The sequence below is a fragment of the Abrus precatorius genome, unplaced genomic scaffold (genome assembly GCF_003935025.1).
Source record: "Abrus precatorius isolate BTA unplaced genomic scaffold, Abrus_2018 Scaffold7, whole genome shotgun sequence".
Lineage (NCBI taxonomy): Eukaryota > Viridiplantae > Streptophyta > Magnoliopsida > Fabales > Fabaceae > Abrus > Abrus precatorius.
Window position 1 is genome coordinate 10,704,760 of NW_020874417.1, and position 60,948 is coordinate 10,765,707.

The window sequence follows — 60,948 nt, forward strand, 5'->3', positions numbered from 1 at the left end:
CTGTTACTGAACTCTGAGCCACATAGGAGGACTCTTTTAAAGGTGTTAAATGAGGCTCATGTCAGCCATGATATTACTACCGACAAATTTGGAGGCATTGTTGGTAATATTGTTTCAAACAATTATCTCACCTTTACTGATGATGAGATATCTGCCGAAGGAATGGGGCACAATAAAGCACTACATATTTTTGTGAAATGTCGAGATCACATTATCGCTAGAGTGCTTATTGATAACAGGTCTTCTTTGAATGTGCTGCCAAAAGCAACATTATCAAAATTACCTTGTGATGGGTCGTATATGAAGCCCAGTACCATGATAGTAAGGGCCTTTGATGGAACAAGGAGGGAGGTCATTGGGGAAATTGAAATTCCAATCCAAATTGGTCCTTGCACTTTTCAAATTTTGTTTCAAGTAATAGACATTGCACCAGCTTATAGCTGTCTTTTGGGAAGGCCTTGGATTCATTCTGCTTGAGTTATACCATCCACATTGCATCAGAAACTGAAGTTTATCATTGATAACAAGTTGGTGATTATCTCTAGTGAAGAAGATGTGTTGGTGAGCAAACCTTCATCTACTCCTTATATTGAAGCCGCTGAAGAAGCTCTAGAGACCTCTTTTTAGGTTTTAGAGATTGCAAATGCTACTTATGTCGGGGAGGGAGCTCCAATTGTTAAACCTCAATTGTCTAATACATCCATAATGACTGCTAAAGTCATGCTTGACGGAGGTTGTCAGTATGGATATGTTTTAGGGCAAGCCATGTCAAAAGCAACAAAATGGCTACAACTCCATGAGAATGAGGGTAGATTTAGGTTGGGATACATGCCCAATAAAGCTGACAAGAAAAGGGTCGCGGCGGAGAAGAAAGAAAGAAGATTAGCCAGGTTGGAGGGTAGAGAGCCTAAGACTGAAGGGGTCCTAATTTATGATCTTCTAAAAAGCTTCTACAGTGCTGGATTTGAGTTTCAAGACCTAGTGGCTGTTGTTGATGAAGATGTACCAGAAGAAGAAGAGGTTAACCTAGTTCGCATTTGTCCACTAAACACAGAAGTTGACAATTGGGAGATCATCAAACTTCCTGTGATTTTTAATAGCCATTCGAAGTAATCATTGAAGCTAATCCTATTATTTCGTCCCAAAGCTTTAGGATATCATTACTTTTTGAAAACACTGATTTTTAATGGTTTCTTTTTGTAATTTGAAATATCAGTTTGTTTTGTAAGTTGGGACACATGTTTCCTTTTAAGTATATTTAAATGAAATGCAATTTGAATTCTCAGTAACCTTTCGTGTCTTTTTTTCTTTATCATTTGAATCTTATCGTTTATTTTCTTTTTGTCTCTGTCGCAACCGGGCGGTCGCAACGGTACGGCAAAAAAAAAACGTTTTCAAATGTATCAGAGGAGTCGCCACCAAAGTTTATTTTAAGAAAACCTTGGAAAAACTTTTTAAAATAATATAGTCTTTGAAACCAAAAGCGAGTTCGAGAGTCATTTACGTGTAGGGAAGGTATTAGCACCCTACAACGTCCGTTTAAAAATGGTTACCTAAAATTAATTGTGCAAATTCATTTAAATTCTGAAAAATATTTATTTAATCCCTAAACATTAATTATTTTTATTTTAAAAGAAGAAATAATATTTATTGAGATATTATTTGGATTATTTTGACAAAGAGAAAATTTATTTTAAAAATTATTTTGACTTGACAGGTCCGGTTCCCGCTCCTACGTATCCCCGGGTGCAATGGAGAGCTCAAAGTCACGTAGTTTTATTTAAAAATTACGAAATGGGTTGGTTAAAATTAAGTTCTGTAAAAAGAAAATTTATTATTATTATTTTTTTAAAATTAAAATTAGTTTTATAAAATTATAATGTTTAGAATACAAGATAACGTGGTCATACATGTACCCTACGAGAAACAATACGAAAGGTGAAGGAAAATCACACATCCATATTGTAAGTCGTTGTAAAAATTGTGGTATTTAAAATATGATATTTTAATTAACGAAAAAGTATTTTTAATATATAATTTAATAATAATATTTGAAGAAATTTAAGATAGCGTATGCTATACATAAATATCTTATGATTTATTTGTTGATCGAAGGTAATGTAAATTGCACATCTATATCGCAGAACATTTTGTTAAAATTTAGTAAAAATATTTTCTTCAAATTGGAAACATGATTTAAAAATTTTTAAATATGAAATCAATTTTAAAAATATTTAAAGAGAACAAATTAATATATTTAAATTGATTAATAAAGATAGACGTTTATTTGAGGGAACTTAAAATATATTTATAATAATTCTATATTTCATAAGACCAAGATAATGTTGGTATACAAAAGGTCTCGACAATTTAAAACGTACAAAGGTAAAGATGCTACACAACGACGTTATAAATTGTTGCTTTAATAAAATAATTTTAATTTAATAAATTGACTAAAATTGTCATAATTAAGGTAATAATATTACATATAATATATTTTAATTTATTAATAAAATAATCATTAGCTAATTAAAATTAAAATATTTTAAAATTTTATTTCATAAGACTTCAAGTATCGTAGGTACACAAGCCTTAAGAATTTACAACAAAAAGACACGAAGAAGCTATTCGCTTGCATTGTGAATCAGTCTCTAAATTTTATTTATTTATCATATTTTATTATAATACTTATTTACTTAAAGAAGATTATTTACTGATAAAGACATTAAATCATATTTATTTTATATAAAAATAAAACATCAACACACAGATGAATTAGATTAGATAAATAAATAAAATAAAGATAATAATAATAATAACATTAAAGTTATAAAATAAAATGAAATATTTTTAATATTATCAATATTATAAATTTGAAATAAATGTAAAGTGAGATCAGTTCAGTAATCATTTTTATTATTAAAGCTAGATTCTAAATAAAATAAACAATCATCATAAACTTCGAACTAATACTAATATACTAGCGTCTAATATGCATATGACAAATAACAAAAATCTAACGTGTTCATATACAGCATGTGAACATTTAAAGCATTAAAAATCTAAGGTGTTCATATACAGCATGTGAACATTTAAAGCATTACTGTAATATAAAAGGAGAAACAATCAAAGATAAGACAATAAACTGAAGTATGTAAATAAAAAAATGAAATTTAATAACCTGAGACGCGAGCACAGGAAAAGCAATAGAAAAATGGTCCGTGATTTTGAATCTTCAACGTGAATGGTAGATAAGCAAGATTTTTGTAATATAAAAGTTCAGATGCACTAGACGCCTACCGACGAAGCTCTCCTGACCAAGATTTCATCTACCCAAGTTCACATGTGCAGTTTTCTTACCTCTTTCTCCCTTCTCCCTAAAATATCTTTCTACTTTGCTTTCCCGTTCTTTCTCCAATTAATTTCTCTGTCTCTATTTTGGTACCTCTGCTCTTGGTTTTGCTCCGTCTCCTCTTTTGTTTTTCAGAGAACTCTCCTTTTTTTTTCTTTTTCTCCTCCCTCTCCCGTTCTGCAACTTTCAACCCCTTTTTAACCAGGCTTCCTTCCCACTCTTTCTTTTGTTATTTTTAGACTCTTTTTCAGGTCCCTTTTTATTTTCACCCACACTTAATTCCCATTCCTTGTATATTTCTCCTCGATTAGATTTCTTTAGCGGCGGGTGTAGGTGGTATACGAGTGTACCCAGGCATACAGCAATTAACCGTCCAAATTTTATAATTATACGCAGTATAGAAGTCATACCTGTCATATTGCTGCCATATATCTGGATATGCCAATTACCTGTGAGAGGACCATCCTTAATACATTGCGTTACATGATTATTCAGTTTGTGATTTTGAAAAATTATTGCTCAACTTTTCTTATTCGACGTATTTTGGTAAAATTAAGAACTTTTGAAATCTTGTTATACAAAATAGTTTACAAAGTCAGATTAAGTTTGCAAAATACAGATAATAATAGTAAAATGAATAAATGAGTAAATAATAGGTTAACTTTAAATGTGTATTTTATGTAAAAAAATAAATAAATAAAATATTTTGGTTGAAGAATATCCATGAATAAAAATTAAATTTAATTAGTAGAAAATAATAGATAAAAATAAAATAAAAATTTTGAATTATAAATTTGACCTAATAATATAAAGGAGAAATATTAAAGTCGTAAAAATAAAATCTTGACTATTTTGTCTTTTCATTTAAAAAATTAAATTCAAAGAAAAAATTTATATATATATATATATATATATATATATATATATGTATGTGTGTGTGAGAGAGAGAGAAAAAGAAAGAAATTCGATAAAAATGTGTATTCACAGTTTCAACTTTTGCACAATGCAGATTCGAAAGTGACATGTCTGAAAATAACAGTGCTAATATCTTATTCACTAATTTTGATTCTCCTATTAATCAAGCTGGTGAAGATGATAGTGATGGTGATTTATCCTCAGAATTTCTAAGATTGGTTAATCAAGAAGTGAAAGAGATCCAACCTCATGATGAACCCACTGAGACAATTAATTTGGGAACTGAAAATGATAAGAGAAAAATCAAAATAGGCATCCTTATGAAAAATCAAGAGCGCGACAAGTTGATTAAACTCTTGAATAATTATAGTGATATCTTTGCATGGTCTTATCAAGATATGTCAGGTCTAGATGTTGACATAGTCGAGCATAAATTGCCACTAAAGCCAGAGTCTTTCCCGGTTAAGCAGAAATTAAAGAGAATGAAACTTGAGATATCATTGAAGATTAAGGAGGAGGTCAAGAAGCAATTTGATGCAGGTTTTCTTGCTGTTGCCAAATACCCTCAATGTGTTGCTAAAATTGTGCTAGTTCCCAAGAAAGATGGAAAGGTTCGGATGTGTGTTGACTATCGGGATCTAAATATAGCCAGCCCTAAAGATGATTTTTCATTGCCTCACATTGATAAGCTAGTAGATAATATAGCTCAACATTCATTCTTCTCTTTTATGGATGGTTACTCGGGTTATAATCAGATCAAAATGGCTGAAGAGGATATGGAGAAGACTACATTCATTACATCTTGGGGTACCTTTCGCTACAAGGTCATGCCTTTTGGTTTGAAAAATGCTGGGGCAACATATCAAAGGGCGATGGTGACGTTATTTCATGATATGATGCATAAGGAGGTTGAAGTCTATATGGATGATATGATTGATAAATCAAGGACCGAAGAAGACCATGTTGTAAATTTACACAAGTTGTTTGAGCGGTGGAGGAAATTCAAATTACGATTGAATCCTGCCAAATGTACCTTTGGGGTGAAATCAGGCAAGTTATTGGGATTCATAGTCAGTCAAAAGGGAATAGAGGTTGATCCTGACAAGGCAAAAGAAATCATTGAAATGCTGCCTCCCCGCACTGAAAAGGAGGTTCACGAATTTTTTGGGAGACTGAATTATATTGCTCGATTCATATGCCAACTAACTGTCACTTATGAACCAATTTTTAAGTTGTTACAGAAAAATCAGCCGATGGAATGGAATGGAGATTGTCAAGAAACTTTTGAGAAGATAAAGCAGTATTTACAAAATCCTTCGATAGTAGTGCTGCCAGTGCCAGGGAGACCGCTTATTATATATTTGACAATGTTAGAAGGATCCATGGGATGTGTTTTAGGTCAGCATGATGAATCGGGTCAGAAAGAGTATGTCATTTATTATTTGAGCAAGAAATTCACTAATTATAAAGCTAGATACTCTTTGTTGGAGCAAACCTGTTGTGCCTTGGCTTGGGCAGCTCGCAGGTTAAGGCAGTATATGTTGAGTCACAAGACTTGGTTGGTGTAAAAAATGGACCCAATCAAATACATCTTTGAGAAACCAGCCCTTACTGGAAGGATTGCTCGTTGGCAGGTCCTACTGTCAGAATATGATATTGTCTATGTTACTCAAAAAGCAACCAAAGGCAGTGCTCTCACAGATTTCCTAGCTCATCAACCGGTGAATGATTATCAGTCAATACAATACGAATTTCCTGATGACAATATAATGGCGTTGTTTAATAAGAAAAAACTTCAGCAAAAGATGAATGGGTCATGATGTTTGATGGTGCTTCTAATGCACTTGGATATGAGATTGGTGCTATACTGATTTCCCCAGAGAAGCAATATATCCCGATCATAGCTAGATTATCATTCGATTGTACAAATAATATAGCTGAAAATGAAGCATATGCTATGGGAATTCAAGCGGCTATAGAGTCAAAGATCAAAATTCTTAAGGTGTATGGTGACTCAGTCTTAGTCATCCACCAACTGAAAGATGAATGGAAGACTTGTGATGCCAAATTGATCCCTTATCAAGCCTATATTAGAGTATTGGTGGAGTATTTCGATGAAATTACTTTCCAGCATATTCCTCGTGAGGAGAATCAATTGGCTGAAGCTTTAGCCACTTTATCATCAATGTTTGTAGTGAGTCAAGAAGAAGACATGTCGTTCATAAAGATGCAACAGCTTGATCATCCTGCCTATTATCAAATGGTTAAAGAAGAATCTGATGGTAAACCTTGGTATCATGACATTAAAAATTTCCTAAAACACCAAGAATACCCATTAAATGTTGTTGAAAATGACAAAATGACATTGAGGAGGTTAGCAATGAGTTTCTTTCTGAATGAAGATGTTCTCTACAAAAGGAATCATAATATGGTTCTGCTTAGATGTGTGGATGCTTCAGAAGCACGAAAGATCATGGAAGAGATTCATGAAGGTTCATTTAGGACTCATGCCAATGGACATGCCATGGCAAAGAAGATTCTAAGGGTTGGATATTATTGGTTGACCATGGAGACTGATTGCTTTCGTTATGTGAAGACATGTCATAAATGCCAGACATATGCTGACAATATTAATGTTCCCCCAACAAATTTGAATGTCTTATCATCGCCCTGGCCTTTTTTAATGTGGGGAATTGTTGTTATTGGACCCATTGAATCTAAAGCCTCTAATGGTCACCGCTTCATTCTAGTTACTATTGATTATTTCACAAAATGGGTTGAGGCTGCTTCATATGCTAGTGTGACCCGAAATGTGGTGGTGAGATTCATTAAAAAGGATTTGATCTGTCGGTATGGCCTCCCAAGCAAGTTGATAATAGACAATGGCACTAATTTGAACAACAAAATAATGAAAAAATTGTGTGACAATTTTAAGATTTGACATCATAATTCCTCTTCCTATCGCCCAAAGATGAATGGAGCAGTTGAAGCAGCCAATAAAAATATTAAGAAAATAATCCAAAAGATGGTAGTGACATACAGAGATTGGCATGAAATGCTGCCATTTGCCTTGCATGGATACCGAACTTCAGTTCGTACTTCAACCGGGGCAACTCCATACTCTTTGGTATATGGAATAGAAGCAGTACTTCCTATTAAAGTCAAAATTCCCTCTTTAAGAGTAATAATGGAGACCAAATTGGAGGAAACAGAATGGGTGCAATCTCGTTTTGATCAATTGAATCTCATTGAGCAAAACGGTTGAATGCGTTATGTCACGGTCAACTATATCGGAGAAGGATGAAGAAGGCTTTTGATAAAAAGGTTCATCTAAGAGAATTCAGTGAGAGAGATATGGTGCTCAAAAAGATTTTGCCAATGTAGAAAGATTATCATGGCAAGTGGTCTTCGAATTATGAAGGACCATACGTGGTGAAAAAGGCTTTCTTAAGAGGGGCTCTAATCGTCACAAACATGGATGGACAAGATCTTCCAAACCCCATTAATTCTGATGCTGCCAAAAAATATTATGCTTAAAAATTATAATTAAAAAAAAGAGAAAATAAGAAAAAGAAAAAAAGAAAACAGCTCGAGGTTGAAAACCCGAAAGGGTCACCTAGGCAAAAGTTAGAGCGACCTAGTGAGTTGAAAACTCGAAAGAGCGGCTCATGCAAAAATTAAGGTAAAATAAATACTACATTGAACTGAAAACCTGAAAGGGCGGTTTAAGAAGTGCACTGACTTCAGTTGCAAGAAAATGGTTCAAGTTGGAAAACATAATGGACTGGAATACTAAATTAGGGCAATTTTGAGAGGTTGAAGTTTAATCAAATGGAAGATGAAATCAAAATACCATACTGGGGCAATTTTATTTTGGTAGTTTTGTTAATGGATGATCAATTTACATGAGAGATTAGCACTGTTCATCTGGAAGATGTCACTTAATCGGCATAATACTTCACTATTTTTATAGTCATTCTGATCTTTTGATATATTTATTTATTTATTTTCGTTACTCATGTCATAAGTCTTCTTTGTAAATTCACCATTTCTTTATTACAGTCATCCTATGTTCTAAAAATATTTATCTTTGACTTTTGTCACCTTCCATTCAGCTTATATACACCACTTTGTTTACTCAACTACTTCAATAGAATTTTTATTGTCATTTCAACAATTGTATACTAAAAGGAAACATGCAAACTGTTAAAAGGGTAATAAGAAAATACGATTACAATAATAAGCTACACAGTAAGTTCGATGAATCACCTGATAAGTTTAGCGTGACAGAAGAAGTTGACTCCTCTTGTCGATTCAAAAATAAATGGCAGTCCAATTTTATTGATGCTTCGCTCAGCTTAGATTTCAGATTTCGTGAAAGAATTGATGTAAACTGAAAAAGTTACTCATTCATGAACCTTGACGCTCATGTTTCAATAAGGTTGGAAGAATTACAATCCCTGAAAAAAAAAGAGGATAGAGTTTGTTTTGATTTAATAAGTATCATTATTGCATTTGACCTCATCATTCAATAAACTTCATTCCAAGTGTTAACATTCATCAAGTTTATGCAATTGCATCATCACATTAGCATGCATTTGTTTTTATCTATTATCACCTTTTGAAATTTAATTTAAATTCATTATCTGCCTTACAACTTTTATGTTCAGTCCAAGTCTATGATATAACTGAGTTCTTCACCTTTCATTAAAATTTGGAAGCTAACTGATATCTTTATTTTTCTGTCCTATTTTTACTACTAAAGTTCAGAGTTTGACTGTACTTTTATTTTCTTTTGCAATCCAAAACATGATCGGCCTTTTATTTTTCTGTCTTTCTTTTTACCTTTCTTGTCCAAGTCCCTTTATGTTTTTGTTGAAGCCTAAAACTTGACAACACCTTTCGCATTTTCTCAAAGCCCAGCACCTAACTGACACATTTTATTTTTTTTTTTGTCAAAGTCCAGGATCTGACTGGCACTTTTCCCTTCTTTGTCGAAGCCTAGAATCTGACTGATACCCTTTTACTATTATGTCAAAGTCCAGAACCTGACTGGCACATTTTATTTTTTCAGTCAAAGCCCAGCACCAAACTGGCACCTTTCTTTTCTCTGTCAAAGTTCAGAATCAAACTAACACATTTTATTTTTCTGTCAAAGCCTAGAACCTACCTGGCACATTTCACTTTTCTGTCAAAGCCTAGAACCTACCTGGCACATTTCGCTTTTCTGTTAAAACCCAGAATCAAACTGGCACATTTTATTTTTCTATCAAAACCCAGCACTTGACTGACACATTTTACTTTTCTTTTAAAGCCCAGGATCTAACTGACACTTTTTACTTTTCAATTATAACCCAGAACCTTACTCACATTTTTTACCTTTCAATTAAAGTTCAGAACCTGAGTGGCATTTTTCATCTTTTATCCTATTGCTTAAGGCCACTATCTGCCTTGCAACCTTGATTTTTAGTCAAAGCTTAATGTTGTCTCATAATTCTTGTTATTATTTATTAAACACAAACCATCATGAATCATGGTTTCTCTGATAGCTTCTCATGTTGTCTTTTCCCTTTTATGTATCTTATCATTTTTAAACCAAAATTGGTTCACTTCTTTACTCAATTTTTATTACTTAATATGAAACTTGTTCATACATATTATTCGATAAAAACTGAGTAAAGAGTGGCAACTGTGAATACTAAAATTTTGATTTAAAATTTTTTTGATTTCAAAAAAAAAATCTGAATTTTAATATTACAAAAGGGGAATAGAAACAAAGGATTTTAAGAAAAAACAAAAATTTGTCTTAATAAAATAGGAAAAATTTAGAATTAATTCTTAAAAGGAAAATGAAATATTATAAATAATTAAACTCTTAAACCAATGTTACTTTATACATAAAAAGGGAAATTTTCAGATTTTTGGCATTTTATGAAAACTCTAACAATAAAAAGAGAGGAGAACTAAGAGAGATGGGGCTGAAAAAAAATTGAAGGGTAGTTTCGGCAAAAAGGAGGCAACTCTTTATCCTTTGCATTCTATTGTGTCACAACCTAATAGTTACTGGTAGTTGCTTCTTTCTTCTTTCCTATTATTTCATATTTCATTTAAATTTTTGGTTTGCCTTTATATCTACTAAACATCAGCAATTTGAAGTTCGTACATACTTACTAGCTTAAATGAATCTTTACGGTGTTATATGTTATGATTTAGAATTATTCTGCATGTGAGTAATATACAGGGAATCTTTATTTGGAACGGAGAATCATTACCCCTGACCAACTTTTAAATGTTAGATATTTTGATGGACATGGTTTTTTTTTACACAATGAATAGCGTATGCAGATTGCTTTGTATCAATGAATGTCTACCCTTTTGAAAATATGATGTGGCTGAAGTGTTTTCATTTTTATTTTATTTTTTTCATTATTTTTGTTTTGTAGTGGATTACTTCTTGAATAATTTGATTTCTGTGTTAAGATGATTCTTTTAAGGCTTTAAATAAATGCAAATTTTTTATGAGACCTTTTTTTATTAATAAATGATTAATTTATTAATTTAAACTTACTTAATAAATATGTTAGATACTTATCTCTCATAAAATTATTTAAATTTTTTTTATAAGCTGTTAGTTTGCATACATGTCCATCCAATATAAATTTTATACATTTTACTGCACTTTGTATAATGTGTTGATATAAATTTTATATTTTTACTGTAGCTTTTGTGTATAATGTGTTGGTTATTTTTTTTTTAAATAAAAGAATAACATTACCTTTTTTTTTTTTGGAGAAGATATACTGTATTTCTTTGGCACATATGTAAATACTTAATTAACACTCATACAACATAATAGTATATGATTTATGAAAGGCAAAGTACAATATTTTTTTTTTGTTTGTTATTATCGTACTCTCTTAAACATTTTTATTTTTTATTTTTATTTCTTATTTTTGTCTTATATTTAAATATAATTTATTAATTAATTAAATAATTTAATTAATGCAACAATTTATAATACAAATGTATAGTTTATCTATCGTCATGTGTTATAAATTGTTAAGACCTATGTGTACTTACGTTACCTAAGTCTTATGCAATAAAAATCTAATATGTTTTAACTTTAATAAATTAAATAAATAATTTTGATCAAATATAGATCGTTTATGTATTTTTCTTTTGATTATGAAATTATTAATTAATGTATTAAATTAATTTAAATAATTATTTGAGTGCAACGATTTATAACGTTATTGTATAGTGTCTCTATCTTTATACGTTTTAAATCGTTAAGATCTTTCTGTACTAACGTTACCTTTGATCTCATACAATACAAGCTTATTTGATATTTTTTAATATCTCTTAATTAAATAATCATCTTTACCAATTAATTTAAAGACACTTTCATTTCTCTTTTTAAATATTATTTGTCTCACTAAATAAAATTAAGTTATTATTTTTGATAAATTAAATTTATTTCTTCATTTTATTATACATTTTATTACAACATCGATGTGTGATTTACATTGCATTTGATTGTCCAAGAATTATAAGAGATTTATGTATAGCTTATGCTATCTTAAATTCTCTTTCAAACATTAATCATAATGCAAATATAAATTTAAATATTTTATTTACAAGTAAAAAAAATATTTTTTAACAATTTACAATATAGTTGTGTGATCTTCCTTCACCTTCTGTATTATTTATTGTAGAGTACATGTATAACCGCGTTATCTTGTATCCTAAACATTATAATATTACAAAAATAATTTTAATTCCAAAATAAATCTTCTTTTAGTAAACTTAATTTTAATCAACCAACTCATAATTTTTATAGATAGAACTATGTGGCTTTGAGTTCTCCATTGCACCGGGGATATGTAGGAACGGGAACTAGACCCGTCAAGTCAAATAATTTTCAAGATAATTTTTTTCCCTTTTAAGATACTAGTTAACTTTTGATAAATAATTTTCTTTTTTCTAAAATAAAAGAATTAATGCTTAGGGGTTAAACAAATATATTTCAAAATTAAAACTAATTTGCATAATTAATTTAAGGTAATCATTTTTAAACGGACGTTGTAGGGTGCTAATACCTTCCCTACACGTAAATGACTCCAGAACTCATTTTGGTTTCAACGATCATATTATTTTAAAAGTTTTTCTAAGGTTTTCTTAAAATAAACTTTGGTGGAGACTCCTCTGAATTTTCTTGAAAACGTTTTTTGCTATACCATTGCGACCACCCGGTTGCGACAGTCCTCCTTTATCTCCTTGGTATCTGAAGGATCCTTCTCAAATTGAGCGCAATGTGGAGAATAAGACGGAGAGAGGCCATCCTCAAGATCTTTGAACACTAAAAGAAAATGTCGAATACCACAACATATTTCAACAAAGAAAAGAAAGAGTGAGTTATATTTTCAAGTAAATATCCTTCAGAAAGAAACAAAACAAAGTAAGTACAAGCATACATCACATTAATACCATTGTAACTTTTACAATCTAACAAAATGCAAGTCTAATTTTATAATGCATGATTAATGCAAATGATAACTCTTGGTTTGGTAAAATCTCATTTTCATGCTTATGTGACTTTGGATCCATAACAATCCTATTGTTTGGAAGTTGTTAGGAGTTTCACTAGCTAGCCTACATTTTGCATGTATGGTGGGGACTCAAACCTCCACTGACTGATCTAGCTTGACCAACAAGATAAGCCTCAGGAGAAAGTCAAAGACAAAGGAGCATCGCATGGAGACTCCCAGCCAGAATTCCAAAACCTAGGACACTTATAGGGTTATTGGTAAGTCACTTAACTCCATTAAATCCCCTAAACATTGAGGTCCTCCCTATCTTTGACTAACAACAGTTATAAAATAACCTCGTGACTTCCTTCACAAGGGAGTGGGATTTCGTACATATTTGCCTTCTGAATAGTCATGCACACTTTTGGAGTTTCACTCCCTTAATCACGCATACGGGCACTGGCCAAATTTAGGATTTCACATCATTTCATCAACTATTTAGAACCATATATACAAAGAATTGGCAAGTACTTATATTCGTGCCTCAATGCACTTTCTCTAAGGATTCCAAGCTCACTGGCTTCATCTCTTTTCTTGAGTTCCAATCATTACCCGGCTAGTGTTACACTACTCATTTACTTTCAAAAGGAAAGAAAACAAAGTTTTTATAAAGGTTTACTTTTAGTCATTAGATTCAATTATTGAACTCAAGGTTTCAAAGATGAAACCATGGCCAAACTCCCAGTTAGTTCAAGGAGGAGTTTATCAGAATCCTTTGAGCCAAAATGGCCAAGAGCTAGTATTTTTTTAAAAAATTCAGCAATAGCCATGCACTTATTGCAGAAAATCAGAAAATTTCATATTTGTGCAATGTTTGTAAAATTAAGCGGATTCAAACAAAGTCCAAATAACGATCCACAAATTTTATTAGAAAGCTAAGATCCTAAGGATCAAAATCAACTTTTAAAAATCCGGTTTTGAAGCACAGGAAAGTGCAGAAAAATCAAACTTCACTGCTAGTCACGCAGGCTTTTCAGCTTTACACCATTTTTGTAATTCATTTCGTAAGGTACTCAAATGAAGTCCAAAATTAACGTAAAAATAGGCGTTGGAAAGCTATTTTCATGTAGTTTATGAAAATAATTTTTTTGGGTTGAAACAACTCTATACAGAGGGCGTAAAGAATATTTCTTTATACTATTTTTGCAGAAAATGTAAAAATAAAGGTGCTAACATATTGTAAGCGATGAAGGGGCAAACGATGTCGGATTCGAGCTCAAGATACACCATTGGAAAGATAATTCTGGAAATAATACATATGGATATTGCATGTCAGGTTTTGGAGATCACAGAAATGAGAAAAAAAAGTCTCCTTTACTTTTGAAACACTGAAAATGTAGAACAAGGAGTGATCTCACTATTTTCACTATAACTTGTGAGTTTGATGTCCGTTTTGAGTGAAACCACTTGCGTTTGAAAGATTTTTCACTGCACAATCCAAATATGCAGAGGTTAGGCCAAACAAAATACGTTCATATGGTCAAAATTGACTCACACAGTGGCTGGACGGAGAAAGCTCCATGCTTTTTCATGGAGGAGGTGAAAAAAATTTCATCTCCTTTCTTTGATTGGTGAAAACATTGAGAAAGAAAGATGAAAGAGTGTTTTTACCTTGCTATGGGGGGAGGGGGAAGATGAGAGAAAGACTGTGAGTGAGTGAGTGAGAGTTAAGGTGTCTCACGGCCAGGAAAGGAGAGTGAGCGTGTAATGAAATCTCATTGCCACATATGTTAAAATCATGCATGGGCATCATGGACTTTTCACACACTTAAAAATCTAAAAGAAAAACCTTGCTAAACCTAAAAATTCAGCTTAGTATGACTTGAACCTAAGTCCTTTATGTCCAAGAGAAAGGATTAGTCTATTCTTCACTACACCACCTTTGTTGGTATTTATGAAATTTGGAAATCAATTATACTTAAGGGATTCTAAATAATTCAAAGTATTAGAAAATCTCATCTTTCAAAAATAAATCAAACATATTTAAAGGCAAATTATTTTAACGAAATAAAAACAAGTACTTTTATCTCCAAACTTATTTAATCAACATTGTAAAATTTTGCAAAATGCATTGAATTACCATTGAAAAAAAATATATCGTACTAACACATATGAACATAGAGGAAATAAAAATTAGGATGTTACAACAGTTACCAACTAATTGCCTTCTAAATTATTTTTAGAGTAACTATGTATTAACTACTCTTTAAAGTTATTTTTAAATACCAGTTATGCCATTATGCATGCAAGTGATTGCTTCAAAAAACCACACATTATAAAATTTTAATGATGATAACTCTTCAAGTAATCTTTAATTATATTGTCATGATAGTAACAACGGTTTAGGTAGAAAATAATAAAATTGATAGAAATTATAAATTAAATTTAAATTTGTAGTATAATTATATTATAATTAATTAAAATAAAATATCTTAAAATAAGTCTCATGTTGAATAAGTTTATAAAACAAAAGAGAAGCCAAAATTAAAGTTTGACCTCAAATTATTTGTAACAATCTGCACTAGATTAAAACACTTTAAACTTTTATATGACTTTATTCTTTATGCTCTTATTTTAGAGTATTGTGAAATACAGATCAGGTCGTTATTTTGGAGTATAAATGTATCGAAGCCATGAGGTCATTATGAGAAAAGTTTGAGTTATAAAAACTTTTAGTGTTATTTTTAGGTTGTTCTTAGACAATGATTGTGGTTGTTTCCTTTAATTTAAAGTTTTTGCATCAATTCTTATGTGATAATTATGTTAACTTATTTTCCTATTTCAAGGAAGCTTTCTAACAAAATATGTATCTTTCTAACAATTGATATTAGAGTTGAAGGTTAGATGAGATTTGATTTGGTGGGATATGATACTATGAAGTTAGATATAGATAAATTAATATAAGATATGTGGTAATAATACATGGTTATTGGTTAACATTGATATAAGATGTGTGGTAATAACACATAAGCATTGATTGATATTGATATAAGGTGTGTGGTGATAGTATGCGAGCATATTAAGTGACATTGTACAAAGTATACATTATACTCTTTAAAGTAAAATATGATAATTGTTTTGAACTATGATTGTTGATATAGACAAAAAATACTTATTTCAATTAAACTAGAAATTGTTGGAGTGAGTTTAAATATAATATCTTGAAATAAGTCCAACATTGTTTGTGAAGGAAGAAAAAAATCAGTTATATTTTGACCTCAAGTTCTTTGTGGCATGTCACCAATTCAAAACACTTTAAGTTTATATTCAATTTTCTTCTTTATAATTTTATTTTAGAGTGTTATAAGATGTTGATTAGGTAGTTGCTTTGGAGTGTGGATGTATTGTATAAAAAAAATGTCATAAGGTGATTATAAGAAAAGTTTGTTCGGTTAGAAATTTCATATATTATTATATGTAGATCGTCTTTAAACAATAACCATGATTTTTTTTTTCCCAATATTAGAGTGTTCATTCTTGTACAATATTATATTAATTTAATTCTATGTGTGAAGTAACCTTTCTAAGAAAATATATAGTTTTTCTCAACAAAATTTATTTTTATATTATAACTAATTTTTTTATCCTTCTAATAATCTTAAATTTTTGTTAATCTCATAAAAATTTCTTTCGAGAATATTTATTTTCTAAAAGTATTTTTAAGAAGACTTATGCATGAAAAGTTAACCAAATTTCTAAAGATTTTAAAAGAAATCAAAATGCCCTTTAAAGTAAACATATTGACTAATCAAAATTTGGTGATAGATCCACCTTATGTAGTCGATCCCCAAAATTCCTCAGCGATGTTCTTCACAAAAAACTCATTTCAAGTTCAAAATATCTAAAAAATTCCCTGGTATTGATTTTGGTGAACATGCTATCTATTGGACATGCCTGATGAAGGCTCTTATAGAAACAAATTAGCTTCATCATCGAATTCAAGGGTTGCAAAATCACACGTTTTTAGATATATGTTGAATGGAAATGTTATATATGAGATAAATTTTCTTAAATTTAAAATATTAAATTATTTTACTGGATATAACTATTTTTTAATAAAAAACTAAAAAAGTATGAAAATTTTTTAATATTAAAATTGTATATTAAAATAAATAAATCTTTATAATTATAAAACTTATAACACAGTTAATATTTACACGACATTGAGTATACACAATTCTACCAAACGGAAACGAGTTCACATGTCTATGTCCTTCCCTTTCTCACCTTGGCAAATACTAGTAAGATTTTCCAATTTTCGTCTCCCCATCCTAAACATGAAAAATTATTTAAATAATATATGCAAGTTTCAGAGAAATTTCTTTGTAATAATAAATACAACATTAATCACAAGAGACATAAGGTAAATTCACAGGCCAAACAATATTTTCTAATCTTGACAAATTGTGCTCTTTTTCACACCTAACATGAGAACAAGTTGAGATCATACAAAGGGTATCTCAAACTAGTATAAAAGGGAGTATATGATGCTGTTGGTGACGTGCTTCATCACAATTAAAGAAAAACTCAAAAGATGTCCAATTTACTCATCATGCTCATTTTGTTCCTTGCAGTTATCATGCAATTCCTTGCTGCAATGCCAACCAAGCCTCCAGAACAAGATGAACCCAACACCAAATTATCATTCGATCAATTAGACAAACATATGATACCATCACCACCAATCAAACCCCCAGAAATCGGTCACCCACCTCCACCACCAATCAAACCCCCGGTAAATATCAATGATCCACCTCAACCACCAATATTTCCACCGAACCCTTATGGGCGACCACCTCCTCTCAAGTTTTGAGGCTGAGTTTGATTTGAATAATGCACTTCTCTGCATGTCTCTACAAGAAGATGCCTTAAAAGTTATGGTCATAATTGCAATTTCTCTTGTACTTTGTAGTTCAACATCCCCTTTTTTCTAAAAAGATACTCACCTTTTATTCGTTTGTTAGGTAGCATATTTTAATTGGAGTAAAATCATTGAACATGCAGTGTGTTGAATTATTCATTCACCGTTCAAGAATAAATGTTGACCCAATTCACTTCTTTATTAATTTTTATTTATAAAATTAGGCATATTATTTAAAATATATGATTAAATTAAATGATTAATATATACTTTACCAAAAAAATAATTAATATATAAATAGATTAGTTAAATGTCACCTATAATTATAATTATCCGTAACTAAATGAATCCGTGTACGAAAGTTATTTTCCATGTTTATAGATATATATCTTGATTTTAAATCATTACGTTGTATTACGTTTTTGAAGTTGCAGTCCGAAACAATATAATCACTCTTATTAGAGATAAGTTTAAAGAGTGAAAGTAGGTAACTTTATAGAACAATCTCATTTTTTTTGGAAATAATTTTTACACTCCAGATAATTATGTGAAATTAGTACATGCACACTCCGATTACAGAGTGCTCTGTATAGTAGACGCGAGAAAAGTAATTATTCATGAGTAAAAAATAGAGTCACAAACACTATCTACTTCAGTTATAAGTCACAATCGATGTTGAAAGAAATAAAAAAAAAACTGAAACACAATTTTTTACCGCAGTTCTTAAAGGAATCGATATAAAAAATATTTTCTACATTGGTGTGAATATCAATTTTTTTACCTTGCCTTCAAATTTTTTTAAAAATAATAAAAAATAAAATAATAAAATCGTTTTACAAAAAAATAAAAAATTTAAAAGAAAAAGAATTTGGTTTGGAAAAAGAAAGCCCAGCACTATACCTCAATATTAAACATCTTTTAAGCATGGAAATGGAAATACTCAGAATTTTTAGCTCTTTGCAAGAAAATCCTAAACAATCCATATAAATACGCAAGTAAGGGATTTGAGATGAGGAACTTTTCAGAAACGAGAAAAATTTTAAGAGCTGCGAAATATTTTAAAAAAAAGGGGAGAGGAGAGAGGAGTAGGAATGGTAATGGGTAGGGTATGGGTAAGGTACTATAGTACCCATCTCTATACCCACGTTTTAAAAAAAATACCCATACACAGTCCTATACCGGCGTGGGTATGAACATTAATCCTCGTACCCGGACCCTCTGGGTACCCGCATACCCATCTTGTACCCATTACCCGCGCTTGTTTGAAAAAAATATATTTATAAAGAAAAATATGTTTATATAACTTCACATAAGTAGCATAATAATACAAAAAATTTAATATGTAGTTGCCGAACAAAGTATAAACATAGATAGAAAAACAAATATTCAAAGATCATAAGTGCTAAATGTATCTTAATATAATAATTTTCTAAACTAAAATTCTTAGAAACAATAAGCGAAACTAAACACACAAATTTTTTGTCAGTGATAACCCTATCTTGTGTGAGATTCAATCGACCGGGAATATCAGAGCAACAACAAAATAGATTTACATAATATGTGTCCCTTCGTGTGGGATCACTTAATGACCTCTTGTGGCGGTATTGACAACTAACTCTAATGAATAACGTTTTATACTTGTTAGGTTTTAATGAGACAGACATTGAGAATGAGAATAAAGTTAAAGTAGAGAAGTTCAAGTATTAACACGAAAAGTGGATCAATAAAATATTTTTTTTAACTTTTAAATTTGAAATTGTAAGAAAAATAATAGATTTAATTAAAATAATATAATATAATTAATATATATATATATATATATATATATATTAATACTAATATTTTTAACTCATATACTATACGAAAGTATTTTGTCAAAGATACAAATTTTTAAAAAATTATTTTAATGAATTAAATATTTATAATATATATAAATTTTAAAAGAAAGAATTTGAATAAAAAATAAATGGTCACAATAAAATCTTATAATAAAGAAATATATTTGTATATTAAAAAAAATTTACTTTTTTATCTGAAGAAAAAATTAACAAATAAAATTAACAATAATATTTTATATTTTATATCTTTTCAAAAATTTCTTTGAATGTGAATAAATAGTAAGAATAATATTATTTAGATTCAATATATTATAGTTGTGCTTGTAATACATATGTTTCATAGAAAAATATTATTTTAAATTAAAATATAAAAAATAAAATTTAAATATTATTAATAAATAATAAGTTTATAGTAATAGTAGGTGATTATAAAATTTATAAAATATTTACAATATATTTATTTTTTATCATTCATTTTATGATTTAAATATCAATATAATTTTATTAACAAAAATATTTGTGTGAAAAATATTTTATGTGTATCATATATAAATAATATTTAAAAAAAAGTCAATCTCATATTAACTATGTAATAATTAAATTGTATTAGCCTAATTAAATGATATAAAATAGTAAATAAATTTTTTATTAAAAATATAAACCAAAATAAATTTTTTGGTTTACTTTATTATTAAATATATTTTTATATTAATCTTATATAACTTCACATAAGTAATATAACAATACAAAAAATTCAATACATAATTGTTGAAACATATATATATATATATATATATATATATATATGCGGGTATGGGCAGGGTGGGTACTTAAATACCCATACCCGCACCCATCCCTATTAAAATTTACGGGTTTTTACCCACACCCATACCCATACCTATATAACGTGTAAATACTCTACCCATTGTAGGTAAATTTTGCGGGTGCCCATCGGGTACTTTATCCATTGTCATCCCTAGAGAGGAGGCGACAACTAATTTTCGGAGAGGGAGCAAAAAATTTTAGAAGCAGAAGATTTAGAATAGAGGAAGGAGATGAAAATAGAGTAAAAGAAAATAAACAAAAAATAGAAGAAGAAATCAGAGAGGAAGAGAAATCTCATTTTTCTGCCATATTGCTGTCTTCTGTTGCTAGACCAGGTTTTGCCTTCTCCTCTTAGCATAAGACTCATCTATCTATCGCTGCAAAGCTTGATTTCTTTTTTCTACTATGTATGGATGCAAAAAATGAAGTAAAGAAAGATAATCGATGCAGTTATACAATAGTTAATTGTTGTTTGTTTTTGTTTGTTTATTTATTTATTTAAAAAAATTATAACATAAGTAGAAAAAATAAAAAGGTAAACCAAGCGTAAGGCTCGATACTTGCAGCAAATAAAACTTTCAAATCAAACATTTCAAATAAAGAAAGGGGTTACAAATTTCATCAAACAGTTGCTACAGGACTTATTCAAATACAACAGTTTTCAAATAATATTCTAAGTCCTATAGCAGTTCCATCCACCCTTTCACTGAGTTTGGTTCTGATCATCTTGATTACCTGAAAAATAAATGTAAGGGTGAGTACTCTACACTACCCAAAGACACACAATCAACATAGAGTCTCACCTCCAGAACATTTCCAATATATTAAACAAACACAATCACAAGCAGCATTATCATACAACTCATGTCAATGTAACACCCATGCACTCACGGCATCGACAGCATTTCACGTCCATAAGTACAATATATATACCCATACATATGCGCGCCAACCAACTGTGATCACAGATTTACACCATGAATGGTCGCCGGTTACCCCGGCCTCACCACTCTCTCCTCCGCAAAGTATTTCTACCGTCTTCATCTTCCACACCCCCAATGTATTGCTGAACCATTCACAGCACATTACAACAGTGCTACACACCCCATTCACATACATATTCCATTCACACATGCAATAATCATGCCTACACACGGCACACAGCCCACATTGCATTCAAATACACGGCACTAGGCCTACATTCATTTCACAACATACGGCACATAGCCTTCATTTATTCACAATCTCATTAATTCATCGATCAATGGCATTCCATCACACACAATCACCCTTTCGGGGTCCAATTATTCTATCCCTCATCACATTGCATATCAATTTCCATCAAACACACGATTTCTATCTTCTATCTCAGCCACATTGCATTAATCAGCAAAACACACAAGAATTACAATACATTGAGATAGGGTAGAGTCCCCCCTTACCTTGGATTGACGACCCACACTCGGATTCGACCACGGACCTGCTCCCTACACAGATTTCGGCCTAAAACACATGGAAGAACTCCATGAGAACCCCAAGAAACCGAGAAATAGAGAAATGGGGATGAGAAATAGAACCCTAACCATTAAAACTCACTTCCAAGCATTTTCACACGGATTCAACCTTTAATCGATCTCCCGAACGGCTTTGGAGGCAATTTATCGATGGAATAGGACTTTGGGTCAAGAGAATTGAAGAGATTTGGGAGCGAATTTGAGAAATGAATCTCAAAACCCTAAACCCCCTTTTAAAACCCCTCTAATCGCGACACTCTCGCTACAGCTCGCTGCAGCGACACGCCCTCACGTTGCAGCAAAAATATCAGACGAAAATGCACCCTGTTTTCTGCAGAATCTCGCTACAGCGTGACTGCACCCAGAAATGCACCCCAAATTGTCGCTCTTTTTCTACAGCGAGACGTCTCTCGCTACAGTGAGAAAGTGACAGTTTCAGTCCTTCCTCCCAGGGCCCTCTCGCTACAGCGAGAATCCCCTCACTACAGTGAGAACAGCCCAGTAATACGCCCTGCACTTAGGCACTTAGTCTTTTTTCAGCCTATCCAGTCATGCATACTGATGAACGAAAATTTTCTCATTTGCAAAAAGATTTATCGTCAACCTTCATCAAAATATGCAGAAAAATTTAAGTAATCTAGGATGCAAACCTAGGTTGTCTCTAATGACTTTAGTTTGTAACATACATTGAACATTTTGTGAACACTTACTATGAAAGCAATTAAAACAAGGGGTTTTTTATGTGATTCCAATTTTAATGTAAAGGCAAGTGATGAAATTAATGAATTCAATCAATAAAATGTGCAATCCTTAGTTTGTTCATGTAATTCTATCCCTATCTCTCTCAAGATTCAGTACTTTTCCTCTTCCTCTGAATTAGGGTAACTCAAAAAGAAAGAATTAACCTTAAAGTCCAATACGAATTAAGCAATTTACATGGGCTCCAACCCTTTTCCCTAAGATTATGCAACCTTAGAAATTAACTTAGGATTAAGCAAACCAAGTTAAGAATTTCATTAAAACAAATTAGGGTTAATTAAGCAATGTCCCCCTCATTCAAACATTAATTCAATTCAAAGAGTTGGGGAATATAAATTCATAAAGGAAAGGGAATTATATTGACATTCATACCCAGGAATTCAAGAATCCATGAACTCACTAAGGATTACAAGAAAGTTTAGCCCTCCATGAGGATGGGTCTTACAAAATTAAGATGAAAGTTAAAGGAATTCAATGACATCAATGCAAGAATTAAAGGAAAGTAAAGAGAAAATTGAAAATCAAACCCTAAGATTGGCCTTAGCTGTCACCCAAAGATCCTAAGCTCTGCAAAATGCTCCCAAAGTGGCAAAGAATCTAAAAATTATGAAAAGATCCCTACCCTAATTTCTAAAAATCTATATATACTAAGTCTAACATGGCCCATAGTGATCACTCTTTAAACAGGAGTGTTTACGCCCAGCAACTTTAGATTTTTTCCTTTCTGGAGTAATCACTCTCACTTCTGAGAGTGTTTACGCACAGGGCTTGTAACATCCTCATTTTTGCTAAACGATTAATTTATTAATATAGTTCTAAGTTAATATATAGTACTTGATTTTTGAGAAAAATTGGGATAGAATTAGCATGAGATGCTTTAGACAAAATTGTTAGGTATATTTTTAAGAAATTTTTGGTAATTTTTAATTTTAAAATTTTTAAGTTTCAAAAAGTGTCAATTTGTATTGGTTAAAATTGTTGTATAATGCTAAAAATAACATTTTATTTTAAAAAATAACAATAATAATAATAAAAATTATAAAAAAATTTATATTTTATTTATAAATATTATTTGGAATATAAAAATAATTTTTTTTATAATTAATGAGCATTTTTGGATTTTCTGGTTAATTTTACGTAAATTAGGTATATGCTCAAGCAGAAATTTCGTGTAAGAATTTTGGACACCACTAAAGGATCAATAGTGTCAAAAATTATTTTATGATTATATTTAATATATTTCATGATTATTTTTAAATTTTGGGATTTTTATCTAATTATTTCAATTAATTATTAAAAAATTAGTGAAAATTCTAATATTATATTATTATTTTTACTATTTAAGATAAGATCAATTCATCAATTCATCCAATTCACTCTTGGCTGCCGTAAGTGCTCCTCTTCTCCTTCCAAAAGCTTTGAAACTTCTTTGACTCTAATCTTTTGATTTTCCAAGTAAGTTCATTAAAATTTTTTAATATTCCACCTATTTTCATCATTTTGAACACTTTTAACCGATTAATTTTTTTATTTTCTCCCTCTTTTTGGGTGCTGAACAGTGGCATGAGGGTGAGATTTTGTCCAAAAAAATTTTGTTTCTAAATTATGTTTTAATTAGCTTAATCTTTCTATATTTTATAATAAATAATTTTGGTGCTTTTTGTTTTGTTAAAAATACATTTAGGGGTTTAAAACCCTTGGTCTAGAGGTGCTGTCCCAAGAGTGTTATGAAGGGAAAATAATTATTTTTAATCACCTTTAGGCTTATAGTATTCCATTTACATCATAGAAAACAATTGTAAGACCCGTAAGCCATTTTTTGCGAAGATTAGAAAATAATAGTGTCAACTCACTAGTAGTGGGTTGGGTGATTAATGTCTCTTAACATTGATCATGATTATGTGTGACTATTTGATTAGGATCGTGGTTTGAGAAGTGGTGGAAAGAAATCGTTGGTGAGAAAAAAAATCGGTATACACTTCAAGGTAAGGGGGGACATATCTATTTTCATGGGTATAGTATAAAAACGTTGGGAGATGGGTGTTTTATTCCTTGCTATGTATATATGAATTATTTGAAGGAATTTATAATTATTTTCATACTTAGTGTACAATTATTTGATATTCCTTTATGAAATTGATTTTATGTGTGATGATGTTTCTATGATAATTGTTTGTTGAATTCAGTATAAATAATTGATTACCTAAAATACTTGAGGAATGAACTATCATTCATGTGGAGTGAGCATATAGAAGGTCTGTTGAAAGTTGAAAAGAATTGGAGAATTGTGAAATAAAGATATTTTAAAAAAAATCTTCTTTAATTTCAAGTGGTTTGATCAAAATTTATTTAATAGTTTTTATATATTTAAAATATACCTATATACATATTTAAATAATTTAAAGGATTTTAATTTATTTTAAAGTATTATTTTAAATGGGTATTTTGAACTGTGGTGATAATTGGAAAAAGGTATTTAAGAGCCATTGAAATGAAAGAAAAGTTGTGAAATGTGGTGGTGGTGAGATTCTGTTTAAAATTCGAAGTATATTGGAATTTTCTGGCTGTTTTGCAGAGAGAAGAAAATTTGGAATTATCTAAATTATAGAGCAAACTCTGCCGGATTGTTGGTGAAATTTTGAAACATATGTTGTTATTGATTGAAAAGAAATGTTTAATACCTAATTAAAAGACTGAAATTAGGTTCATGCATCATAAGCATGTAATGATGATGGCGTTGGATGGGAAGTATACGAAATCTAGGGGAGACTCCAGGTTAGTCTTGGGAATAGTCGGGTGTGATTGAGCTGGGCAAAGGCCAGGGCTCGCAACCCTGTGCTGTCGGTTCTCACTGCAAAACTGGACTATCCTGACAGAACCTGATGGATTCTCAGAATCAGTTGAGCTATATCTTTGAAACTATCTAATGAGATGGTTATGACTAAGAATGGTTGGTGATAGTGAACTCCTGATCCTTCCTAGAAAGAAAGAAAGAGAAAAAGAAAAAGAAAATGGTTTAGGCCCATATGTATATGTCAGTATAGCAATTAACTAGGTGATGCACAGAATCATACATGGCATGTACATTGCATGTTGAGTTGTTGCTATTTGCTATAATGATTGTAAATATCTTGACGTGTTTTCTACTGTTCTTTGGTTGAAATGGGTTTGTCTCACCCTTGTAGTGGCTATGTGTGTTGTATGTGAATATGTTTAGTAGGTGAGGACACAAATGGCCCGACCACCATACCAGTTCAGTGTCATAGTCAGATATGATCCTGAAAGAAGATGGGCGTACGATTGGGAACGACAACAGTTCACCCATACTGGCACTATTACCTTTTTGTTAGATAGAAATGGACCAGACCCATAGGCATACCCCATCCCCATCAGGGTACCCATGAGACTCACTTTTCCATTTACTCCTAGAGTACTATTAACTTTTGGAGGAAATGGTATTTCTGATAATCATGAGTCTAGGGAGAAAGCTTGTGAGGTCATTTTGTTGTTATTGTCTCTGATATCGTGACCCCACTTTATTTTATATGTAAATCAGCTATGTGCATATGTTTATATGACTGGACGACTGTATATTTTGACAGATGATATGTATATACGTATTTGGATAACTGGTGCAGATGATGTATTTAGTTTCTATTAATGTGAACAGACGTAAACTCATACATGTGGCTTTCTTACTACTTGGATTATATTAATATTATATTTATATTGATGGCGTAATAAGTAGTAAGGGTGTCACATTTAGTGGTATCAGAGCAGTTTGTTCCTATAGGCCTGGGGAAAGGCTTGTCATGCTTGTCTGTGTGCTCTTATGTTACTATTTTCAAAAGAAAGTGGTGATATGAGATTTAGGGCGTGGAGTAATTCCTAGTTTGTTCAGTTTTACTTCACGTATAAGATATTAATTGATTATATGTGTGTACAGAAATCTATGGCTGGACGAGGAAGAGGTAATGCTATCTTGAACCAATTATTAGAACGAATGATGGGAGTTCTAGAAAGGCAAACTGAACCAGTTGGGTATCATGGATTGGAGGCCTTTCGTAAGAATAACCCCTCGCAGTTCACAGGAGGTTTTGATACAGATTGTGCTCAGTTGTGGATTGAGGAGCTTGAAAAGATTTTTGCTGTTATGGAATGCCCTGAGGCAAGCAAGGTTACTTTTGCAACATATATGTTGGTTGGTGAGGCAGAACACTGGTGGAGATATGCTCGTCAGCAAATAGAAGCTGAAGGCAGGGAGATTAATTGGGAATCGTTTAAGCGTTGTTTCCTGGAGAAATATTTTCCAGAAGATTTAAGAAGGAGGAAAGAGGTTGAATTTCTGAACTTGAAGCAGGGAAGTATGACTATAGGAGAGTATGCTGCAAAGTTTGATGAGCTGTCAAAGTTTTGCCCTTACTTTAACAATAATGGAGATGATCGTTCTAGATGCACTAAGTTTGAGAACGGGTTACGTCCAGACATTAAGCTTGCAATTGGCTATCAAGAAATTATTCATTTTCCTACTCTGGTGAATAGATGTCGGATTTATGAGGATGATGCGAAGGCAAAACAGACGCAGTGGAAAAGTTTTGGTCCACAGCGGAATTATCCTAATAGAAGGGGAGATGCTCAAAGGAGAGGGAAACCCTATCAAGTATCACAGAGGTATCAAGGATCTTCGTCAGGGGGTGGAAGGTTTCAAGACTTTGTCGGGAGTTCCAATAGAGTTGGTAACAGTGGTACTCGGTGCTTTATTTGTGGAGGACCACATTTCGCTCGAGAGTGTACAGAAAAGAGCTACGTTTGCTTTAGATGTGGAAAGCAAGGTCATTTCATTCGTGATTGTCCTGAGATGAAGCGAGAGAACAACAACCAGAACAGTCAAGATGGTGATAGCAAAAATAAGAACAACCATCAAGTTGGAAGGCCACGAACTCAAGGGAGAGTTTTTGCGATGACTGGGGAGGAGGCATCTCAGTCTGACACCATGATACAGGGTAAATGTTTCATAAATGGGAACACTTTGAATGTATTGTATGATTTAGTAGCTTCTCACTCTTTTATTTCTGAAGTTTGTGTGAGACAGTTAAATTTACTTGTTACTGTTTTGCCATATGATTTGATTGTTTCTACTCCTGGTAGTAATTCTATTATTACTGCTAGGGTTTGTTTGAATTGTCCCATAATAGTAGAAAACAAAGACCTCTTTGTAAACTTGTTTTGTTTACCCCTTACTGACTTAGAAGTCATTCTAGGAGTAGATTGGTTGTCTGCCAATCATGTTCTATTAGACTGCCATAACAAAACCATCGTCTTTGCTAATCATGTTAAATCATCTCCTGAAAATTTGAGATTTCTATCTGCCAACCAAGTCAATGCTTCTTTGAAAGAAGGAGCTCAAATGTGTATAATGTTACTTTCATTGAAAGGGGAAAAGGAATTTACGATAGAGAACTTGCCGATTGTTTGTGAATTTGCTGAAGTTTTTTCGGAGGATATTCCTGGGTTACCTCCAGAAAGGGAAGTAGAGTTTACTATAGATTTAACCCCTGGAACTGGACCAATCTCTATAGCACCTTATCGAATGTCACCTTTGGAACTAGCTGAATTGAAAAAGCAACTGGAAGAGTTATTGGAGAAACAGTTTGTGCGTCCAAGTGTATCCCCTTGGGGTGCTCCAGTGTTATTAGTTAAGAAGAAAGATGGAACAATGAGGTTATGTGTAGACTATCGTCAATTGAATAAAGTGACTATTAAGAACAAGTATCCACTATCAAGAATAGATGATTTGATGGATCAATTACGAGGAGCAATAGTTTTCTCTAAAATTGATTTGAAATCTGGTTACCATCATATCAGAGTGAAAAAAGAAGATATTCCAAAAACTGCTTTTAGAACACGCTATGGCCATTATGAATACCTAGTGATGCCATTTGGTGTAACTAACGCACCTGCAGTGTTTATGGATTACATGAATCGGATTTTTCATCCGTATTTGGATAATTTTGTAGTTGTTTTTATTGATGATATTCTAATATATTCCAAGAATCATGAGGAGCATGCAGACCATCTTCGTGTGGTATTGGAAATTTTAAGAAAGAAACAGTTATATGCCAAGCTTTCCAAGTGTGAATTTTGGTTAACAGAAGTGAGTTATTTAGGGCATGTAATCAGTAAAGATGGAATTTCTGTAGATCTTTCTAAGGTTGAAACTGTTTTACAGTGGGCTAGACCAAAAACAATTACTGAGATCCGGAGTTTCTTAGGATTGGCAGGTTATTATCGGAGATTTATTGAAGGATTTTCAAAGTTGGCATTGCCTTTGACTACATTGACTCACAAAGGACAACCGTTTGTTTGGACTAGTCAGTGCGAAGATAATTTCCAAGAATTGAAGAATAGATTGACTTCTGCTCCTGTATTAATACTTCCAAACCCTTATGAGAATTTTGAAGTTTATTGTGATGCGTCAAGGCAAGGATTAGGATGTGTGTTGATGCAGAATAGGAATGTAGTAGCTTATGCTTCAAGGCAATTGAGACCACATGAGGTGAATTATCCTACGCATGATCTAGAGCTTGCTGCTGTAGTTTTTGCATTGAAGATTTGGAGACATTATTTGTATGGTGCTAAATTTGAGGTTTTTAGTGACCATAAGAGTCTTAAGTATCTGTTTGACCAGAAGGAATTGAATATGAGGCAGCGCCGATGGATTGAATTCTTAAAAGATTATGACTTTGAACTTCAATACCATCTTGGAAAAGCAAATGTTGTAGCAGATGCATTAAGCAGAAAATCTTTACAAGTGTCAACTATGATGATTCGGGAATTGGAATTGGTGGAGTAGATTAGAGATCTAAATGTGGCCATGGAACTTAGTTCAAAAAGTCTTAAATTTGGAATATTGAAGGTCACTAGTGAATTTTTAGAACAGATTCGCATAGCTCAGCAAGAAGATGCAATCATACAAGAGAAGAGAGCATTAATGATTCAAGGCAGAGAAAAAAATTTTCAGGAAGGTACTAATGGAATTTTGAGATTCCGAAGAAGAATCTGTATTCCACAAAATGAAGAACTTCATAAGATGATTTTGGAAGAAGCCCATAAAAGTAAATTAAGCATTCACCCAGGTACCACTAAGATGTACCAAGATTTGAAGGAATTATTTTGGTGGCCTGGAATGAAAAAAGCCATAGCAGAATATGTGGCATATTGCTTGGTATGTCAAAAGGCGAAAGTTGAACATCAGAGACCCTCTGGGATGTTGCAATCTTTGGATATTCCTGAATGGAAATGCGACAGTATTGCAATGAATTTTGTGAGTGGATTACCGAGAACATCTGCAAGTCATAATGCGATATGGGTAATTATTGACAGATTGACCAAGTCTGCCCATTTTCTACCCATTAATGTTGGTTATTCATTAGAAAAGTTGGCCCAGTTATATATCAAAGAAATAGTACGACTAAATGGTGTACCATCAAGCATAGTATCAGATAGAGACCCTAGATTTACTTCAAGGTTTTGGGAAAAGTTACAAAAGGCATTGGGAACGAAGCTCAGATTTAGTTCAGCATATTATCCCCAGACTGATGGACAATCAGAGAGAACTATTCAATCGCTTGAAGACCTTCTCAGAGCTTGTGTAATGGAGTATAAAGGCATCTGGGATCAATTCTTACATTTGATTGAATTTACTTACAACAATCGTTTTCACTCAAGTATCGGGATGGCGCCGTTTGAAGTGTTATATGGTCGAAAGTGCAGAACACCTCTATGTTGGTATGAAACAGGAGAGAATTTGACTTTGGGACCTGAGGTGATTCAGCTGACTACGGAGAAAATTAAAATGATCCAAGAGAAAATGAGAACGGCACAAAGTAGACAGAAAAGTTACTATGATAGAAGAAGGAAGCCATTAGAATTTCAAGAAGGTGACCATGTGTTTCTAAAAGTTACACCTACCATAGGAGTTGGAAGAGCTATGAAATCTCGAAAGCTTACACCTAAAATTATTGGTCCTTACCAAATTCTGAAAAAGATTGGCCTCGTGGCTTACCAAGTTGCCTTACCCCCGTTTCTCTCTAATCTCCATAATGTTTTTCATGTCTCCCAACTGAGAAAATATATCCATGATCCATCCCATGTCCTTGAACCTGAGATGATACCACTAAAGGACAATCTTACTTATGAAACATCACCCGTACGTATTGTGGATCAACGAGTAAAACATCTACGGGGAAAAGACATTTTGCTTGTAAAAGTGGTATGGAGTCAAACTGATGATGAAGATGCTACGTGGGAGCTAGAGAGCAAAATGAGGAATTCTCACCCCTACCTTTTTTCTTAAGGTGCGTAAATTTCGGGGACGAAATTTCTTTGAGGGGAGAAGAGATGTAACATCCTCGTTTTTGCTAAACGATTAATTTATAAATATAGTTCTAAGTTAATATATAGTACTTGATTTTTGGAAAAAAATGGGATAGAATTAGCATGAGATGCTTTAGACAAAATTGTTAGGTATATTTTTAAGAAATATTTGGTAATTTTTAATTTTAAAATTTTTAAGTTTCAAAAAGTGTCAATTTGTATTGGTTAAAATTGCTGTATAATGCTAAAAATAACATTTTATTTTAAAAAATACCAATAATAATAATAAAAATTATAAAAAATTTATATTTTATTTATAAATATTATTTGGAATATAAAAATAATTTTTTTTGTAATTAATGAGCATTTTTGGATTTTTTGGTTAATTTTACGTATATTAGTTATATGCTCAAGCAGAAATTTCGTGTAAAAATTTTGGACACCAACTAAAGGATCAATAGTGTCAAAAATTATTTTATAATTATGTTTAATATATTTCATGATTATTTTTAAATTTTGGGATTTTTATCTAATTATTTCAATTAATTATTAAAAAATTAGTGAAAATTCTAATATTATATTATTATTTTTACTATTTAAGATAAGATCAATTCATCAATTCATCCAATTCACTCTTGGCTGCCGTAAGTGCTCCTCTTCTCCTTCCAAAAGATTTGAAACTTCTTTGGCTCTAATCTTTTGATTTTCCAAGTAAGTTCATTAAAATTTTTTAATATTCCATCTATTTTCATCATTTTGAACACTTTTAACCGATTAATTTTTTTATTTTCTCCCTCTTTTTGGGTGCTGAACAGTGTCATGAGGGTGAGATTTTGTCCAAAAAAATTTTGTTTCTAAATTATGTTTTAATTAGCTTAATCTTTCTATATTTTATAATAAATAATTTTGGTGCTTTTTGTTTTGTTAAAAATAAATTTGGGGGTTTAAAACCCTTGGTCTAGAGGTGCTGTCCCAAGAGTGTTATGAAGGGAAAATAATTATTTTTAATCACCTTTAGGCTTATAGTATTCCATTTACATCATAGAAAACAATTGTAAGACCCGTAAGCCATTTTTTGCGAAGATTAGAAAATGATAGTTTCAACTCACTAGTAGTAGGTTGGGTGATTAATGCCTCTTAACATTGATCATGATTATGTGTGACTATTTGGTTAGGATCGTGGTTTGAGAAGTGGTGGAAAGAAATCGTTAGTCAGAAAAAAAATCGGTATACACTTCAAGGTAAGGGAGGACATATCTATTTTCTCGGGTATAGTAGAAAAACGTTGGGAGATGGGTGTTTTATTCCTTGCTATGTATATATGAATTATTTGAAGGAATTTATAATTATTTCCATACTTAGTGTACAGTTGTTTGATATTCCTTTTTGAAATTGATTTTATGTGTGATGATGTTTCAATGATAATTGTTTGTTGAATTCAGTATAAATAATTGATTACCTAAAATACTTGAGGAATGAACTATCATTCATGTGGAGTGAGCATATAGAAGGTCTGTTGAAAGTTGAAAAGAATTGGAGAATTGCGAAATAAAGATATTTTAAAAAAAAATCTTCTTTAATTTCAAGTGGTTTGATCAGAATTTATTTAATAGTTTTTATATATTTAAAATATACCTATATACATATTTAAATAATTTAAAGGATTTTAATTCATTTGAAAGTATTATTTTAAATGGGTATTTTGAAATGTGGTGATAATTGGAAAAAGGTATTTAAGAGCCATTGAAATAAAAGAAAAGTTGTGAAATGTGGTGGTGGTGAGACTCTGTTTAAAATTTGAAGTATATTGGAATTTTCTGGCTGTTTTGCAGAGAGAAGAAAATTTGGAATTATCTAAATTATAGAGCAAACTCTGCCGGATTGTTGGTGAAATTTTGAAACATATGTTGTTATTGATTGAAAAGAAATGTTTAATACCTAATTAAAAGACTGAAATTAGGTTCATGCATCATAAGCATGTAATGATGATGGCGTTGGATGGGAAGTATACGAAATCTAGGGGAGACTCCAGGTTAGTCTTGGGGATAGTCGGGTGTGATTGAGCTGGGCAAAGGCCAGGGCTCGCAACCCTGTGCTGTCGGTTCTCACTGCAAAACTGGACTATCCTGACAGAACCTGATGGATTCTCAGAATCAGTTGAGCTATATCTTTGAAACTATCTAATGAGATGGTTATGACCAAGAATGGTTGGTGATAGTGAACTCTTGATCCTTCCTAGAAAGAAAGAAAGAGAAAAAGAAAAAGAAAATGGTTTGGGCCCACATGCATGTGTCAGTATAGCAATTAACTAGGTGATGCACAGAATCATACATGGCATGTACATTACGTGTTGAGTTGTTGCTATTTGCTATAATGATTGTAAATATCTTGACGTGTTTTCTACTGTACTTTGGTTGAAATGGGTTTGTCTCACCCTTTTAGTGGCTATGTGTGTTGTATGTGAATATGTTTAGTAGGTGAGGACACAAATGGCCCGACCACCATACCAGTTCAGCGTCATGGTCAGATATGATCCTGAAAGAAGATGGGCGTACGATTGGGAATGACAACAGTTCACCCATACTGGCACTATTACCTTTTTGTTAGATAGAAATGGACCAGGCCCATAGGCATACCCCATCCCCATCAAGGTACCCATGAGACTCACTTTTCCATTTACTCCTAGAGTACTGTTAACTTTTGGAGGAAATGGTATTTCTGATAATCATGAGTCTAGGGAGAAAGCTTGTGAGGTCATTTTGTTGTTGTTGTCTCTGATATCGTGACCCCACTTTATTTTGTATGTAAATCAGCTATGTGCATATGTTTATATGACTGAACGACTGTATATTTTGACAGATTTTATGTATATATGTATTTGGATAACTGGTGCAGATGATGTATTTAGTTTCTATTAATGTGAACAGACGTAAACTCATACATGTGGCTTTCTTACTACTTGGATTATATTAATATTATATTTATATTGATGGCGTAATAAGTAGTAAGGGTGTCACAGGGCTCTTCATCCTGAAGCTCTTTGGAGTGATCACTCTCACTTCTGAGAGTGTTTACATGCAAGTACTTTGAATCTGGAGCTTTCTGGAGTGATCACTATCACTTCTGAGAGTGATTATGCACAGACACTTCATTCTAGAGCTTTCTGGAGTGATCACTACTGCTTCTGAAAGTGGTTGCTCTGGCCTATCTCCTTGGAATTAGCTCCCTGGAGTGATCACTTTGGCACCTGAGAGGGATTACTATCAGTTCATATTTTTCCTAAGAGCCAAAAATTCATGAAATTTTTCTAGAATTCCCTGCACAATTATTCAAATGATCAAAATTGTAAAATATATTCACAGAAATTAATGGAAATAAGACAAAAATTAAGAAAGATATTGTTTTTTTACCTAAATGAGATTTTAATGTTATTTACAATCTCTAAGTCTATTTTTCCTATAAAACTTTATAAAAAACCAAACAAAATATCTATAAAGTCTGAATTCATCACAACCGCAAACTTAAACTTTTGCTTGTCCTCAAGTAAATCAAAACTCAAGAAAATTGAATGTAAAGGGCTGGATTTATCCAAAAAAATTTCTCAAAGATTTCCATTCCAATCTTAGACTCCAATTGGCACTTCCAATTTTTCCAAAATTATGGATTCATTCAACAAACCAATCACACTCATATAAATTATTTTCATGTAAAGTCCCACTAAACCGAAACAAAAATCCAGCAAGGTTTCATGCATTCCACACAACGCAAAGAAATCATCCAGCTCATAGTATAATGTTTCACTCTTCACTCATTAATTTTTCAGGCTCAGTGTTTCTCTCAATTCATGTATTTTGCCTCACCTTACCATATGCTTGCCCATATTCTCAATCTCCTTTGCCTAGATACAATGAACCACCTATCAAAAGGGCTTTGTTAGTCACAAATGTGGTTAGATTAGGTTCAATTTTTGATCGAGGAAGGACAAAAGTTCAAGTGGATTTTTAAGAGAAGGAAATTCTTTTGAGTGAATGAGTACAACAACTAGAATGGAATGCACTAAATGATGCAGTTTATGAGGTTCAGGCATTCTTTCACCATGTTTTTCATTATTTTGCCTTATGTGGAACCTCTTTTTCTATCAAAAAGACTTGCTGTATTTTTCTTTTTCTTTTCCTTTTACTTCCATTCATTCATTTTTGTGATTCATGGGACTTTGACAATCATTCTTTTCTTCAAATTCAAGCATTTTTTTTACATGTAATATGGACATGTATAATGCTCACCACCCCAAACTTAAGATCTTGCTTGTCCTCAAGCAACTACAGTCACCATTAGTACCCCAAACTTAGTTTCTTGTAATCACTTGAGATGCAACTCAAAAGAACTCTTAAGGGAAGAAAATTATGTGTGTAGACTAAGTTGGGCAAAAGAAGGGAATGTAGAACAAGGAAAATTAGGTGCAAGGGTGTTCTAGGGTGGGTGGGTATGTGCAAAGAAGGTCTCAATCATCTAGATGAAAAATTGCGCAATGCAAATTCAATTAAGAAACAGGGCAAGTTCTAGAGGATAGATGCAAAAATGCATGTAATGTGCACACAGAAAAGAAATTTAAGGCTCAATTCTCTACAATGGTAAAACATGATAATTACTTAGCAACATGTGAGTACAGTTTACCTTACAAGAAATTATGTTCAGTATGGTAGGAATGGTAATTATTTACAAAATAGAGAATGGTTGAGTTGAATAGGAAGTGTAATCAGAATATAAAATCAGAATTAGAAAACTGAACTTCATCAAAAATAAAGAAACAATGAAATTGTTTTTGTATTTTATCTATGAACTATGCAGGAAAATAGACTAAACAATGTGAAACAGAGGCAAAGAGATCACCCCCCCTTTCAGAGTCACACTCAGAGATCAATTTCATGCTCCTCTTGATGTTACTGAGGGCATTCTCTGCACAAAGACGCATAGTGGATTCAGCACAGAGTATAATAATGGAAATTAAACTGCAAATAGTATATATGAAAGCATCAAATATTGTTCAAGTGGTTGATGCAGGAAAATAAAGGGGGAGATGGTAATAAAGATGGTAAAGTACGATAATTATAGGGAAAGTAGTAGTTACTAAATACAGGGAAATGAACTAGAAATTGCAGAAATGTAAATGACATAAGGGAAAGTAGAGCTAAATGAGATTTTCATCTGAACTGGAGAATGAAAGGCTGTCATCGTCCTCATCATCATCCTCCTCTTCCTCCTCTGAAGAACTGGAGTTGTTATCTTTCTCAGCTGCAAGTGCATGGGTGGTGGCGGTGAAAGGAGGTAAATCCTGGTTAACTGCTGCTCTGAGGAAAGGTGCAGTGAATGTACGGGTGTCATAAATTTGTTCTGATGTCATGCCTAGCTTCTTTCCTATGTTAAGTGACATAGTTTCCAGGAGGGTCAGCATGGATTTTTGGCCAACATGGATCGCATCCTGCCTCAGTGCTATTTGCTTGACTTGCTCTCTGAGATTCAACTGGGTTCTCTTCCTATATTCAGCAGGTAGGGAGAGACCTGGGTCAACAGTCTTCTTCTTAGTATTAAAAAGATCCTTCACCATGGTAGTAGCGATGGGAGGGGCTGCTTTGATTCTCTGTTGGTATTCACTCATGTCTACTCCAGCATCCTAGCAGAGCATGGTGATGATGGAAGGAAAAGCAAGGGAGTCCCTCTTGGTGCTTAAGATTCCCATGATGAAGTTACTGATAATGTCTCCCACATGGATGGGCATACTAGTGAGGATGACATATATAAGTTCAGCTCTCTTGACAGCCAATGTAGATAAATGGCGTACTGGCATGAAGGAGCTCAGAAGGAAGATGCTCTACACCTAGGCTGGTGGAAGGAGGAGTTTGGTAGTCAAAATCTTAGGCATGAGCTGCATGTCAAACTCCCAATTTTCTCCTAGTTTACAGATGGTCTGGAGTATGGGCTTGTAGTCCTTCTCTTCCAAATAGCTTAATGTGGAAAAATCAAGCTGTCCAGCTCACCTCTCCACTGCAGGTATGTTCAGAACCCTTTGAATATTGGATGGGGAAAAATTAATTTCCACACCTCGCACCATGGTGTGTCTGAGGGCCAGTTGGTCTCCATTCACTCTCATTGCATTAGCATAAAATTCTTGGGTGATCTGCTTCCACCCATTTCTAGCACAAGTGGTAAACAGCTCCCAGCTCTGTCTCTGAATTTCTTCCTGAAACTGAGTGTATGTGCCCTCCTGGATCTCAAAATTACGATCCTACACTATTTGCCTTCGCAAGATGTTGGTTTTGAAGTATTCTTCATGAGCTAAGGATCTAAACTTCGAGTCATGGGCAGGAGGGGGTCTGGATGATGAAGCTCCAGCAGTTCTGGCTCTCTTGGTTCTAGGAGTGTTCTTCCTGGGTGTATTTGCCATGTTGCTACTAGGAAATAAAGAGAAATAGTGAGTTGGTTATAGAAAGAGACAGCTACAAGCATTGAATTTGACTTTATCATATTCACAGTTTAAGTGGATGTCAGAGTGTGCATTGTGAGGTTTATGCTTCCAAAATGTTCACTATGCAAAATGACAGTAACTACTCTGGATACAGGGCAACAAATAATTGATGTAGAAAAGTTAAAGCAAATTAGTTCAAAATGGCAGACTTGACAAGAAATAGTGTGTAGAACAACTGATGCATGTGTGGTGGTAGATATGCTATACATATGCAGTAAAGAACATTGCAAAATGATGATTATGGCACACAGTAATCACTCTGGAACCTAGTCCTGACAAGTGTTATGCAGTAGATTTCAAAAATGACTAGGCTAAGCATGTGGATTAAAGTTCAAAATGACTATTCAGGCTTCAGAAAATTCAGACACAGTCAGTGAATGCATTTGGGCATGAGAGTGAACAGATAGTGTTATGCATTTGCAAAATGATGATTATGCACCTAAATTCTCAATATAAAACTCTATTAAGTGTTACTCAGCAGCAATCCAACATAGTGTGGCAATATGGAAATTGTCAGGAGTGAATGAAAATGCAGAAGAATGTGCTTATTAAAGGTTGAATTGGTGCAGCAAATAACAAAAATAATGAGTTCAACCAGATGGAATGCAGTACAAAATAACTACTCTAGCTTCAGAGATTGTACACATGGACAGGGCATATTTGTGGACATGAGAGCGACCATTCTTAATGTGCAAAGCATTAAAAATGAGGTATATTCAGTGTATGATCATGTAGATTTCTAGCAACATGAAAGAGGTGCTCAAGGGTGATTAAATGTGTATAGTAAAAGTGCAGCAATGATAAAAATTTTCACATTCAAAACAACAAAGAATCCTAAAATATCACACTGTGGTGGGGGAAAGTGCAGACAAAGTGGTTATTTGTGTTCATGGCAATTAACACTATAGGGCATATTTGCTGCCAAAACAACTAGGATAACATAAGGGGACTGTTTAATTAGCTGTAAATTTAGGAAATGCAGCATAAATTAAAAATTACAATCCTAATTGAACCTATGTTAAACACCAGCACAACAGAACATCCAAAGTGATAACTCTCTCAAATGGGAGTGGCTACTCTAAGGTTCAGCACTTCTAATTTCAGCAAAACAATCAAATTAAATGCGCCCATCATCCTTCAATCACACAAACATCCTTGTAATGACTACTGTAAGTTACCAATTCCAGTCCAAAAGTTCCCAATTCAAGACATCCAAAGTAAGTACTCTTTGCTGACAGGGTAGCTACCCTAGGGTTTAAAATGGCCAAAGTTTAGCAAGTAAATGCAATTAACTGGTTCCATTAAGTCTCAATTGCAGAAATACTTGTGAAATTACAAATTAAACCATACAATTACAGTGCAGGAGATTACGATTTCAAAATCCCTAATCTCACAGCAAGGAACCCTAGTGCAAGAAAATGAGGGTAAAGGAATACCTGAATCAGCTGTGCAACACGCAAGAAAGATGTAATTAAAATGAATCCTTGGTGCAAGAAACCAAATACGAATGAGGAGAGGGAAGGAATTTGAGAATGGAAGTGAGAAATGTTCAGAAATGGGGTGAGAGTGTGTCTAAGAGTGAGCACTATATATATATATATATGGCCAGAGTGTTTACTCTCAAAAATTAATAGTGAACACGCGCACAAGATTTTGGTGTATATGAGTTGTGCGTGTTCACTCTGCTTTTTAAGAGTGAACACTCCATAGGCACCCAAGTTCAAAATGAGTAACGAGCACTGCGCGTGTTTACTGTCAATTTTACAAGAGTAAACACTCTAGAGGCACCCAAGTTCAAAATGAGTAACAAGCACTGCGCGTGTTTACTGTTAATTTTATAAGAGTAAACACTCCAGAGGCTTCACCCTGGGCGCTGTGCTAAAGTGCTTGGGCGTGTTCACTATGACTTTTTAAGAGTAAACACGCGCATCACCTTGGGCTTACATGCAATGAAAGTAATCACTATTAAATGTGAGAGTGGTCACTACAGAGAGTGAATATGCAACATAGAATTGAAAGTGATTACTTTCGTTTAGGAAAGTGCTAACTTTTAGGATGATCTTTTTGTTTTCTTACCAAAGGGATTGCCTTAAGCCTGAAAAAGATTTACCATCCTACTGCATCCAAATTTCCTTGATTTTGTGCAGCATTTAGCCCCCACAATCACAATCTCACCTTGCAAAAATGGGAATTATGCAGAAAAAAACCATGTTAGTTGATGCAGCAAGGTACCAAGATAAGGAAGTATCAAAATAAAGAGGCTCAAATGCAAGACCAGCATTTATTGTAGAAAAATAACTAAAATTCCTAAGATCATTGTGAGTTGCCTCTCACACAACGCTTCTTTAACGTCACTAGCTTGACGTATGAAGTGAATTACTCAAGCCATAGGTTGTAGGAGAGATTTGTGCATGGTGAGTGCAGTTCAATCTCCTCAACTTCCTCCAAGGTAACTGAATTTTGCAAGAATGGCTTCAACCGGTGTCCATTCACCATAAAGCTTTTGCTAGTGGAGTCACTTATGATTTCTACTGCACCATCGAAAATATCTTTGTAATAGTGAAGGGTCCAAGCCACCTTGATTTGAGCTTTCCAGGCATGAGTTTGAGGCGAGAATTGAACAAGAGGACCTTTTGACCAACGTAGAATTCTTTGCTTGAAATCTTCTTGTCATGGTATTGTTTAGTCTTTTCCTTGTAAATTCTAGAGTTCTCATATGCCTCAAGATGTAGCTCTTCCAGCTCTTGCAGTTGTAATTTTCTTTGTTCTCCAGCTGAGTCATAATGGATGTTGCAAGTCTTTACTGCCCAGTAAACTTTATGTTCCACCTCAACTGGTAGGTGGCAGGCTTTTCCATAGACTACCCTGTATAGTGACATTCCCAAGGGTGTCTTAAACGTAGTTCTATGTGCCCACAAGGCATCATCAAGCCTGCGGTTCCAGTCTTTTATATGGGGCTGCACTACTCTCTCAAGTATTTTCTTGATTTTCCTATTAGAGAGCTCAGCCTGTCCATTTGTCTGTGGGTGGTAGGCAGTGGAAACTTTGTGCACAACTCCATATTTCTTCAACAAGACTTACATAGTCCTATTACAGAAGTGACTTCCTTGATCACTAATGATGGCTCTAGGGATTCCAAACTTACAAAACAAGTTGCTACGGACAAAATCTGCAACAACTTTAGCATCATTAGTCCTGGTGGCTGATGAGTCCACATTTTATTAGTTTTTTACTTGTCATTTTATTGTTTCTTAATAGAAAAAGTAAACTTAGGAATTGTAAATAACATAAAAACATAATTTTGGTCAAATATCATAGGTTTCTTAATTTTTGGTTAATTTACATTGATTTGCATAGATATAGTTTACAATTTTGATCATTTGAATAATTGTGCAGGAGGTTCTAGGCTTTTTTCATGGATTTTTAGCATTTGAGAAAGTTTGAAGTGAAAGTGATCACTTTGGAGTCCATAGTGAACACTACAGCAAGCTAGTTCCAGAAAGGTAGACCAGAGTGATCACTATGAACCCATAGTGACAACTCCAGAGAGGCCAAAACGTACAAGACTTACGCGTAGCTACTATGGAACCATAGTAGACACTCTGGAGCAGCCAAAGTTATCACTCTGATGCCAAAGTGACAACTCCAGAGAAGGAAAAAACACAAGACCTGCGCGTAAACACTATAGATCGAGAGTAATCACTTTGGGACGTTGCGCATTATCACTATGAAGTCAAAGTGATAACTCCAGAGAGGCACAAATCACAGATCTCGCGCATAATCACCATGGAGTGCGCGTGAACATTTTGGGACGCTGCGCGTTATCACTATGAAACCATAGTTGTCACTTTGTGCAAGAATTTCTGCACTATAAATAGGATTTGAGAAATTAGGGCACAGGGCTTTTTACACACTTTTAGCTTCTTTTGCCATTATAGGGGACACTTGGAGAGCCTAGGGTGGCCTTGGGTGATAGCCAAGGGTCCAACCTAGGGTTTGAATTCTATTTCTTCTTCACTTTTCTTTGATTTTCATCTTGATGTTATTGATTTCTCTTTATTTGCATCTTGTAATGGTGAGACCCATCCTCATGGAGGGCTAAATTTTCTTGTAATCCTTAGTGAGTTCATATGGATTCTTGAATTCCTAGGTTTTGAATGTTAATATAATTTCTTTTCTTTCATGAATTGCTTCTTCCTAATCTCTTGAATTGAATTAATGGTTGAATGAGGGGAACATTGCTTAATTAACCCTAATTCCTTTTAATGATATTCTAAACTTGAATTGCTTAATTCTAGGTTTATTTCTAAGGTTGTGTAATCTTGGGATGAGAGATTGGAGTCCATTGAATTGCTTAATTCGTATGGAAATATAAGGTTAATTTTCGCTTGTTAAATTAACCTAATTCTGGGAGGAGAGGAAGAGTATTAAATCTTGAGAGGAATAAGGATAGAGTCTACATGAATGAACTAGGGGTTACCACTTTTTATTGATTGAACTTTATAATTTTGTTTCTTGCTTTTTACATTGATCTTGAAATCACAAAACCCCTTTGTTTACTTGCTTTCTGAATACACTGCACACTACATGTTTGATATTTGGTTACTCATCCAATGATTCATGGGAAACGACCTAGGCTTGCATCCTAGACTACATAAATTTTTCTGCATATTTTGATGAAGGTTGATGATAAATCTTTTTGCAAAACGAAATGAAAATTTATCATTCATCAGTGGCCTTAGCTTCCACCCATTTTGAGACATAATCAACAGCAAGAAGTATATACAGAAAACCAAAAAAGGAAGGGAATGGTCCCATAAAATCAATACCCCAGACATCAAAGATGTTACAGTACAGGATGGGTTGCTGGGGCATCTCCTGTCTCCAGGTAATTACTTTGCCTGCTCTTTGACATCTTTCACAGGTGAAATATGCTTGCCATGAATCCTTGGGTCCTTGATGACCTCCTACAGCTGAAGCATGACAGAACTGCAGTATAGATGAGATCTCTTCATTAGGCACACATCTTCTAATTACTTGGTCACTGCAAAATTTCCATAAATAAGGGTCATCCCAAACATAGTGTTTGACATCACTCCTTATCTTATCCTTTTTAGCTTTTGGTGCACCTGCTGGAAAAACTCCTGCAGCAAGAAAATTAACAATGTCAGCATACCAAGGTGCCTGTGAAGTATACAACTCTAAGAATTGTTCATCAGGAAAGTCATCTAAAATTGGAATAGGGTTAGGAACTCCCTTTATCCTGCTCAGGTGGTCAGCTACCAAATTTTGGGTTCTGCTCCTATGCTTGATCTCCATATCAAACTCTTGAAATAGAAGCATCCATCTTATATGCCGAGGCTTAGAATCTGTCTTTTTCAGTAAATACTTCAAAGCAGAGTGATCAGTAAAAATCACAACTTTTGACCCTAGTAGATATGATCTAAACTTGTCCAATGCAAATACTATGGCCAATAGTTCTTTTTTGGTTGTGGTGTAGTTACACTGTGCAGGATCTAAGGTTCTAGAGGCATAATAGATGATGTAAGGAAACTTACCATATATATACACATAAATTCTTTCATACATGTCCTCGTTATACATGTTATAAAAAAGGTACATCAACAATCGAGTTGGGAGAGATATAAATACAATAATATTTTACTTAACTCGTTGATGAAAACCTTCATTTACGTTATTTGTGTACAACTTTTTAATATATAGGATGACTTAGAACACATGATGTAGCTTTAATTTGTTAGACATCTGTTAGTGAAGTAATGGAAAATTGTGATGTTGAGATTTGGATGGAGTGAAGGTTGTCCTCTGGGCTGAGGTGTGGACATGGGCATGGGAGCCCACATGTGTTAGTGAATTCCACAGACTCTTTTGTCAATCGTAATAGCTTTCAATTTGGGAACTCCTTGGGATGGCGAAAGATGTTGATAGTTGAGAAGACATAAAAATGGGATACATCTTAAACTTGACCAAATTTTTAAATTTATGACTCAGTATAAAAGTTTTAAAAATACTTTCAATCTGATATTTTTGTTGATGTATGTAAGAGTAGAAATAGACATGAAGGAGAGAAAGAAGATGATAGAAAAGTGAACAACAGATTCATTTACTGAATGAATATACAAATGGATGATAGAAAAGTATTTATACATGTTGATATAAGACCAAAAATAGTGAACAACTAATATCAGAAAGCTAACAGATTCTAACCACAATAAAACCATATAACTAACTACTTTTTAAAAATAGTCTTAACACCTCCCTCAAATTCATATTTTCTGAACAGAAAACCATGAATTTGTCTTTAAACTTGATAAACTGATCACTGCTTATCGCTTTGGTTAGAGGATCAGCTACTTGTTAATCAACTGGTAAATGAATAACCTTCAGTGTACCTTGAAGAATCTTGTCTCTTACAAAGTATAAATCTAACTTAAAGTATTTTGTTCTATAATGCATGATTGAATTTGCAACTAGTAAAACTACTCCTAGATTGTCACAGTAGATCTTAAGAACAATAGGCTTGATAGCTAACTCAGACAAAAGAGATTTTATCCAAGTAATCTCAACTATAGCAATTGTCAGACCACGATATTCAGCTTCAGTGCTACTTCTAGACACTATTTTTTGCTTTCTTCAGCTCTAAGATACCAAGTTTAGTCTCAAGTAAACACAATACCCTGTAGTAGATTTTCGATCATCCGGGTCAGACTCCCAATCAAAATCATAGAAGGCTAGAAGACTGAGATTATTTAACTTTTGGACTAGCAATCCATGATGCAAGATACCTTGTAGATACCTTAAAATTCTCTTTACTGCTTTCTAATGGTGGTCCTCAGGATTATGCATATACTGACAGACTTTGTTGATGGAATAAGATAGCTCTAGCCTGGTTATGGAAATGTACTATAATCCTCCTACTATTGATCTATAGAAGGTTGGATATGGTACAGATGAAGATCCAGTAGTTGAAAATTTCAATCTAAGGACTATAGGTGTTGGTTGAGGTTTAGATTCATGCATTTTGGCTTTATGAAGTAATCCTCTATTGTATTTGGTTTGAGACAACATAATTGAATCTTTGGTGGGGTTGGAAACCTCAATTCTTAAAAAATTGTTGAAGGGTCCTAAATCTTTAAGTAAGAGAATTGAGTTGAGAGATGAGGATGCTTATCTCATGTATTGAGCTGTCTATGATAATGATATCATGCACATAGATTAACATAAGAATAGTGGATGTAGCTATTTTTTGAATGAAGAGAGATGTATCACTTTTAGCAGACTTAAACCCCAATCTAACAAGCTAGGAACTCAGAGTTTGATACCAGGACCTAGGAGCTTATTTAAGGCCATAGATTGTCTTCTTTAATTTGTAGACTTTGCCTTTATAGTTAGAAGAAAAACCTGGTGGCAGATTTATATATACAGTCTCATTAAGGTTTCCATGGAGAAAAGCATTATTGATATCCACTTGGTGGGTATGCCAATTATTTGCCAAAGCGAAGGTAAGGACAACTCTAATTGTAGCTGGTTTTATGACAAGGCTAAATGTGTCTTTAAAGTCTAGGCCTTCTCTTTGATGGTACCCTTTGGCAACAAGTCTGATTGTCACAAAATTAGAGAACACTAATTAGCAAGTGTACTAGGTAGTTGTAGCAAGTAATAAAATTTAGAATTCATTTGAGTCCTAAGTATTGTCCTTAGGGATTAGTTCTATCAATTACCACTTCACAAATCAAGAACTAGTTGAGCTAAACGAAATTTGGAGTGATTTGAATCATTTAAGAACTGAAGTAAAAGGTGTAATGAAATGTAAATGTTGAGTAAAATAGAACTACAAATTTTAGTAATGAAATGATATGTGAATAAAGTTAGAACTGATTTCACCTCTTTATCAATTGCAAAACTGAAGTAGATCTGAACTCTAAGTTCCTTCATTGATTGATGATCAATTTCACTAAATTAATCAAAGTTCAATTCCTTGACTCATTGATCCTAATATTTAATTAATCACAAGATCACGAATTCTTATCCCTAAGATATCCATAACCTTGACATTCAATTCAGATATGAGAAATTAACTCAACTTCCATTGATGAAAATCCCTCAAGGTTCAATTCAATTAAATAGCTAATTCAAGAATTTGCATTAAGGATAGAATTAAACATTAAATACAGTCAAAGTCTTAAAATCCATATCCACGATCAATTTACAATATCAAAATCGGATCTATCAATGCATAACAAAAAGAAATCGGAACATGTTTCTAAAAGAAAAAGAGAAAGAAAGAGTGGAAAAAGAGGACCTGCAAAATTTCTTCATAAATCTAATCCCCAGCCTGATTCCTCAAGATCTAGAACTTGGAAGTCGTCTCCAATCTTCCTCTCTAATTCTCCTAAGGTGTGGAAATGAAAAAATGAGAAAAGATGCCCAGTTTTTGAGCTAATATCATATTTATAGATTTCCTGCCTTTCTAGCGTGAATACTTTTATAACATAAAGTAACCACGCAAAAGGCTTTCTGGTAGTCTTCACAGCTGAAATAACCACTTTTGTTGATAATAGTAGTAACGCAGAGATGAATTGCCTCGAATATCATGCTCATATTCACTTTTATTCATAATAGGAGCCACACCCAGCTTGTTTTGCTGAGATTCTCTTTGGAACGATCACTTTTATTGACAAAATTAGCAATGCACAACTTATTTTGCCCTTTAATCATGTGCGTAATCACTTTTTCAGCAATAGTGATCACGCGTAACTTATTCCTTCTACCCAGGCTTACGTGTGTTCACTTTTCTCAGAAATAGTGATCACGCATAACTTATTCTTTTTACCCTGGTTCTGAAACAATCACTATTATTTGTAATAGTGATAACGCAGAAAGCCTTTCTTATGGGCGTGACTACTATTTTTGAAAAAAGTGTCAACGCGCATGTTAGGCTTTGAATTTAAGCTTTGGAGTGATCACTTTCCTTGCAAAAGGTGGTAATGCCTAGCACTTAGCTTTGTTATTCTTTGCTCTTGTGAGCTCAAATCTTTCACTTTTTTCTATTTTCTCTTCTTATATCTTTATCCTCAAGACTCTTAACTTAGAATTTCCTGCAAAACTAACAAAATTACATTAAAATTCTATTAAATTCACATAATTTGAATTACTAAAGATAACAATTTACTTTATTGAATATTTATATATTTTTGTGCAGTTTTCATTTTCTAAATTATATTTTCAACTAAAAATAACTTAAAAAACTACTTAAAAACCTAATAAAATCTGTATTTATCACTTACCTTATACTTTTGAAAACTGTCATCGACATTGTATTTACTCCTGAATACCCATCGACATTGTATTAATTAATGAACTGTTTAACGTATATAACAAATTTTCAATCGCCATTTATATTCAAACTGGGGAGAGAATATTGAAACTTCGTCCAATTTGTGGAACTTGAAGTCACAGTTATTTGGAAGCAACAGACGAAGCTAACTCGCAGCTTCGCCAATCAAATGTGAAAGAGAAGTTGTTGCTCTTTCGCATCCTGCTTGCTTAATTTGTCAAACATACTAAGCTGTATTATTTTATAAGTAAGGAATTATAAAAAGTTGTTTTTAATAGATTACACTTATAACAATTGTTATTGTCAAATATGTATTAAATTACTTTCTATAATTTTTTAAACGAGTAATAAATTTTTTAAATGATTAATATTTATATACATATTTTTAAATAATTTTACTCAACATAAGTTTAAATAAAAAATTTGATTAAGGATTTGTTTGGGAAGGAGAATTTTAAAAGAGAAAGTAAATTTTATATTTTAAATAAATATATTAACATAAATTTAATATATTAATTAAGTATTTATCTTCATAAATAGTATATAATTATTTTAATTTAAAATTAAAAACATGTCCTTCCCTCCTTATTTTCTAAAACTCTCCTTTAAGACACACTTTAAAAGTTAATATTGTTATTTTTAGGTCATATAAATCAATGAAATCCCTTTTAACATGATGTATTTCAATTTATAGTCAAAGTAAATGAAATTTGAAATTTGTTGGGTGCGTTACATCAAAGATGTATAATAACTACTTAATTTTGGGAAAAAAGAAAAGGATTTCATTACATATTGGGGTGTTAAAGGATTTCATTATTTAAATGTATGCAAGTTTCAGAGAAATGTCTTTGTAATAAATACAACATTAATCACAAGAGACATAAGGTAAATTCACAGGTCAAACAATATTTTCTAATCTTGACAAATTGTGTTCTTTTTCACACCTAACATGAGAACAAGTTGTGGTCATACGAAGGGTGTCTCATACTAGTATAAAAGGGAGTATATCATGCTGTTGGTGACGTACTTCATCACAATTAAAAAAAAAATGTCCCATTTACTCATCATGCTCAGTTTGATCCTTGCAGTTATCATGCAATTCACCACGTAATAATCAACCAAGCCTCCAGAACAAGATGAACCCAACACCAAATCATTATTCGACAAATTAGACGAACATATGATACCATCACCACCAATCAAACCATCAATCGGTGACCCACATAAACCACCAATATTTCCACCGAGCCCTTATAGGCGACCACCTCCTCTCAAGTTTTGAGTCTGAATTTGATTTAAAGAATGCACTTCTCTGCACAAGAAGATGCCTTAAAAGTTATGCTCATAATTGTAATTTCCTTTCTACTTTATAGTCAGTCCAACATGGCCTTCTTTCTAAAAATATACTTTCATTTTTCACTCGTTATTGGGTAGCATATTTTAATTGGACTCAAATCATTGAACATGCAGTTTGTTGGATTATTCATTCACCGTTCAAGAATAAATGTTGACCCAATTCATCTTATTTATTATTTTTTATTTATAAAATTAGGCATATTATTTAAAATTATGTATGGTTAAATTAAATGATTAATATATTCTTTACCAAAAAAATTATTAATATATAAATAGATTCGTTAAATGTCACCTGTAATTGTAAATATTGGTAGCTAAATGAATCCATGTACGGAAGTTTTTTTTTTCATGTTTATAAATATATATCTTCATTTTAAATTAATAATATATGCATTGAATCGCAATACTCTAATCACTCTATTAAGTAGAACTGCTAACACGAGATAAGACTATGCATCTTATGATTTCTAAATTCAAGTTATAAATTTAATTAATTTTGAAATTTCTTTCAGAAAATTTGATCATTTTAAAATTTGAATTCATAATAAAATGAAATCTGGTTCAAAAATAAATTTTTTCTTAAATGAAATAAAAATTTATTTTAAAAGTGACAGAAATATTTATTAAAAATATATCAAAATTCTAAAATTAATAAACAAAAACATTCATATATTTATACAAAAAGTCATAATATCACTCTATCAATCCTACAAAGATGATTTACAAGGTTCAGAATGAGAGAGAGAGAGAGAAGAGGCCATGAATGAGGTGGAAGAAGAAAGAGAGTTGGTCTAGGAGGCATGAGGTGTCATGTTCGGCCACCACATTAGCCTTTCCTGGATGGTATTGGAGCTGAAAATCATAATCCTTAAGAAATTCCACTCAACGCCTCTGCCTCATATTTAACTCTCGCTGATCAACCAAATACTTTAAACTCTTGTGATCACTATACACATCAAACTGAGCTCCATAAAGATAGTGCTACCATACCTTCAGAGCAAAGACTACAACAGCTAACTCAAGGTCATAGATTGGGTAATTTCGCTCATAAGTTCGCAATTGGCGAGATGCATAAGCTACCACTCTCTTATCTTGCATTAACACACATCCCAATCCCAGATGGGAAGCATCACAGTACACCTCAAATACTCGACTAGTATCAAGGAGAATCAACACCGACGAGGAGGTTAGTCTCTGCTTCAACTCATTAAAGCTTTGTTCACATTCCTCGGTCCATATAAAGGGTTGATTATGACGAGTTAACAGTGTCAATGGTGCAGCTATCTTCGCAAATCCCTCTATAAACCTCTGGTAGTAACCTGCTAGACCCACAAAACTACGAATCTCTGTGGCTGTCTTCAGCTTTTCCTACTGCAACACCGCTTCAACTTTAGAAGGATCAACTGTAATTCCCTTAACTGAAATAACATGACCAAGGAACATCACTTCCTCTAGCCAAAACTCACACTTAGACAATTTAACATACAACTGTTTTTCCCTTAAAACACTAAGTACAGTCCTCAAATGCTCTACATGTTCCTCTAACGAACTATAATAAATCAAAATATTGTCAATAAAGACTACCACAAACTGATCCAGAAAAGATCTAAAGATCCGATTCATGTAGTCCATAAACACAACTGGAGCATTTGTGACTCCAAAGGGCATCACTATCTACTCATAATGGCCATATCTAGTGCGAAAAGCAGTCTTAGGAATATCTTCATCCTTCACTTGGATCTGATGGTACCCTAACTTCAAATCAATCTTAGAGAATACCTTAGCACCTTTCAGCTGGTCCATCAAATCATCGATCCGCGGCAATGGGTACTTATTCTTAATTGTCAACTTATTCAACTTGCGATAATCAACAAATAATCTAGAACTTTCGTCCTTCTTTTTCACCAAGAGAACTGGTGCTCCGCAAGGCGATACACTCGGCCTAATCATCTGTTTCTGCTTAGATCCTCAATCTGCTCCTTAAGCTCCACCAACTCTTTTGGCGCCATTCTATAAGGTGCTACAGACACTGGCTCAGCTCCAAGAATCAAATCTATAGCAAACTCCACCTCTCTACATAGGGGTATTCCAGGAATATCCTTTAGGCAGATGATGAATTCATATTTTTACTGATATTTTAGCATAATTCTAACACAATTAATAAGAAAAATATATGAAGAAAGCAGAAAAACTCAGAAAAAAGAGAAGGAATTGAAGTTTGTTTACATATGTAGTTATCTTAGCAATTGTAGAAATTTTGCTTAGAAATTAAGTTTTTAATCTTGTTTTTGAAGGAATAAATTGAGCAAGGATCATGCAAATGGAGGCTTGATGACAAGGAAGAAGAAAGAAGCAAGTCTGGACTCCAAAAACATAAGACCAAGAAAGTGCAGACTGGGCGTGATCACTATTGTCAGTAAAAGTGATCACTCTAGAGTTCAAAGAAGAAGAAAGCCTGGGCGTTACCACTATTATCAGCAAAAGTGAACGTTCCAGAGAGCTTTCAACCTGGCGAGTTGCGCGTAATCACTTTTATTCATAAGAGTGATCACGCGCAACCACTTGAGCTCTGCGTAGTCACTTTTATCAGCAAGAGTGATAGTTCCAGAGAGCCTTCAATATCAGGAAAGTTGCGCGTGGTTACTTTTTCTCATAAAAGTGTTAACGCGCAACCATAAACCTTCTGCGTGGCTACTATTTCTCATAAAAGTGATAACGCGCAAATCTGGGAAATTCTACAAATAATAGAAACGTGCAGATTTTTCGGAGTTCAGTTTTATTTTTCCATTTTCCTGTTAGATCTCGTCGAGAGAGATTGAGAGAGAAGATTGGGGTCAAGTCTTGAAGCTTCCACAAAGAGGAATCGGATTGGAGCTTCCGACCATGACTTCTTGGAGTTTTTCTTCTTCTTCTTTTTCTTTCTCTTCTCCCATGTCTGAGTAGTTTTCTTGTAGTTAGGGGTTTATGGAACTCAAATTAATGTATTAATTTGACTCTTGCTTCTGAATTTTGAGTTCTTGGATTAATTGAATTGTGAATTCTATTTTTTCTTGCAATCTATGAATGGAAATTCGTTTGATTCATCTTAGAGAAACAATTACCAATGGAAGTTGGATTTGCTTCTCCGATCTGAGTTAGCAATCAGAATTTGGGGATTTCTTAGGGATAAGGAGACCTAATTCTGCAATCTTAAGGTTCTAAGTCTTAATGCAACTTGAAATTGAACTTCACCTAAGGGATTAGGGTGGTTTAGCTGCTTGTTAGGGTCAATAAGTTAAGGAATTAACCTTTGGCTATTGCTATGCGAAACTGATTGTCAATTAACTAAGTTCTTGAATGTTCAGAGGCATAATTGAATTAATACTGATATTCTTGTGAAGTAAATTCCTAACTATCCTTCATTCCTATCTCATTTCATTACACACTCTGTTTTTCTGCAAGTTCTTTACTTTAATTGCTTTGGTTTACTGCTGTTATATGTTACAAATCTCATTGCAAAATTCATATGGCTCAAATGGTTATAATTCTGTGAAGTGGTACTTGAAACCTAAATTCTCTGTGGAGACGATATTCTGATCTTAAATTTACTCATCACTTGCTGCAATCCTAGTGCACTTGCTAGTGTTAGATTGCGAACAACAGCAGATCTTAGGGAATTCCCGTACTACTGGTATTGACTGAAGGCTTTGCTTAATTTCTGCATTCATAACACCCAACAAGACAAAACAAGATACTTCCTCACCCAAGGATGTTTCTACTTGGCGAGTAGAAATCAATTCAACATAGCCTTGTTACTCTGGAAAGATTAAACATCTCAGACCACAATCAATTAGCACATGATTGACAGTTAACTAATCCATACTCAGGATTACATCTAACCCTGACATCGGGATACAAATAAGATTTACTTTGTAGCTTTGTCCCTCAATTACTATGCGACACCTCACACAAACTGTCGACGTCTTGATCAAACTCAGAGTAGGTATCGATACTACCAATTCACATCATAGATTGCTCACCGGTAACCTTAAGTTTCTCACACAAATGCCCGCAATAAAAGACTGCATGGCTCCAGAATCAAACAATATAGAAAGAGAAGTACCTACCATTACCACTATCCCCTGAATGAGATCCGTCGCCTGAGCTGCCTCTGATGCAGAAGTAGTGAATACACATCCCTCTGCTCTAGATATGGTTGTCATCGGAGCTCTAGGCAATTTAGGCCTCACAGAGTACAAGGCACTAGCAGAAGACGAAACTGTCCCATTAGGTGTAGGACAGTCCCTAGCCCTGGCTGCTGGCACGAGAAGTAAACTCTAACATAAGCCTATAGACACTGGCTCAAGTAGTGTGGCCCACCATACCTGAAATATCTGACAGTCTACAACATTGAGGCTTTAGGAGTGGAAAAAGTTACTCCCTTAGGCTAAAATGTAGAAGTAGCAGTCCCTACTGGCACCGGGGCTGATGTTGCTGATCCCCTTGACTGAGATGGTCGAGACTGTTGTCCGCGTAGCGACTGACTGTGGGGCCCTTCTTTGCACCCTTACCTTCATTACCATAGCTGCTAGCGGCTCTACTAGATGGAGCCTTCCCAACTCCACCAACATCCTCTGCATTAAGACTTTCTAAAATGGTGGCTTGATCTACCAAGTCATCAAATTCTGTGATCCTGAGTGGGATCAAAATCCTCTTTATGTCAATTCTCAACCCATCTGAAAACCTCTGACATCTTCATTCCTCCAAGGTCGGGTGAGAATAAAATCTGTAGAGTCACTCAAACTGTATTGCATACTCATAAACTGATGAGTTTCCCTGCACCAAGTTTAGAAACTCCCACACTTTGGCAACACGAACATGAGAAGGGAAAAACTTCCCCAGAAAACTACTTCTAAACACAGCCCAAGTGATGACTTCACCTCGGACCTCTAGCATAGCACGAGTTCTATGCCACCACATCTCTGCACCCCCTGTCAGCATATACGCAGCATATAACACCTTCCTCTCCTTGGCCAACCCATGGTTAGGAAGATCTTCTCAATCTCCCTGATCCAGAGTTCAGCAGCATCTGGTCTATCCACCCTCGTGAATTGAGGAGGATTGTTCTTCCTAAACTCTGACAACCCTTAGTATTCAGGAGGAGGTACAACTGAGGCAGTAGCTGCTGTTGCATGTACTGCAGCAGCGACTTGATTTGCAGCTTGCTGCTGCTGATTCATATCTAGACTCTGCCTCACAGTGGCTGCCATGGCCTCCATGGCATGAGCCATTTGGTTCACGTCAGCAGGGGAGGAGGGTTTGCAGCATATCTTCTTGGTCTAGCCATCTTAATATACAGTCTAGCTTAGATTACTAACGTTTAGCATATTCAGCATATAGTGATATATTCATATTTAATATATCATAACAATTTAATCAATTTAGCACTGAGCATAACATCATATCAGCATTCACACAGCATAGCAAACACACTTATCTCAGCAATCATTTATAACTTAACTTAACAGCCTATTATTCACACAGTACGACTCGCTTATAGCTCACTCAAGTATGATATACCAAGTTTCCTACATCTGTCGTGTCTGAGAACCGAGGTGATCAAGCTCGTTCCCTCACAACTTGATGAATAGAAATTATGATATATGATTCACAGCTAACACTCACATGCCTAATATGCACAGTTGACACCTAACAACCTCACCCCGTAGGTTTACCTAGACCATGCTCTGATATAAGGGGGTCACTACGCCAGAACAAATATTTGAGAATGATTCCATTTTAAATTAGAAAGCGTTTATAACTGTTCTAAAATCTTGTGCTATCTGATATGTTATATTTAAGAGAGCGGCTAAACAACCGCTCTCAAAAGTTAAGATTGGACCACTCTCCAAAATATAGGTGTAAGATTAGAGAGCGATTTCACGTGGAACCGCTCTCAAAAGTATAAATGTAGACCGCAAATCTAAAATTTGAAATTGATTTCTTTTTGAGTTTTCTGTTGCAAAGTAAAATTAATTTATTATTACATTTAAATCAAAATTTGGAATTGATTTCTTTGTGAGGTTTCTCCATTTTTTTCACAAATCAAAATTGAATCTTGAGCTTATACATTTGGTGTTAACCAAACAGTCCATATCTGCATGAACCAAATAGAAAAAAAAAAAAGAAAATAAATTAGTAGGATGATTTTTAATGTTAATAGAGAGAAAAAAATAAGAAAAGAGAGAATAGATGATTCACCGTTAACAAAGACAAGAAGAAAAAAAGAGAATGAAGAAGTACCTACAGATATGAAAAAAATAATAATTTATTAGCGTAGAAAATATGAAGAGAGCAACAGAGAATGAAGAGGTACCTACAGATATGAAAAAAAAAATTGTTAGCGCATAGAAGATGAAGAGAGCAGGCTAACAAAGAATGAAGAGGTACCTACGATGTGGAAAAAAAAACCAATTTGTTAGTGAGAGAAGACGAAGAGGTACCTACGGTTTCGTCAGATTTGTAGAGGTTAAAGACAAGAAGGAACTAGAGCAATGCCTTGATGCTATCTTCTTAGAGAACATGAAGATACAAGTCAATTTGTCCAGATATTCCACGGATAAGGTAGGAACAGACACAGTGGAAGAAGCTAGAAAGAGAACTTGGTCAAGGAGCTGTGGCGAACAATCATAACAAGGTGGTGATGAATGTTCTAATCCAACCGAGTACAAAACATGGCCGGAGTTTCGCGAAGGTGGTTCAAACTAAACCTAGCCATAAGGTTGTATATGAACTGCCAAAGTTAACAATAGAGAGGCTACAAATGTAACACCCTCTTCTCATTTTTCTATAATTATGTGTTATTTAATATTAAGTAGTAGTACAATGCAATTAGATGTAAGTTGGAGGATTTTTAAAGGAGTTTTGGTACATGAGATCTCGCTCAGGCGAGGTAAATCTCGCCCAGGCAAGATTGAGCGTGCAGAACTATCTTGCTACAGGGCTCTTTCACTCATGCGAGATGATTCTCGCTCAAGCAAGATAAGATAAATGTTGCTCAACTGTTACTTCGCCCAGGTGAGATGTAATCTCACTCAAGCGAGCTGAGTTTTCGCCCAGGCGAAATAGGTCGCCCAAGTGAGGACTCACAGGAGCAATATCATACTCTCTGGACACAATCTCGCTTAGGCAAGATGGAGCTCGCTCAAGTAAGCGTATTAGAAAAAAGGGCAAAACCACTGTCTGCATATCTCGCTCAGGCGAGATGCCTGTCGCTCAAGCGAGCTGTTCCTCACTCAAGCAAGAACGCGCAGGGCTGAGAGGTATTTAAAAAATTTTCCGCATGAGAAATTCATTCTATTTTAAACTCACGTACTTCTCTAGAGTTTTCTCTGATATCTCTCTTTCTTTTACCTAGATAAAAGCCTCAGAAACTTCGATCTATCTCTGAATCCAAGATTGGATATTGAATTTAAACGATTTCAAGTAAGTTTCTTCGGATTAAACTTGATTTTCTCTGATCGTTTTTCATATTTTTGTTCTTATGGATATCTCTTGATACTCAGGAGAACTTCCATTCGTAAATCTTATTCCTTTTCACCATCTCTCCATAAACTCATCTTCGAGGTAAAGAGAACTCTATTTTATCTTTCTATTATAGTATTTATTTTGTACTCATAGAGCACTATTATGTGAATATGGTACGAGAATAGACGATTGAGACATCTGTTGTGTGGAGTATGAATGAAAATATATTTGTTTGATTGTTTAGACTGATTACTTGTCTGGGACAAATGGTTGATATATGGTTGACATAAGAACGAAAGGTGACTAACCTTACAAATACAACAACATACAGAGAATGGTTTACGCTCTGGGTAGAAGGAATGGTATGGTATTCTCTTCTTTTCTCTATCCCTCTTCTCCTCTGTTCAGATTTTTTTGTAGAGAAACCCGTTGCCTATCTAATTTTTGAAAACTTCTTCTCCTCTCCAAAATTTTTTTTGCTTTTTTTTTTTAGCAAAAAGACCCCTTTTCTGGACTTCTTACTTGAGCTTTTATATTGGTCATTTTTAGGGTTTCACATAAAGACAAATTTATGAACCTTTCCTTTCTCATGTATGGATTCGATTTTGATATCAAAGTACAAGCCTGCACGCAGGGCTTCCATTTCCATGAACCGGTCTCTCTCTTTTTTCAAAATTTTTTATTTTTCTGTAAAATTATTTTATTATTTTTATAAATTAAAAAAGTTTGGAGGCCATTCCAGAGATGAAAAAATTGGTATTCACAAGAAGGTATAAGAGGGAAATTTTTTTTAACTATGACTATTTTTATACATTCCATTCATTTAGCCTGTGAGAGAGAGGAGGTTGTCTAAGTAACTAGCAACATAAGTATCCTATGGAACACTTAACATCACACACTAACAAATTTGTTAGAGATTGATTAGGAAGAGGAGTTTTAGAAGGAATAAGAAGGATGAACAAAACTTATATTTTAAATAAATATAAATCAATATATTAATATAAACTTACTATTTTAATAATGTATTTATCAAATGATATATAATTTTTTAATTTAAAATTAAAAAAAAATATCTTTTAGGAGATTTTTAACCTCAATGATGATTTTTTAGTCACATAAATAAATGGCACTTAATGTGTCATGTGAGCATATTTATCAGTTTCAACCAATTAATATTAATATTAGGACCAAAATAATTAATAAAGTAAACTTTTAGAAATATTTTATCAATTTCTTTCTTTTAAGAACTAAAATATTGATCCATGATATTTTAAAATTCTTACAATTTATGTATTTTGTTAATAAGAAAAAATAAATTTAAAATACTATAAAACTTTAATTAAATAATTTTTATATTAAATTGAAAGAATTTCAAATAACCTGTTTATAGAGAGAATTTAATATTCTCCATATTATGCTTAACTTTTTATAGTATTAATAACTTCTCCCTTATTTACTCTCACTTTAGCTTCTCTTATTATTACTTTCATATTTCTTAAAATCTTAAAATCTCTCATCAACTTCAAGAATCAAAATTAAAAATTTACTCCACAAGAAAATTGAAATACAAATTAACAATTGAATTCTAGATTTGCGGGGAAATTTCTTCGTGAACCTTTCAACATTTATTATAACAAACTGAAATGACTTCACCTATTAATAGCTTTTCCTTTCTCACCTTGTCAAGTTTTTCCAGTCTTCACGTCCTCAACGTTGAAAAGTATTGCATGCAAATTTAATAGAAAATTCTTGACAAATTATGCTACATTAATTTTAAACAACTGTTTCTAACGTTGACAGAATGTTGTTCTTTTTCACACCAAAATTTGAAAAAGTTAAACAACTGATTTTGTTTCTTGTAGTTGTCATGTTTACCCATGCAATGCCAACTGGGGAATTCGATTAACCCAAAACCAAACTGCAGGAACAATTAAAGAAGCAGTACTATGGACCACCGTTCATCCGTGACCCACAAAGACCACCACTACTTCCAACGACTCCTTATCCGCGGCCACCTCATGATACGTCCAATTTCAAGAATGCACAAGTCCACACTGTACAATAAGACACCTTAAAGTTACTCTCACGATTCCAATTCTCCTAGTACTTTCTCCCACAAGATGTGACATCCTTTCTAAAATTCTACTTCTTGTTTTTTAATCATATATTACATAGGTTTATCCTGTTTTTCAACAAAATAATTAAATAAATATAATAAGAAGTGTTGCTTCATCACATTCCACTTTAGATAGCATATTTTAATTAGTCTTACGTTTTAATTCATCACATTTACACTTTACACATCTCATCCCTTCAAGCTTTTCACGCATTTTTTCTTATTTCCAAATTATGACTTTCAACCTACAACTTTAAACTGGATTAATATTAAATTACAGTAAATAGAATCTACAACTTTCAACAATCAATAACATAGAACTGTTGATCTCTTTTCATCAGGTCTAATGAACGTAGAATTTTGACAATGCCAAGATCAAGATAGTCAAAATCGATATCCTTCCTAAGATCAAAAGAAAGAAAAAAATACATAAATCATAGGATTTACAACATAAAATGTAAGATCTTACTTAAAATATAAAATTATATTTGAATAAATATATACTTATAAAATATCATAAATAACTAAAGTAACTTTAATAAATTCATAAATAATATTTAATAAAATTTAATTAAAAATATACATAATAACCCATAAAAATTATAACTCAATAAAAAAAATGCAATTTTATTAATTTATTTAAATAATATGTTTTTATATAAAAAAGAGAAAAGTATTTTCTATAATACCTATGTCTAAGCTATTCATATAGCTCGACTCACACATTGCAAAATGTAGATAAATGCTAATAAAAGAAAAAAATTAGAAAACAAGCAATTAGAAAAAATAAAAAAAACAAAAATAATAAATAAAATGGAGTCAAATACAAGTGAAACAAGAGAGAGGGGCTCTGTTCAGGAATAAATGTACTTGTTAAAAATGAATAAATGATTTGTAAATTAAGAATTTACCATATTTCTAGTTATGGATTTAGTTACTCATCATAAATGCTCAAAATAGTTGCAAACAAATTCATAAATATGAAACATGGAAGCAAGTGTTATTGATCTTCAAACATATTCTTGATCACTTGATTAGACTTCGAAGAAGCTTTCTTTGCCTCCACCAGTGATCTCTACTCTCAATAACTCCAAGTGCCATCAAAGATGCAACAAATTCAAGATACCTAAGTCGTTGCCCTCAAGGTTCTTTAATAGGATTTTGGGTCTATCAAAGATCATGGTTGTTGCTTCTAAGAAATATGCTTTATCTCCAACACAGATATGATGTATTATACGAGATAGAGTTTGTCAATTTTCAAAATTCAAATTCTCTCTTCGTGGGACACTAATAAAATCTCCAAGTTGGAAGCAATAGAAGAGAAACACGACCGTGCACACTACTATGCACAATCATGCATAAGTTTGATGCATGGGTGTGCTTGTTCTATTTTTCATCAATTTATGTCCAAAACACCTCAATAATTTATCATAGCTCTTAGTATGCTAAACTATAAAAATCAATAGAATAATCAATTCAAAACTCATTCAAATAAGGAACAAGTACATGAAAATAGGCTGCAAAACCATGCTAAAATACAGACTGGCACATATTGGAACATCCAACACCTATTTGCAAGATGAACTCACAAGCACAATGACCAACATCTAGGAGCAACTCAAACTTGCAGGTACAACAACATTCATCAATGAAGAAATAGATGCAGAGAAGAGAACCTAAGTCCCACACACATGCAGAGGAAGCAACATAAATAAACTAACCAACTATTCAATAACCCCTAAGTCATGGTCACATCCAAAAATGATGCAGAAAGAGGTGATTTAAAAGAGAAAAGGGTAGATAATGAAGAAAATGGACTCATACAATGTCGATGATGAAGAAAAACACATGTAGAGAGGTGATATTGAAGAAAAAGTATGAGAAAAAACCACAAAAACATGGGTTATAAAGTCAGATCAAAATAAAATAGGTCAGTTAAATGGATTCAATTGGGCTTTTTTTGAAATAATGGGTCCAAAATCAACTCGCCTAAGATCACACGATTTCACGAAGAAGACCATGCGATCCTAGGGATCCTAGTGATCCCACTAGAACAAGCCACAACTTGGGATTGGGATCGCTTCACCAGTAGCCAATCGTAAAATTGTACAATCTTTCATGCTAAATCGCAATTTTAACTACCATGGCCGAGATACTGAGTGCAAGTATTTGAGTGTGAAAAGCATAACCCTTAAACTATGAAATGAAATACTATTTATAGATACCACCCATAGCTACATCTTAAAACATTTTAGTTTAACATACAATAGCCTAAAGTACGTTTTTATAATTGTCATCACATTATATCCATGATTGTTGTCATGTGTCTCCCATTGTAACTGCTCTTGACAATTCAAATCTTTGAAACAAATCTAAAGTCTTTGTACTTGAGACATTTCACAAAAAATAAATTGATCCAGTTTTTCTAATAAAATGATTTTTGACCAATGTTTTGACTTCATTTGTTAACAATGGCCATGATTCCTAAACACCTTGAAAACATCCTTCTTCAACCAAAAAATTATGTTTCTTAAGCTACCAATTTCTGTTGGGATTCAATCAATCAACCTAATCACATGCTTTTTATTTCATACTCAAGATCATGATGAAAACTAAATGCGGAAGCGTACCTGAATTTGCCATTGGGAACAAACAAGGTGATGAGATTCAAGATTGGTTTGATAATCTTCCAAATGTAGAGAGCCTTAGGTTCCTCTTGGATTTCTCTCCTGATGGGGATGAAGAGAAAAAAGTTGTGTGTTTTCACGTGTGTTACTTGGACCATAACCCCTTATTTTGGTAACTTCCATCAGTTACTCCAAATTTGATAATTATAATTTATCCTCTCATTAAATTATAATATCACTAATGGTATCTACACAATTATCCTTTCATGACATATATGCCTTTAGTCATAAATTTTATATTAATTAGACCACTTTAATATTTTTGCTAATAAAATAATTGCCCTAACACATTTAATGATATAATATATATGTGTGACCCAAAAAATTGCTAACAATCTCTCACTGGTCACAAATATATATATATATATATATAT

The 60,948-nt window shown here is 33.2% G+C and overlaps 1 protein-coding gene and 1 pseudogene across 1 annotated transcript; one reads left to right on the forward strand and one right to left on the reverse strand.

Annotated features, from left to right (window-relative positions):
• Window positions 1-705: 705 nt before the first annotated feature.
• On the forward strand, window positions 706-17,668 carry LOC113871465 (annotated as a pseudogene).
• A 22,411-nt stretch (window positions 17,669-40,079) lies between these two features.
• On the reverse strand, window positions 40,080-40,430 carry LOC113871468. The gene has a single exon (XM_027508568.1). It carries the CDS (start codon window positions 40,428-40,430, stop codon window positions 40,080-40,082), a length of 351 nt encoding a protein of 116 aa, XP_027364369.1.
• Window positions 40,431-60,948: the final 20,518 nt, after the last annotated feature.

What these genes read in the sequence shown, in the direction of transcription:
- LOC113871468 (XM_027508568.1), bottom strand. Translation starts at nt 40,430, where the DNA reads ATGTCACTATACAGGGTAGTCTATGGAAAAGCCTGCCACCTACCAGTT.